Source organism: Macaca mulatta, chromosome 3, assembly GCF_049350105.2.
Source record: "Macaca mulatta isolate MMU2019108-1 chromosome 3, T2T-MMU8v2.0, whole genome shotgun sequence".
Taxonomy (NCBI): Eukaryota; Metazoa; Chordata; class Mammalia; order Primates; family Cercopithecidae; genus Macaca; species Macaca mulatta.
The window spans coordinates 28402596-28474684 of NC_133408.1; the positions used below are offsets into that span (position 1 = coordinate 28402596).

Genomic DNA, 72089 nt, shown 5'->3' on the forward strand with positions numbered 1-72089 from the left:
ACCTTCATATATAAGTGAACTAAATCCTTTCAAGATGTAAATTTATATACCTTAACATATAAATGAACTAAATCCTTCCAAAAAGGAAATATAAGGGAATATTTGATTCAAATCAACTGTGTACAAATAGTTAAAACTTAGAATTTTAGTTCAGAAATTAGAAAATTATTGATATGTAATAACTTAAAATGACCAATATATTTTAGTTTTTATCAATGCGAGACAATCATATCTTTCCTCTCGTTCAGAACTTGATTACTTTCAAATAATGATTAAGATCTTTTTTTCCTAGTGTCTTACGGTAATTTTTTCCTTTTAATATCTCAAATGAGTTCCAAGCTGTCTCAGTAAACTGATATCCTGTTCCTTTCTGCTTTCATGAAGAATAGTTTACTTTAAAATCTTCTGATGTTTATAAATACATCCTGCACATAATTTGTTAGTTTCCATAATTTATGGAGCAAAAATATTAAGGTCTGTTGTAGTTCATCATAATCCTTTATATTTCCGGCAGGCATACAACCAGATTATAAATGAATCTGTAAGAGAATTTTATAGATAAATGAATTTTGTGTAAGATTATATTTGAGATGCAGGTATCTCTACTTCAGAGAGTACTGTTATTCTTGCTATGCTATCTGAAATCAAATCACAAAGATGATCACCAAAGAAAGTGAGGCATAGTTTTTGTCTGATTTTTAATACATAAATCCCATTTGAAATGATTTCACCAATTAAATATAGAAATCCTAAGTACATAATACTCATCTTTATATTCACTTTTCTGAATAGTACCACAATCATTTGTAAGTCCTTGACTTTTGCAGATGTAGAAGATAAGTAGGATTTTCTTTACATTTGAAATTTCAAATAATTTTCAACATGTTTTTCCAGCAACAGCCCTCCATCTTTGATATACTCAAATAAAGAAATAGTAACAGAAATCACATATAATTTGCAATTTTAATGTAAAAAATATTCTTAAAAGGACTCATCAAAAATTTAATGTTTTTCCAAGTTTAATCAATAGTGCCACCAGGTGGTTACATTAATGCAAGAAAAGAACATTGTTAAAATGATTTAATTTCGTTGAAACATGTTGTTGGGGCTTATAATTCACAACAAAGTGAAATAATGACTGTATTGAATACTTATATTTAATGGAAAGTAATATGAAACTTTCATTAGCTAACTTCTATTTCTTTACAGCAAATTATTATTAATTACCTAGGTTCATAAAGACTTGGTAAGCCATTTAATCTTGACTTGTTGCATATAATCCCTTCTTCATTAGTAAGCACAAATCTTAACTTTCAGTTCTACCAGTTTATACGGAGATGCCAACAGCTCAAAAATAACCAATGAGAAAGGCACAGAATGCATCATTAGTTATGTCATATAAATTTGCCTTTCTCACTGAGATTTTTCCAAAAGTGTACCTTGATAAAAACTCATGGTCTTTAATTTTAGGTAGTATTCTGGTTTTGTAAAAATTAACAGCAATTTTATCATATTTTTACCAATGCTCATAATTTATGAACTGTGCTTATTGCAACATTTAAATTTATTCATTTTCCTTTATTAAATGCAAGTGTTGTTTTTCCTTCTGTTCCTCTCCTGTACTGCTACAGCCTTTGGCCATTAGTAGCGTTTCCCTATGACTTTCCACCATCTCACCCACTGGAAGAGTGACCTAGATTACTGCTGAGTTTGGAATGAGGAAGGAACAAAGCTTACGTATTTCTGCTTTTTACTCTTCTAATAGGGGTCTGTCCTAGCTGCAGATAGCCTATTTTCTGAATTACTTTCAGCTATGAATACACTTGGTTGTATAAGTCTATGATCTTCCAACCCTGCTGATGATTAATTAGTTCACCAATACTGCCTAATTCTAGAGAAATGATACAACACACAAGACCATAAATACAAGCTATTAGTATTTTTGTTAACAAAGATGCTGTTTTCGTGTTTAGCTACTTACATTTGCACCGATTTCCCAATTAGATCACACCATTTGAGTGGGGAAGAAAATAAAGAGGAACACATATACATTTAATAAACATAAATGAATACATTTGGATGTTCCTTGAAGAATGGCCCCAGCCAACAACTGGACTGTCCTAATTCCAAAAGCTAACATAATAAATATTTGCTGCTTGAAACCACTAAGTTTTGGGATAATTTATTGCTCAGAAGTAGATAACTAATACACCCATGTACTAATGACTGACAATGAGAAGCCATCAGATCTACAGACTTGCCCGGTTGAAGTGGTTAAAGCTGTGGCTTCTTCCTCCTGAAGTGGCCTGGCAGGACCAGCTACCACAAGTCAGAATTGTAGTGATGATAATGATTATGCAGCCAACTTTGATGGTGAGAGGGAGGAGAACAGGAGGTTCAGTTAGCAAATATCTCACAGTTTGTTGCAATCCCACTCCCACCCCCAAAAGAAAAATCCCAAGATGAGGGCATTTCACTTGGACTATCTCTAGGACATCCCCAGGACAGAGCAGTCAGTTTGGTTTTTGAGACCTGTGGCCAGCTGGGAAATGTGCCTCTGATATTTTCTCTCTTTCCTCAGCTGTCTCTTCCATTGGCTGCCTCTTCCTTTCTTTGCCCCTGGTTTCATTAGCATTACATTCCCCAATAAAGCTTTAACTCAGCTTTTGCCTCCACTACTCTATTTCAGGTAACCTCCCTGCAGCAAATATATTACTTAATTACACTTCTAAAAGTACAAGTTCGTGTGGAAATCTACCAAAACCCAGTTTTATTAACTTTAGAATTGCTGAAAGTTATATGTAAGTTATATATAATATAGTTAACTTATTTTAGCCATAAGAGAGCTCTAAGGAATTTGACAATTCAGATTTCCCCCAAATATTTGGAAACATAATTGTGGAAACTTAGAGTTTCATGGTACTGCTAATATAAGAATACCACGAGCTTTGATATAGTTATTTTGAAATAGAAGCAATATAGTCTGAATCCTGAGGTTGGCCATGAAAAAAAAAAATACCATGTACCAGATGGATATCTAAATATACGTAATGGGATAGAATATCTACTGAAATTTTGAGTCAGATATTTAAGACATAATTTGCCAGCCACATTCTGCATTTAATTTAAGGTTGAAAATGAGTAAGAGTTGGCAGCATCTCTGATGTATAACACATTTACATGAGAAGAATGCACATTGATGCTTTTATTTATTTCTATATGCTATATTGGCTGCATCTGCCGTAAGATTAGAGTTGCTAAGTAATGTGAAAAATTTTATTTAAAAATGGCAATAACAAATGCAATCATATATCAAGTTTCAAACAAAGGATATTTAGTTTCTCCTTAGTAGACACTAAATTACATTGAATGATGAAAATGTATTGGCTATGTACAAATTAGAGAAAAATCAAAGGACAAAGAAGGATGACCTGAAAATGAGAAACTGTGCCAGTTGCTGCATAGAGGATGTGAAATATCTATGGTCTTGATCTTATGGAGACTTGGAGATGTAGCAAGTAGTAAATTATACCTAATCGGAATAATTTGTAAGAAAATTCAGAAAAACTAATTCAAGCAAATTAACATTTTGAAAGTGTGAATGATTCATGGGGTTATTATACTAAACTACATCTTGGTTCCAACCACATAACTCAGTATTATATTTATACATTTATATACATAAACAATAGCCTGCTAGGGCATTTTCTCAGGGTGATCTTGAAAATTTTTAAGCAAATTTTGTTGACAGATATAAAATAACCTTCAAGCAGTGTTTATTCAAGAATAAATATTCTAAACTGCAATTTACCATTGATAGCCATTCCTGAAACATTGGTTCTGAATCTCTTATAAATATAATGTATAACCTTTATTAAATATTTTGGGAAAAAAATCAAATTTACTGTGTATTGTTTTAAGTTATTTATATTTTAATTTTTTGCTAACTAGAATTACTTATTTTGATGAGATAACTATTCTGGCATTGGTTATGCAAATTATTTAATTAATTCATTTGGGTTTTTTTGGCAAGATTATTCTGTATTGATTTAAACAATAATCATTGGATTAATTTATAAAACATTGCTATGTAACTTTAAGCGACGTTCGTATTACATCAATGTTCTATTTCAAAAAAATAATTTATAGCAATTTTTTTTCATGTAATGTGGGTCACTGGCAAAAATAATAATCCTCCTGGCTTCATAAAATTAAAGGGTTCCAAATCATTAACATATAAAATTAATAATAAACCATTTAACATAGACACTTGAGGGAGCCCAGATGTCTCTGCCCAATTAGAGAAGACCTGACCCTAGATGACAGTGTATTTCAATCACCTTTTTAAATAAGCGTAAAACCAGCATGCAGAGCTTTAGTGCAGTCCACAGTGACACTCCTAGGATTAAGGAAGCCTCAGTAAAATGTCAAAATCATGCAAAGGTGAAAGGGGAAAAAAATAACACTATCATAAATATAGAAACTCTTCTCTCTTTTTGTCTTATAGGAAAGTAGAGTTGTTTTTTGTTGTTGTTGCAATTGTTGTTGAATAATGAATAACATCTACAAATTGAAATTTGAGCAATGCAACTAAGCAGGGATTAAATGGTAATATTTAAACTTAAGTGCATGTACTAAAATCTTAAATCTAAAGAAATATAAAAAGAAACTATGAAAATAACAATTGAAAAATTAAAAAATCATAATTTTGAAAATATTAAGTAATTAGGAATGTTATCAATCCAAATGCTAATGAAAATATGAACAAACTATGTAAATCTCAAGCTTGATCATAAAAACGTAGAGAAAATGCACACACAAACAAGATTAGATAGGAAGAAGCAAATGACATGAAGATAAATGAGAAGTAATAATAGTTTAAAAATTCTAGAACATGTAGTAAGACATGGCAAGCATTTCAATAAAAATTAGATAATTATATAACAGGAGAATCAAAACTGTCAAAAGAATTACCAAAAAGTTTTAGTACATGTTTCCTTAGACCACATCTACTTACTATAAACCTACATACATTTAAGGTTTGTTATGGTTTACACTTAAAAGCAGAATTATTTTTTGATAGATTGAAAATATCTGTCAATTTCTTGCATATTCCTCACTTTCTCTTCAACATGACTGTACTTATTTATATTTCCTTATATTCTTATATAATAAAATTGTTTTATACTGTCAGATTTTTAAATTTTTGTCAAAGCTTCTGAAACGATATTTCATTACTATTGTAGTTCCCTGATACCAATTAGTATGTACTTTTTTCATAAGCCTGTTATCAATAATTTCCAAACAGTTTTTTTTCAAAGTGGTAGTACCATTTTCATTGCTGCAACAATATATGACAGTTCCCTCTGCTCACATTCTCACCCACACTAGTCAGTTTCTCTCTCATTTTGTTTTAATTTTTGCTCTTCTGGTGGGGTTGTAATAGTATTAACTCTGATATTGACTTTTTTTCTCTTGGTTTATAATGACTTCAAGTAGCTTTTAATGTGCTGACTCTTGACATTTTGCATGCCACCTTGCTAACACATAGAAACACAATCAGTTTTAGTAAATTTACCTTGTATATCAATCATAACAAATTCAAATATTAGTTTTAATAGTTTGTCTGCATATTCCTTTGGATACTCTGCACATCAGTTACATTATCTGTGAATGGGGATAACTTTTGCTTTTCTTAATTTGTATGCCTTTTATTTTTTCTATTTGCCTATTCCACTAGTGAACACCTCTAATACAATATTGAATGGAAGTGGCAATCTTGGGATTTCTTATCTTTGATCTTGCCTTATAACTCTTTTTGAAGAGATATTGTACAAAGTTTTAGCATTTATCATGATACTACTTGTGGGCTTCCTGTAGAAATTCTTCATCAGATTGAGGAAGATTTCTTCTATTTCTAATTTTCTGAAAGCTAATGTCATAAAAGAGGGAAAACTTTTATCAAAACCTTTTCTCCCTCTGATATGGTTTGGCTCTGTGTCCCCACCCAAATCTCACTGTGACTTGTAATCCCCACACGTCCAGAGCAGTATTTGGTGGAAGGTGATTGGATGATTGGGGAGTGGTTTCTCCCATGCTGTTCTCTTGATAATGAGTGAGTTTCATGAGATCTGATGGTTTAAAAGTGGCAGTTTTCCCTGCTCTCTCTCTCTCTCTCTGTCTCTCTCTCTCTCTCTCATTCCACCTTGTGAAGAAAGTACTTGGCTCTCCTTTAACTTCTGCTATGATTGTAAGTTTTCTGAGGCTTCCCCAGCCATGTGGAACTGTGAGTCAATTAAACCTCTTTCGTTTATAAATTACCCAGTCTCAAGTAATATCTTTATAGCAGTGTGGGAATGGACTAATGCAGAAAGTTATTACCAGCAGAATGGGGTACTGCTATAAAGATAACCTGAATTTGTGGAAATGACTTTGGAACTGGGTAACAGCCCCAGGTTGGAATAGTTTAGAGGGCTCAGAAGAAGATAGGGAGATGCTGGAAAGGTTGGAATTTCCTAGAGGCTTGTTGAATGGCTTTGAATGAAATACTGATAGTGATACAGACAATGAAGTCCAGGATGAAGTGGCCTCAGGTAGAGATGAGGAACTTATTGGGAAGTGGAACAATGGTCACTCTCGCTATGCTTCAGCAAAGAGACTGGTGGTATTTTGCCCCTGATCTAGAGATCTGTGAAACTTTGAATTTGAGAGAGATGATTTTCTGGTACAAGAAATTTCTAAGCAGGAAAACATTCAAGAGGTGACCTGACTTTTTCTGAAATTGCTCAATTGTATGAAATTGGAACTTATGTTTAAAAGGGAAGCACAGTATAAAGGCTTGGAAAATTTTCAAGGAACTTGCCTTGTCTCAGATGAGACTTTGGACTTGGACTTTTGAGCTAATGCTGGAATGAGTTAAGACTTTGGGGGACTGTTGAAAAGGCATGATTGATCTTGAAATGTGAAAAGAATACAAGATTTGGGAGAGGCTGGGGGGAAATGATATGATTGGCTCTGTGTCCCCACTGAAATCTCATCTCAAATTGTAATCTCAACATGTCATGAGATCTGACGGTTTAAAAATGGTACTTTCCCCTGTGCTTTTTCTCTCTCCTGCCACCCTGTAAGATGTACCTTGCTTCTTCTTACACCATGATTGCAAGTTTCCTGAGCACCTCCCCTAGCCATGTGGAACTATGAGTTAATTAAACCTCTTTCCTTCATAAATTACCCAGTATCAGGTAGTTTTTTTATAGCAGTGTGAGAATGGACTACTACACCATCTATTAGAATAAACACATTTTTTCTATTTTATTCTATTAATGTCATAAAGAAATCAATTAACTTTCAAATGTTAAAACAACTGCATCTCTGGAGTTAGCCTCATTGCTTTTATTTCATTTATTATTTTTTATATATTGCTGGATTAAATTTCCTAGTATTTTACTTTGGATTTTTGTATCTATTTTCATGGAAATTATTAGTATGTAATCTTATTTTCTTCTAGTACTCTTAGATGTACTTTTCTTTGAATTTTCCTGCTGAGGACTTTTTGAGATTATTGAATATCTGGATTTTTTAAATATGAGATTTGGATAATTCTTGATATGGTTTGGCTCTGTGTCCCCACTCAAATCTCGCCTTGAATTGTAATAACCCCCACACACCAAGGGCAGGACCAGGTGGAGATAATTGAATCATGGGAGCAGCTTCCCTCCATGTTGTTCTTGTGATAGTGAGGGAGTTCTCATGAGATCTGAACATTTTGTAAGGAGCTTTCCCCTTTGCTCAGCACTCATTCTCTTTCCTGCTGCCCTGTGAAGAGGTGCCTTCTGCCATGATTGTAAATTTCCTGAGGCCTCCCCAGCCATGTGGAACTGTGAGTCAATTATTAAACCTCTTTCCTTTTTAAATTATTCAGTCTCAGGTATTTCTTCATAGCAGCATGCAAACAGACTAATTATATATATACACACATATAGTATATATAGTATACATATATGAATACTAATATACTAAGAGTATATATATGTATATATACGTGTGTGTGTGTGTGTGTGTGTAGTTCTAAGTTTAATATGGGGGGTCAAGTAGGAAATTTTTTGGAAGAAAATTCTGAAAGCAATTACACATGTTTGTGGTGATGACCAGTTACAGGCACTGTTTCAACATGATCCTGAGTAAAACATAAGTGAGAAAAAAAATGGTTGATACAACTTTATAACTTTAGGTAGAGAATGATTGCCAATGGTGGGATTTTAAAATATTTTTTTAAAGAGTAAATAAACTATATTGTTTGTAAAATAAAAAGAAATATGAGTATCAAATCATAGATCACCTTTCAATTATATGAATTTAAAAAAATAATTTTACTCAGTTTTATAAAAACTACACATGATCTTTCATTGAGCTTTTATTACCTGATTCAATTTGAAATTAATTTCACACTAGAAATATGCAGTCTCTCTTCCATATGGATGTGTTTTGAAAAATACCAAATTATCTGCAGCTTAGTTTACTAAAGTTTTCCTGAAGCAGAACAAGATATATAAACACATTATATCAAAATCATGTTTACAGTAAATAAAGCTATTATTGCCTCGTTCTGCAACTTCTGTTCTACTTTTGTTTCTGGTTTTCCAGGCTACACTCTCAATCTCCAAATAAAGGACTGAGACTAAAGGTTTAAATGGTCATTTTAAATACTTCATTTCTACCTAATACATAAAATACATATAGATAGATTTTTTCTTTTATAATTCATAAATACCCCATCTGACGGAAATCTAGCCAATACAACTTCCAATTTTACAATGTAGCTTTTATTTTCCTTTTCAGTTTCTTCATTTTACTGTGTCCATTTCTCTGGTTCCATTTATTTAGCAATTGGCTCATTTAATGTTCTATCCAAAGATTTTGCCTGATTCCTTCATGAATTAAAAAATACAGTCAAAAATGCCTGGTTAAAATTCTCTTAGTTGTACAAATTGATAAATATTTAATTCAAGAAACACATAATTATTAACTCACACATTTTCAGTCATATGATGGTCCTTTCTGATATGACAGTGTCAAAATTTTATTCTAAGGGCCAAACTGTTCAATACAAGTGGTCAGGAAACGTTTCTTCATTGAATAGATAGCAAGTAGTTTATATACATACTTCTCAAAACAGTGAGTAAAATAAATTATCTTTTTTATTATCTCATTTTGGGAAAGCTAATATCTAAACTATTATTTTTCATATAAAACAGATAATATTCCAAGAAAATAGATTGTAAGCATGATTCACTGAGTAAATGTGGCAACTTTTACATATTGTAAAAATAAAAAATAATGTTTAGATTTATAAAGTTGTGAAAATGCATTAACCAGTAATTTTTCAGAAAATAAATGCACAGGTACATGATAAAACAAAGGAGACATTTCGCTCCACAAAGAGAAAAGAAATCACCTATTTACAGCATCTCAAACTTTTCCTCTAGATATTAGTTTTATCATATTTATGTTTACCTTTCCAAGTTAATTTTATTCATCCCACAGCATTTAAAAAATTAGCTGTGTATTATTTTTAAAAATCTGGTTTATAAAAGTGAACATTTGCCTGTATACATTTACTATATTTTTCAATACAATATATTTTTTAACACAAAATATTATATGTCAATGCAATACATACATACAAATGACCTTGTATGTCACTTTTTACAACATAATTTACATGATTTAATATAATAATGGGATTTTGTTCTTGGACAGATGGTTAAAACTCCATATTCCTTCTTACAGTATTAACATTTTTAATAACCATCCTGAATAGTATTGTTCTCATCAGACTCAATTTTGAAGATAATCCAGTAATGTGAAACATGATTGTCATATTCTCTATGACACTTCAAACTGCAATGAAAACATGGAAATGAAAAATATATTTTAAACCAGAGACACAAATCAGAGAAGACATAATCAATGTAAAAGTGTTACAGTCTATTTTAGTGTCAAGAGTTTAGAGACCACAAATGATGTTACAGATTCAACTTTCAGCACAACATACACCTAAATTAAATGATGGTTTTGAACACAAAGTGAGAATCTAGGGCAGAGAAAAATTACAGCGAGATAATTTTTTAAAGTATACTAGAAATCTGCCTATTTCTTTATTCAAAGAAAACAAATTCTATCCATATTCTGATTAAGTGAAATCAAATACAGTAATTTTAAGTGGAAATTTTGTAATTGGTAAGATGATGAGATGGGTGATGGAGGTAAACATACTAAATTTTATTAAATAGGAAAAGCCTTGCTTTAAAACAACCACATCTGCAAATATAAGATAAAATTATGTTTATTTGAATAGAATTCCATTCCCTAATCTTAAGCGAGTAATAGCTCCCTAAATGACACGGAAAAGGGAAGGGTGATTGTGCCTATCTCATTCCTGGTATAAGGTAAACATTTCAGATGTTTATTTATTTTACTCAATAGTAGTTATCTTACTTTAAAGTTATCTTTAATTATAACTTATAATTTATACTAGTTATCTATCACTTAATGAATTTGCAGTCAAGATGTCAGCTGGGTTTAGTCATGTGAGACCTCTTGTGCGGCTATAGGGTCTGCTTCTAAGATGGCTTAGTCACATGGCTTTTGGCAGAAGGCTTCAGTTCCTTGCTACTTAGACCTCCCCGAGGGCTGCTTGAGTGTCTTTATGGCATGGCAAGTGCTTTCCTCTAGAGCGAGTTATCCCTGAAGGCGAGCAAGATAGAAGGTTCAAGGTCTTTTATGACCCACCTTAGATGTCACATACCATTACCTCTGGAATATTCTGTGCTAAATTAGCAAGTCCAGTTCAGTCCACTGTCAAAGGCAGGAGAATTAGGTTGTACTTTTCTAGGAAGAAGTGTTGAAGGATGAGTGGACATATCTTAAAACTATGACAGGGAAAACACAGTAAATTTGTATGTGTGTAATAAATGGGTGCAATGCGTAAGCAAGGCCGGGAGAAACAGAGATGATAGCTTCAAGTGACCATAAATGGTGACTGAACTGCTTTTTAAGCAATGCGGTAGGCCGCGCTAACTTCTAGGCTTCTTATTTTGCATAATAGTCTTTAAATAAGAATCAAAGATGAATATTGTAAAAAATAAGAGATTATACAGTATATAACTACTATATCATTGTATATATTAATAATTTCAGAAGGCACGACCCCAAAGAACTTTGTAATCAAAATGAAGATGTCCAAAGGAGAGGTTTGCTGATTGATGCTATTTTTCTTCAAGCCATATCATCTAATATCTATAATTCACAAAAAACAATTGGCATTGAATCATTTTAGTGCATGTGTGATTAGCTGTATATGGACTCTGGGTAGATTCAAGTCATGAGGTATCTGCTTACATCAGGCTTTCATGTCTAGGTTCTATTAAACACATTCATTGAGGTTATAAAAGCTGATGTACTCACAAATTATCAGGAAAAATAAATAATCAGTCAAAATCCATGACTGTATGTTAACATATAATTTAATTTGTCTTTCTGTGATTCTTTATGAGCGACAACTAATAAAAATGTCAACCAAAGTTTTGCTAGGCACTGTGGCTCACGCATGTAATCCTAACACTTTGGGAGACAGAGGAGGACAGATCACTTGAGTGCAGGGTTGGTAATCAGCCTGGGCAACAGGGCAAAATGCTGTCTCTACAAAAAATACAAAAATTAGCCAAGTGTGATGGCACGTGCCTGTGGTTCCATTTGTTGATCTAATGGGGAGGCTGAGGTGGGAGAATTGCTTGCCCCCAGGATGTTGAGACTGCAGTTAGCCAAGATTGCACCAATGCAAACCATCCTGGGAGAGACAGCGAGACCCCGTCTCATAAAAAAGAAAGAAAGAAAGAAAAAAGATCATTTAAATGTTAAGTGTGTTAGAATAATAACTAGGCTATAACAACAAGTCTAAAAATACATTGGATTATATAAGATAAAAATTCATTTCTGTATCATATAACACTTTAGCTAGTCCAAGCAGGTGGGGACTTCCCTGCACAGACTTATTTAAAACCTCAGTTAATTTCATTTCTTTGCTATTCACAAAGGTTTTCGTTACACCTGAATGGCCGAGCAAGACTCAATGCCCTTGCTGTGTCCAATGTGAGTCATGTGTAAAAAAGAAAGGCAATCTCTGGCAAGTGTGTGAGTCGAGGATGACTTGGAAATTGCAGACTTCATTGCATCTCACATCGATTAGTGTGAACACAGTGGCATAGCCACACCCCACCACAGGAGAGCCTACCAACATAAAGAAAGGCAGCCAGGTGCCCAGCTCAAAAATCAGGAGAGTTCTACTTCTACTACGAAGAAGGAGGTAACAGATAATCTTAGCCATCTCCACCATAGTAAGAAAATGGAGGAAGTGGTCTATGAAGAAAATTGTAAAGACTGAAAGCTGATCACAAGAGCTGGATCATTTTTGTCATACCCAACTAAAACAGACTCGAGAAGTCATGGGGAATAAGCACTCAGGGCACAACACATTGATAAAAAAATGTGTTTCTCTGCAAGATTGGCAGCTAAGAATGCTTGCTGTAACCTGAAAGTAGTTTTATCAAATGACTATTGAAGCAACCTGCTGCCACTTACTCTCAGACTAGTTTTTCCACTGCAGTGACTTAGCAGCCAGAGCTTGCCAGCTCCTCAAAACATTATTAGTGCCAATGAAATTTCCCACAGAACCATATGTAACTTTTCTCCTTTTTATAAAACCTATAGTCTTTTCTTTATTCTTCAGAGAGCACACTTCACTTACACTGAAGGCTGTGCCTTCCCAATCTGCAGGTGGGTTTTTGTTGTTTTTGTTGTTTTAAAATAGAAAACAAACTTCTCTTTTTCTTCCACAGATCTTACCATCTTTTGTTTACAAGGCCTGAGATAATTTAATCAGAAAAAAATAAGCTTGGTAATTTAAATATCTAAACAATGCCATGGATAAAAGAATGCAATTGGTCCTATTAAAATTTCTTTTTTCCTAGCCAGGATGAGCATTTGCTGTTGAAACCTGAAATAGTTCAGTTCCATACACAGTAGAGGAAGCACTTGGCAGTAAGTCAACTCATCCTCTGAGGATCTGTGGCAGCTTTTACCAAACATTCTGTATTCATGGTGCCCTAAGTGTTTCATCTTTCACAGCACTCCTAGAGTAAAAGAATTACCTGAGTTGCTGGCTGTGGTGGCTCACTCCTGTAATCCTAGCACATTGGGAGGCTGAGGTGGGTGGATCACTTGAGGTCAGGAGTTCAAGACTAACCTGGTCAACAGGGTGAAAACCTGACTCTACTAAAAATACAAAAATTAGCAGGGCGTAGTGGCGCACACCTGTAATCCTAGCTACTTGGGAGGCTGAGGAAGGAGAATTACTTGAACCCAGGAGGCAGAGGTTGCTGTGAGCCGAGATCATGCCACACTGCACTCTAGCCTGGGTGACAGAGTGCGACTCCGGAAATAAAAAAAAAAGAAAAAAAACCCGATTTACCTGAGTTATGTTTATTAAGTACTTAGTTTCAAATAACTTAAGAATGTATACATCAACAATTTTGTAGCCTTTTGGAAAAAAAAAAAACTTCACATTAATGGAAAGAAAACCAAATATTTTTATTTCATTGCCAAAAAAATCACAATTACTTACTAATGGGATATGTGTTCTTGAAGCCAAGAAATGAATTCACAAAAATGTGTCATCTTCTAAAGAAACGTAGTATGAGATAATGTTGAAACTGTGAGTTACCTGGAATAGGTAGTGTCCGTGATATTTGGACATGTCAAATATTGCTATGATTCCCTTGAAACTTTCAGACATTCCATGATGTCCCTGTGACTGCCTTGACACGCAGTTTGAGAACTGGAGGCATACGGAATGCAATATATTAATACCAAAGGGTATACTGGCAAAAATATAAATGGATACAGAAAGAGTCTAGAGAAATGTATCAGTGACTAAGCCATAAGAAGGAAAAATGCTGATTTTTAGAAAAAAAAAATTCACTTTGGAAATAGAAGGTCATTAGTTAGCAAAACAATTGAAGTATTATGTAGAAGGGAAGGGAAAGACCCAATTTTACCTATTTACAACATGCGGAATCCTTGTTCTTAAATCTACATTCTATTATTACTAGGTCAAAGTACATTAATAACAGTCTTATTACAAAAAGCAAAAGAAAATGAAAATATATTAGTATATTTAGAAAATATAATAAGGAAAGATAAAGTTTATTTAAAAAATAGCTAAATGTCAGCTTAGAAATCCTTAAAAGGAATTATAAATACAAAATAAATAAATTAAATAATAGTCAACACTATATTTAAATATTAAGCAATTGGAGATATATTAAAACTGTTTAAAGAAACAAAATTATGTAAAAGAAACAAAATAATTTAGAACATTTGAGGATTAGGAATATGAAACAAATGGTCTAGGAAAAAAAAATTAAACAATGTAGCCAAAAAAGAAGCAATGAAATAAAACAATCCAAGGCATAAAAAATAATTCTAAGAGCAATGGGTACCCGTATGTAATGAACTGCTATTCCAAATGATCTCCTATACCTCTAAGCAGACTGCTTAGTGTCTGAAACTACAAAGAGTAGAACTAATTATCTTTTGCCTTTTGTCTTGCCTGACTAAAGATCATTCTGCTTGAAACACTTTGTATCTGAGGAGACAAACTCTCTTAGTAAGTACTTTGGATAGCTCAAATTATCAACATTCTAGCAGTGCTGGATATTTAAGTACAATCACTACTTAGTTGTTTTCTTCATTTATTAGAGAGAACAATATTTTCCTTCATGACTTTTGTTGTAAAAATAACTGTATTTGGGCCAGGTGTGGTGGCTCACGCCTGTAATCCCAGCACACTGGGAGGCCGAGGCAGGTGGATCACTTGAGGCCAGGAATTAGAGACCAACCTGGGCAACATGGTAAAATCCTGTCTTTACTAAAAATTCAAAAATTATCCAGGAGTGGTGCTGGGTGCTTGTAATCTCAGCTACTCAGGAAGCTGAAGCACAAAAATTGCTTGAACTCAGGTGGTGGAGGTTACCATGAGCTGAGATCACGCCACTGCACTCCAGCCTAGCCAACAGAGCACGACTCTGTCTTAAAAATAAATAAATAAATAATAAGTCATAAAAAAACTTTATTTGGTTATTTATATAGATTGAGGTTTAGTATATATGCAAATAGATGTGTATATATATTTGTGTATATAAGTTTTTGTATATATCTATGCACACACACCTTTACACAATCATCCATATTTGATCATTAAACTATACAAGGGAATAGAAGAAAGAAAATTTCTTAATTTCTTTCCAATAATATAATTAAGCTATTCAGTCTTATTCAAGGATGAATGTGTAGGTGTTTGTGATATCTTTTATGACGTAGAAGAGAAAAAAAAATCTGGTGTTCCGAGTTCTGAAACACAAAGTGAGCTTAAGTAGTTATATCATTGAATCTCAGTTGCTTCAGTTTCGTTAGTGTTAAGCAAATTATTACCCCATCTTGAAATATAACCAGTGGGGGATTTCTCAACAAATAAAAATATTGTTTTGATATTAGGAAGGCAGAAATGAAAAATATATCAATCACAGTTTGTTTTGTCTGCCAAACATTCATCTATCTGTAGTCCCAACCATCCATCCATCCATCCATCCATCCATCCATCCATCCATCCGTCCATCCATTAAATCTTTAATGAAAACAAAACAAATGCCACCTAACATAAAGTGTTTATATCCAGAATTACTGGAAGTGAACTCACTTTCATCTCCAAGGGGAATGAGTGTACGTCTTATCAATGAGGCATCAGGCCCTCAGTTTAGAATCTATGACTCACATCCAATACTAGTCAAAATATTTTACTACAAAATATGATTCTCCATATTATTAAGCCTATGTGTAAGCTTTTAAAATTAAGAACTATCAACATGATGCATCTACATGAAGGGAATGTAGAAGAGTTTAATGAGAAAATTAATGACATGCATAAATATACTTAGAACTAGCAAGGAAAAATACAGATCAGGTCTACAGTCCTCATTTTTGCAACCCTTCACAATCCTGTATCTCCTATTTATTCTCTGCAATATTACCTAGTCTCTGTTATCTTCACCTTCCATCCTTGGGTAAAATTATTTATCTGGTGGGGTGATGTTGGCCATCATAAAGCCGCCTTCTTTTAACGTTTTCTTTTGGACGTGTTACTATTAGAAGACATGTCAGAGAATTTTCTGGGCATCATCTTTCCTGATTCTGTTTAAAAGCAGCACTTTTATTATTTTGCACAGTCATAATCAGTAACTGAAGATAGTACGTTGTCCTGTTTTACCTGTTTTTTTTTTTTTTTTTTTTTGTAAGATAGAGATACTGAAATGGTAAAGTATCTGCCTGATTTTAAATGGAACTGATTTTGTAGCATTTGGCAGGAGCATTTCTCTATTACACACCAAATGCTCTAAAACAAAGAACCTAGAGCCATGAGCTAGGTTTGAGAAAGCAGTATCTGCAAACAAGTTACCTAAGTACAATCATAAGAGAGGAACTCTTCCCAGGGCATGTATTATGGTGTTGCAGGACTTTTCCATTGTTCAACTACAGATGGGATCCTTGTCACATGGCCATGAAAATTTAGGTTTGCAGATTATTTGAAGGATGAGTAAAGCAGCGTTTTATTGGGTGAAAAGGGAAAAACAGGGTAACGCGCACCCTCCCCATAGCCAGAGGCTCTGCTGGTGTGCTTCCCGTCTTGCAGTTTGAATTCTAGGCTCCACCCAGGAAGAGGAGGAGCCAGGCTCCTCCCTGCTGCAAATGAAGTGAACTTCTGTGACTCCCTTCCAATGTGAGCTTCCCGGTGCACAGGTGGGTCAGAGACTCTGCAGGGAGCCCTTCCCACCCGGCTATCTCAATGGTAATAAGAGAACAAGAAGCACCATATGGTTGTTATTCAGTGCATAGAGAACATTTTGTCACGCAACCACCCCTATTGCATGCTGTCTCTCCTCTTTGGTATTGTAATTGAAATATCTGTAGGTTATTCCATGTAAGACCACCTTCCTTTGTGGGATGGAGAATTTTTTTGCAGTAAAGGTATTTATCTTGATTAGAAAAAATGCTTGATGGAATACTGTGGAAATATATATGGTATTAAAAAGACCATGCATAGCTGTAGAGGAAGAAACCTGTAAACTAATTTTTTAAATATCAGATCTACATTATGTTTGCCCATTGAGAACAACTTGCATTCATCTATACAGTGGAAAATTGATTTACAATGAAATTACCACTAGATATAATTTATTCTTGTTGTATTGGTTTCTGCCGAAGGAAAATTAGGCTTGTGCCAATGAGCATGACTCCACGAGTAAGATACTCATGTAGCTGCCCTCCATCCAAGTGTTAAGAGACCCAGTGACCAATCACAGGGGACAATTGGAAAGATAGTGTTTAGATCCATATGGCAAGTCATCCTGACCGTTCTACTATTATGTCTCACCCACAGAAAAAATTTTTGATGAGCACTAATATAAGAAAAAGCATTATCATGCTCTAGGACTATAACGAAAGAATTATCCACACATCTCTTCTCCGAACCCCCTCATAATAAAATTCCCAGTGGACTCTCTACGTTAAGTGCTGTTATCCACCCAAAACATTAGCTATTGCCACAAATAAGTCTCAATCAACAAGACCAGGCTATTTTTTTTTCCAAGCAATGTATCATGGTACTTAAATTCTGTCCTTGTGATTTATTTTCTCCATGCCAAAAGACATTAATAATCAATGAACCAGTAAATAGTCTCTCCTTCTTCTGAATAACAAAAATTCAATTTTAACTAGACATATTTCTTCCCAGAATATGGCCTTACATCCAGACATGTCACATTTTGGGGGGCTTTCATTTCTTGTAGCATTCTCTATTTGCCTGTAGACAAGGTGGATAGTCTACTTCTGTGCCAAGTCTTTAGAGCAGCAATTGGAGTTTTCTGGGTAGAATTGCTCTTTCCTGGTACCTAGCATTACGTGGAATCCAATTCTCACCTTTGTATGCAGATGTCTGCGCAATCATATTCTGTCCCCTGGGGATTCAAAATCACAGGTACCAAGTTGCTTAGTGAATCTAGCAGAGTTATCTCCAGGAAGTAAACAGGTTTAGTTTTATCTGTCTCCTGTGGGTATTCTTTATATTTGTCTCCTCGATAATTTTTTTGGCTTTTGATATCAGCAATGTGCTTATTGTTTTAAAATTATTATACTTCCTTTTAGTTTCATTATTTTGGATTATTATTTGTGGTGTAATTTTTGGCTCTTTCCAGCAAATCTCTCAATTTTCAGTGTAAATTTAAACTCCATTTATGGCATGATTTAAATTATTGTCTTTTTTTGGTTATAGAATTTTTTCTTTCTCTCTCTGCTTCTTTCTCCTTCCTTCCTTCCTTCCTTCCTTCCTTCCTTCCTTCCTTCTTTCCTTCTTTCCTTCCTTCTTGCTTTCTTTCTTTCTTCTCAAGATGTATAGTCTTCTCTAAGAACCAGAGCTCTTTCTGACTCTGTACAAAAAAAGGAGGTATGTAGAGGATGCTATAATTCCATAAATTTTAGACAAAACTAAAAAAATTCATAGCTTTTATAAAGGGCTATGTTCTATATAAAATTTAAACAATTGACCAGCTGGTAGGAAGTGGAACTTCTCAAATTCCTTTCCCCAGCTTTTATTACAGAAATTTTTGGGAAGCTGGAATTATTTTGATTATCCTAAGAGGAGTGATAAATGTTCTTAAGATTTAATTTTCAAGGAATTGAAATTGTTAGATTCACATTTGAAGTTATGTTTGTCTTCTTTTTCAAAGGTAGAATCCATGGCCTATTTCTCTGTATGGGTGCTAGGATGTGGGTGTGGCTTATCTTTCACCTGCTGATGAGTAAATAAAAAATGCATGAGAAATTATTGTTGCCTCCTCCTCTCTTTTCCCTTCCCTTTTGAAAATTCTAGTTAGAAGTCACATGAGTTTTCTGCTTGCCTATTCATTCTTTCACTTCATTTCAAATTTAGTACTTGAAACTAACCACACTTATTAAAGCAAAACCACCGGTCAGATAATGTCATTCTCTCCAGACTGTCTCAATCTGTTGTAAAGGAAAGAGTTAAGGCAGAAAAGCACATGAAATAGCCTTGTGAAAACTCAGCAATCTTTGGATAAAATCTTAATAAATGTGAAGTCTACAAATTTTAAAATTTGTTTTATTCAAAAACATTTTTTACAGTGTTTTCTTTCTATACATTTTTTTTTAGAAGTTTAAAGCTTTTGGAAATGAATAGTATTTCTGAGAATTATGCAAGTGTCACAGTTTTGTTCTTTTTGTTAAGAGTCTTTTAATAAGGAGGTTGAGTTTACTGAGAATATAAATTTTGTTCAACTCTAACTCATTCATTAATTCAACACATATTTGTTCAGTGCTTGGTAATTTTAGGGGCCTGGGAGTAGAACCATGGTGAAATCAAAGTCTCCTTTCCTTCATGGATCTAACTCCACAGAGATTGGATTTGGGTGTTAGTGATGTCACTGGGGGGATGAGAAGGTGCAGATTCATTACCACCTTTTACTTCCAGCTCTTTGGGCTCACACACTACATAGTTTCGACGATCATGTGATTATCCATGTCATAATATTATTAGTTTGTCTACACATACATATACACACACAATAATATTAAATGAGTGCCAAAACCAAATATCATTTATCTATCATCTTTATTTTTGGAGGTAAGATGGTGGCTAGTACATGATAAGTACTTAATGAACGTTCATTGAAAATTAAGGGGCTAGAACCAAAAAACTTCATTGGAAAGATTAATCACTACTATTTAAATTTTGTTTTGCACACCATTTGCCCTCTACATTTTAGTTTAAGCTTCATTTCAGTTCAGGTTTAAAGACCAAAGGTGTGTGGCAGCAATGCTCAGTGCAGAGAACCACTGCCAGAGCATCAGCTGAGCTGAGACAGATGTAATGGATCATGGCCTTGAGGAAGCAGATGAACACAGAAGAACTCGGTGTAATGAGAATCTGCAGAGCATAACGTCAGCAACATGCATTGGATACAAGCTGCAAGAAATGAAGAAGCAGTAAGAGATGCTGGGAAAAATCCCTCTTTATAGCAGTTTTATGATAACTTTGCTCTTGATTTAAGTTTTAAATTTTGAAAGGAATATTTTTAAAGGGACTAATTGCAAACAATTCTGCCTATTGACATTTATCTTTAAGAATTATTCCTACTTAGAATTCTTTTAAAAAATTATTCTGTCTATGCAGGTTACAAAGCCTGCTATTGTTACTTGCACTTTATTTACAGATAGCTTCAGAAATTCATCTTGTAAAACATTAAGAGATAGAAGAACATAGACAATAAATATACATTTTCCAATACTTTAAGGCCAAAACAGATGAAATATGTTCGGAATTATTTGTATTTGCTCTCTTCTTTTGTTGAAGAAGATATATTTCTAATTGTGGCTAAGGTTGAATAGAATTTACATTTTATTTCCTAAATGTGTAGTTTTAAAAATTATTAATTTACCATTGTTTGTTAAAGAAAGTACTTTCTGTCTCTTGGTAGATAAATTTTCTTCACACTAACAATAAAAACCACTTCAAATTATGTAAGAATTATGTAAGAAGCTATACCAGAGTTTTTCTTTAAATACAAATGTTAAACACAAATTATTTAAGAAACCTTGAATGAAAAGTACTGTTAAATTTCTCCATCAACAAAAATGTCCTTTTTATATATATTTATATGAAATTTATATATATTTATATGTACATTATATATTTATATAAAATTATATATTATACATAAATTATATAAAATATATAAAAAATTACATATATAATTGTATATAAATATATATGATTTATATGTAAAGATATATAATTTATATATAAATATATAAACAATATATATTTTTATATTATATATAAATATGTATATATTTTTTCAAGTAAGGAGAAAATAAAGAGGAAAGTAGATATGAAGAGGAAAGGCCAGCTAATGAATGTATATAGAAAACCCAACAAGCAAGATAACACAACATTTAATAACTAGAAAGAAGGATTAATATAAGAAGAGCATATAGGAATTTAACAATGAACAAAGGAAAGGAAGGAAGGAAGGAAAAGAAAGGAAGAAAGGAAGAAAGGAAGAAAGGAAGAAAGGAAGAAAGAAAGAAAGAAAGAAAGAAAGAAAGAAAGAAAGAAAGAAAGAAAGAAAGAAAGAAGGAAGGAAGGAAGGAAGGAAGGAAGGAAGGAAGGAAGGAAGGAAGGAAGGAAGGAAGGAAGGAGAGAGAAAGAAAAGAAAAGAGAAAAGAAAAGAAAGAAAGAAAGGAAAGAAAGAAATGAAAGAAAGGAAGGAAGGAGAGGGGAAAGGGAGAAAATCTTTGCTACAATTATTCATAACCTCAATAATTTTCAGGATGCAGTACGTTCCTTATTTGAAACGGTCCTATTTGAATCTGTGGATCATTCCATCTCTTAAAACTTTAAAATTGGCTTAGCTAACACAAAGTCATTGAGTTACATCTAAAAAGACTTTCCCTTTCTGGGTTCTGATGTGTCTGACATGTTTATCACATCAGTTTTCTTCAATAACTCTTCTTCTCTTTTCACTCTGTATAATTTATGGTCATATGGTCTTGGTATCCCATTACAAATAAATCCAGTGACAATCCTTAAATTCATGTCTGCCACTGTGGCATCACAAAAGTAGTTCTTTTTGGCCATGATCATCAAAATATTACATGCAGGTGCAGTTTAACTCCACTACACACATTTTCACAGGTACCATTTTGATTCAGGTACTCAACTTTCCTTATCTGGAATCCTTCCTTATGATTCTCCTCATTTTCATGTTTTCCAATCAAAAAAATATTTTTAAGATCCGTCCAATTTATCCTACAACCACTTTCAGTCTTTTGGTGTATTGTCATTATTTCCAGAATAAACTCAATTTTTGTAGCATAGTATATAAAATCTCCATTAAAAATTTGTGACTCTTTTTCTAATCTTAGTTCCTATAATTTCTTGCACTATTCTACTCTTTTTCATTCTCTAACTTTATCGGACAAGTTACAGTTCTGTGAAAGAAAAAAATGCAAAAGAAAAACTAATGATCTTTTTCATAATGAAGAAATTAACCTCCTTAGAACTTCCACATGATAGTTTATGTAACCATGGATGTTCAACAATTTGTCATTTTAAGAATTGTAAATTAATTAAATCCTGCACTTTGAACCTATTTAATGATTCAGAACCTATTTAATGATTTGAACCTATTTAATGAGAAAGCATACTTAGAAAGCAATAGTGTGTCAGGGGAATTAAGTAAATTCGTATGTCTCTGTTAACATAGTTGAGTAATACTATTTCCTCTTATTGGGAACTGCAGAGAATACAAATCATGACCTCTCTTTCAGGGTTTATTCTGATTCTAGCGATTAATATGTTAGAACATAGAATAAAAGGGAATTCTTTATATTAGTAAGAGTTTCCACTGAATTATTTGCAAAATTGTAAATAGAGGTATTATATATTATTGTATAAACATTTAATTATAAAATACAGGTCACTGTTTATGCTGTACTTTCCTAAAATAACATCCATTAAAAATACAATACTGATTCTATAATAAAACTTGCTTCCGTTAATGAGTTGACCAACTTTGTAATCGCAAAATTGTCAGAGAAATTGAGTAAAAATTCCCAGAAGAGATTATGAAAACATGAATGTTTTTTCATCTCCCATAGCATTTTAAATATTACAAGCCATTTCTCTTTCAAATAAAAGTGAAAATATTATGAAATGCTTAAAGAAAGTATGGCAAAGTATAATCTAAAAGATGTGCTTACCTCATGCTGAGGGAATGCTGAGGTAACTATAAAAACTTTTGCTTTTTTTAAAAATAATTTTTTTAGGTTATCAATCTACTCCTGGTTTGAGTATTGTAGAATTATTTCATCATTTTATATGATTTTTCACACTTACACTGTCATTTAACTAAGTATAAGGGCCTGAGTCCTATTCTTTTGCCTTTACATCCATGACAAACTAAATTGGTTTACTAATGTTCCCTGGAGAAGGCAAAAAAGAAGGGACTTGTTTTACTCATAATATCCCAACAATATATAACTCAAGGCAACTATTAATTTCATTTTTTTATTTTGATTTTTCTTCCTTTTCCAATGCCAACTTCCAAGGTAATCATATGCATAAATAATACTTGTTACAAATATTAAGATTCTCAAAAAAATATTATCTATAAAATTATGAATGCTAAATATTCAAAAAATAAATCTAGAATAGCCATAATCAGAGATATCTGCTTGAAAAGATCTCCACTTTCAAATGTTGATCCAAAATATTCATTGAATGCCAGCATAGAATATGTTAGAATATTTAATGTAGCAATCATATTGCATTCAAAGAAACTTCTGACCTTTAGAATTTAGCCGGCCAGAACTTGAAGACTGCTTTTACACTCAAGCTAATAAAAGTTTTTGAAGAAAACATTGTGAATTTTATATTTTTAGAGCTGAGAAAAAAATTCTGGAAATAATGTGATTTATTTTAATAACTAAAAACATTGAAAGATTTTAATATTGAGTATTCTTATTAACACAAATGGCTTATAATCCTTTGGGTATATCCCCAGTAATGGGATGGTTGGGTCAAATGGTATTTCTGGTTCTAGATCCTTGAGGAATCACCACACTGTCTTCCGCAGTTGTTGAACTAGTTTACAGTCCCACCAACAGTATAAAAGTGTTCCTATTTCTCCCCATCCTCTCCAACACCTGTTATTTCCTGACTTTTTAATGATCACCATTCTAACTGGTTTGAGATGGTATCTCATTGTGGTTTTGATTGCATTTCTCTGATGGCCAGTGATGATGAGCATTTTTTCATGTGTCTGTTGGCTGCACAAATATCTTCTTTTGAGAAGTGTCTGTTCATATATTTGCCCACTTTTTGATGGGGTTGTTTATTTTTTTCTTGTAAATTTGTTTGTGTTCTTTGTAGGTTCTGGATGTTAGCCCTTTGTCAGATGAGTAGATTGCAAAAATTTTCTCCCATTCTGTAGGTTGCCTGTTCACTCTGATGGTAGTTTCTTTTGCTGTGCAGAAGCTCTTTAGTTTAATTAGATCTCATTTGTCAATTTTGGGTTTTGTTTACATTGCTTTTGGTGTTTTAGACATGAAGTCCTTGCCCATGCCTATGTCCTGAATGGTATTGCCTAGGTTTTCTTTTAGGGTTTTATGGTTTTAGGTCTAACATTTAAGTCTCTAATTCGTCTTAAATTAATTTTCGTATAAGGAGTAAGGAAGGGATCCAGTTTCAGCTTTCTACTTATGGCTAGCCAGTTTTCCGGCACCATTTATTAAATAGGGAATCCTTTCACCATTTCTTGTTTTTGTCAGGTTTGACAAAGATGAGATGATTACAGATGTGTGTTATTATTTCTGAGGGCTCTGTTCTGTTCCATTGGTCTATATCTCTGTGTTGATACCAGTACCATGTTTTTTGGTTACTGTAGCCTTGTAGCATAGTTTGAAGTCAGGTAGCATGATGTCTCCAGCTTTGTTCTTTTGACTTCGGTTTGTCTTGGCAATGCAGGCTCTTTTTTGATTCCATATGAAATTTAAAGTAGTTTTTTTCCAGTTCTGTGAAGAAAACCATTGGTAGCTTAATGGGGATGGCATTGAATTTATAAATTACTTTGGGCAGTATGGCCATTTTCACAAAATTGATTCTTCCTATCCATGAGCAAGGAATGTTTTTCCATTTGTTTGTGTCCTCTTTTATTTCACTGAGCAGTGGTTTGTAGTTTTCCTTGAAGAGGTCTTTCACATCAATGGTAAGTTGGATTCCTAGTTATTTTATTCTCTTCGAAGCAATTGTGAATGGAAGTTCATTCATGATTTGGCTCTCTGTTTGTCTGTTATTGGTGCATAAGAATGCTTGCGATTTTTGCACATTGATTTTGTATCCTGAGACTTTGCTGAAGTTGCTTATCAGCTTGAGGAGATTTTGGGTTGAGATGATGGGGTTTTCTAAATAGACAATCATGTCATCTGCAAACAGGGACAATTTGACTTCTTCTTTTCCCAATTGAATACCCTTTATTTCTTTCTCTTGCCTGATTGCCCTAGCCAGAACTTCCAACACTATGTTGAATAGGAGTGGTGAGAGAGGGCATCCCTGTCTTGTGCCAGTTGTCAAAGGGAATTTTTCCAGTTTTTGCCCATTCAGTATGATATTGGCTGTGGGTTTGTCATAAATAGCTCTTATTATTTTGAGATACGTTCCATCAATACCGAATTTATTGAGAGTTTTTAGCATGAAGGGCTGTTGAATTTTGTGAAAGGCCTTTTCTGCATCTATTGAGATAATCATGTGGTTTTTGTCTTTGGTTCTGTTTATATGCTGGCTTACGTTTATTGATTTGCATATATTGAACCAGCCTTGCATCTCAGGGATGAAACCCATTTGATCATGGTGGATAAGCTTTTTGATGTGCTGCTGGATTCAGTTTGCCAGTATGTTATTGAGGATTTTTGCATTGATGTTCATCAGGGATATTGGTCTAAAATTCTGTTTTTTCTATTTATAAAATAGTTTTGTGAAAAACTAAAGTATAAGTTATAGATAAAATAGGGGTCCTTTCAGAATTACAAATCAAGAATAATGAAAAAAATTAAAGTTGAAATTTTATATTCACTTATTTATTTTGCTGGTATGTTTTTTAAAGCAATTGTTTATGTGTCGATATGCCCAGATTTGGTGAGTGAATATTTCTTTAAGCTGGTTCTTGTGCCTTTATACGAAAATATTGATAGTAAATTGTTTTGTCTTGTTTTGTTTTTCCTGGTACGACAAGAAGTCCTGGGCTTACTATGTAACATTCATGTCCACAACTGCTATCAGCCACTTCCCCAAAGAGCCCTGGCTTATTTTCATACAGGAGCAATACTTGGAAGCCAAATTCTGGCCCGTCTGAGTGCCTGTTCATTGCTCACTAGGTGGACAGACAAGAGTTAAAATTATACAGACATGCACATTTATCCACAAACCCAGACACCTAGATCTGGTCAAAGATTTGGAGTATGAAAACGAGCTGATGAGTAATATTTAAATTTTGACTTTTTATCAGCATTTTCTAGCATGGCTACTTCTTATAATTTTTATGTAAGAAAGGCACATTTTGTATTGTAATGTAATCATCTGTGATGATTACATTTACATTATCTATCTCTAATCATTTTGTATTTAAATACCTATAAACACAAGGAAAGCTGAAATTCATTTTTTTAGTTACATTAAATCTCATAAACAATTCACAACTACCTTTTAAGATTGATGTTACTTCAGTTCAAGAGTAAAATACAATCTCTTATTCAAATAGAAACCATGTGTAACATAAAAGGCTAAAAAATCTGATTAATCGCTAGCCCTGAATTCATAGGTTAATATTTATGGCTTAGGCCTGAACTAGTTCTTAGATATGAGGTATCGATTGAGTGATAAATGATAAACTAAAAACTTTAGGAGAAATTTGGGAGTATAGCCAAGACTTTCAAGCACAAATATTTGCTAGGCACTGTGCTTCTATATATCACTTAAATGTACTCTTAAGAATTCCAGCTGCTAAGCATTTTGCTGTTTTACAGGAAAAGAAACAGTATTCAGCAGATTAAAATCTATTTAAATATTAGCATGGTAGCTTAATGGAGATGTCATTGAATCTATAAATTACCTTGGGTGGTGTGGCCATTTTCATGATATTGATTCTTCCTATCCATGAGCATGGAATGTTCTTCCATTTGTTTGTGTCCTCTTTTATTTCCTTGAGCAGTGGTTTGTAGTTATCCTTGAAGAGGTCCTTCACATCCCTTGTAAGTTGTATTCCTAGGTATTTTATTCTCTTTGAAGCAATTGTGAATGGGAGTTCACTCATGATTTGGCTCTCTGTTTGTCTATTATTGGTGTATAAGAATGCTTGTGATTTTTGCACATTGATTTTATATCCTGAGACTGCTGAAGTTGCTTATCAGCTTAAGGAGATTTTGGGCTGAGACGATGGGGTTTTCTAAATATACAATCATGTCATCTGCAAACAGGGACAATTTGACTTCTTCTTTTCCTAACTGAATACCCTTTATTTCTTTCTCTTGCCTGATTGCCCCAGCCAGAACTTCCAACACTATGTTGAATAGGAGTGGTGAGAGAGGGCATCCCTGTCTTGTGCCAGTTTTCAAAGGGAATGATTCCAGTTTTTGCCCATTCAGTATGATATTGGCTGTGGGTTTGTCATAAACAGATTGGATTAAGAAAATGTGGCACATATACACCATGGAATACTAAATACTATGCAGCCATAAAAAAGGATGAGTTAATATCCTTTGTAGGGACGTGGATGCAGCTGGAAACCATCATTCTCTGCAAACTATCACAAGAACGGAAAACCAAACACCACATGTTCTCACTCATAGATGGGATTGAACAGTGAGAACACTTGGACACAGGAAGGGGAACATCACACACTGGGGCCTGTGGTGAGGTGCGGGGAAAGGGGAGGGATAGCATTAGGAGATATACCTAATGTAAATGACGAGTTAACGGGTGCAGTACACCAACATGGCACATGTATACATAGGTAACAAACCTGCACGTTGTGCACATGTACCCTAGAACATAAAGTATAATAAAAAAATCCAAAAAAAAAAAAAGAATCCAACCCACCCTCAAAGTCATATTGAAATAGTGTTTACTTCCTGTTAAAAAATAAAATAAATAAATAATTATTAGTATGACCTGAAAACTTCCCACGTCTATTTAATTGAGATTTAATATGTAAACTTTAAAAAATTGTTATTGATAATACATAAACACAAATAAATAGTATTGATTTGTTACTAAGTGTTTTTACAATAATTTTCTGAAACTATTTTTTTTAATTTTTATTTTATTTTAAGCTTCCAGGTACATGTGCGGGATATGCAAGTTTCTTACATGGGTAAATGTGTGCCATGGTGATTTGCTACACTTGTTGACCCCTCACCTAAGTATTAAGCCCCCCATGCATTAGCTATTTTTCCTGATTTTCTCTTTCCCCCCAAGAATCCCCTTCCCTTTACAGGACCCAGTGTGTGTTGTTCCCTTCCCTGGGTCCATGTGTTCTCATTGTTCAGCTCCCTCTTATGAATGAGAACATGTGGCGTTTGGTTTTCTGTTCCTGTGTTAGTTTGCTGAGGATAATTACTTGCAGTTCCATGTCCTTGCATGTCCCTGCAAAGGACATTATCTCATTCTGGTACAATAAGAAGTCCTGGGCTCACTATATAATGTTAATGTTCCGTAAATGAAATCAGACACTTCTGATGTGTGCATAGTATCCCATGGTGTATATGTACTCCATTTTCTTTATCCAGTCTATCATTGGTGGGCATTTGGGTTGATTCCATGTCTTTGCTATTATGCATAGTGCTGCAATGAACATACCGTGCATGTGTCTCCATAATAGAATGATTTATATTCCTTTGGGTATATACCCAGTAATATGATTGCTGGGTCAAATAGTACTACTCTAGTTGCATCATAGAGATTCTTTGTTCTCATTAGTTTCAAAGAACTTCTTGATTTTTGCCTTAATCTCACTATATACTCAGGAGTCATTCAGGAGCAGGTTGTTCAATTACTGTGTGATTGTGTGGTTTTGAGTGAGTTTCTTAATCTTGAGTTCTGATTTAACTGTGCTGTGGTCTGAGAGGTTGTTTGTTATGATTTCAGTTCTTTTGCATTTGCTGAGTGTTTTTACTTCCAGTTATGTGATCAATTTTAGAATAAGTGCCATGTGGTGCCAAGAAGAAGGTGTATTTTGTTGTTTTTGGGTGGAGAGTTCTGTAGATACCTGTCAGGCCCACTTGATGCAGAGCTGAGTTCAAGTCCTGAATATCTTGCTAATATTCTGTCTCATTGATCTGTCTAATATTGACAGTGGGATGTTAAAGTCACCAACTATTATTGTTTAGAAGTCTCAGTCTCTTTGTAGGTCTGTAAGATACTTGTTTTATGAATCTGGGTGTTCTTGTATTGGATGCTTACATATTGAGGATAGTTAGCTCTTGTTGAATTGAATCTTTTACCGTTATGTAATGCCCTTCTTTTTCTTGTTTAATCTTTGTTGGTTTAAAATCTGTTTTGCCAGAAACTAGGATTGCAACCCCTTTTTTCTGCTTTCCATTTGCTTGATACAGTTTCCTGCATCCCTATATTTGGAACCTGTGTGTGTCTTTGCACATGAGTTGGGTCTCTCTTGAATATAGCACATTGATTGGTCTTGACTCTATCCAGCTTGCCACGTGTCTTCTAATTTGGGCATTTAGCCCATTTATATTTAAGGTTAATATTGTGTGTGAATTTGATCCTGTCATCATGATACTGGCTGGTTATTTGGAAGACTTGTTGATGTAGTTGCTTTATAGTGTCATTTGTCTGTGTGCATCAGTGTGCTTTTGTAGTGGCTGATAAAGGATTTTCCTTTCTATATTCAGTGCTTCCTTTAGGAGCTCTTGCAAGGTAGGCTTGGTGGTGGCAAATTCTCAGCATTTGCTTGTGTGAAAAGGATTTTATTTCTCCTTTGTTCATAAATCTTAGTTTTGCCAGATATGAAATTCTGGGTTGGGAATTATTTTCTTTAGGAATGTTGAATATTGGCCCTGATCTCTTCTGGATTGTAGGGTTTTTGCTGATAGGTTCACTGTTGGTCTGATGGGCTTCCTTCTGTAGGTGACCTGGCTTTACTCTCTAGCTGCCCTTAACATTTTTCCCTTGGTTTTGACCTTGGAAAATCTGATGATTGTGTGTCTTGGGGTTGATTTTTCCATGATTTCTACTGTTTCTCTGGATTTCCTGAATTTGAATGTTGCCCTGCCTTGCCAGGTTGGGGACGTTCTCCTGGATGATATCCTGAAGTATGTTTTCCAAATTGGTTCCATTTTCTCCATCTCTTTCAGGTACCCCAATCAGTCATAGGTTCAATCTTTTTACATAATCCCACAGTTCTCGGAGGTTTTATTCATACATTTTCATTCTATTTTTCTCAAATTTTGTCTCCCTGTCTTATTTCATCAAGATAGTCTTCAAGCTCTGAAATTCTTTCCTCTGATTGGTCTATTCAGCTATTGATACTTGTGATTACATTGTGAAGTTCTTATGTTGCGTTTTTCAGCTCCAGTTAGGTTATGTTCCTCTCTAAACTGGTCATTCTGGCTAACAACTCCTATAATATTTTATTATCGTTCTTAGCTTCTCTATAGAGAAGATTGGGAAGAGTTCTGATTTGTATGTTTTTAACTTGAATATGCACATGTGACATTCAAATGAAATTACCATGAAGGCAATTGGCAATATGTGTAGAGTATATAGACATTAAGAATACTCACATGTAAATCTTCAGCCAGCATAGATGTACAAATATGTAAACTCGATTCACTAACTTCTTGTCATTATGGCACAAATAATTAACATTTGGTTGCACCTCTCCCTCCAAACAAATAACACTGTTAGATAAACAGAAAGATAGAAAAGAACAACTAAGCAAATATTGATGAGTCCTGAAGCAATACAAATATTTCCATGCTCAACAAATGGAATAGAAACACATAGTGGGAGAGATGGCTGAAAAATGAATATTGGCATGTGCTGGATTACAGTTTCTAAAGCAAGACATGGATAAAGAGGAATAAAAATAAGCCCAAAGAGACAATGACCTGATCCTGTATTATCAACTGAAACCAGACTTCCTGGTCTTGAAGTGGGACTGAAAAAAGATACTGCCAAACTTTCTAAGGATCAAGGAATAGTGAGTTTACGGCACACCTTTGCGAAGCAGAATGTAGCCATATGATCTGCTATATTTGTCCTTGGATGTGAAGAAAATAAACCTCACACACACACAAGAAGAAAAAGAAAGAGGAAGGAATGAAGGAAAGCTGTGACATGATCTCAGCTCACTGAAACCTCTACCTCCCGAGTTCAAGCAATTCTCCTGCCTCAGCCTCCGAGTAGCTGGGACTACAGGCATCTGCCACCATGCCTGGCTAATTTTTGTATTTTTAGTGGAACAGGGTTTCACCATGTTGGCCAGGCTGGTCTCGAACTCCTGACCTCGTGATCCACCTGCCTAGGCTTCCCAAAGTGCTAGGATTACAGGCGTGAGCCACCGCGCCTGGCCCTATTCAATTTCTTTAACACAACCCTTGGGGATTTTTGGCACCACTCTCTCTAGGAGGTGTTTTCATTTTTATCTACCCATTCCCTTGAGAGGTCTATGAATAGCTACAGGGGCCATAACATTTGCCTCATCAAATTCTGAATCACTTTACCATTTGTGAGATGGGAAATACTCTTCATGATACTAATGAAATCACAAAAATGATTCATTAATAGAAATATATTTCTATTAATTATAAAATTAAATGTGAATTCAAAAAAAGTGTCTCACATTTTAAATCTCATTTATTTATTTCAGTGTCACCTAAGGATCTTTTCTGTATACAACATGCCTTTGCAGGTTATGTCTTCTTGTTATTGAGAAAAATTCTCATCAAGTCCCATGTTAAGAATAAACATGTATGGTTTTGCTTTCCTGTCTACAGAGTTGAAATGGACACTACACAATTCAAGACGAGTTTTGTCTATGGCCATACCACTCTGAATGCATCCAATCTTGTCAAAACAGAGTTTTTCTGCTATCTCTATTTTATCCTAAGAATTGTATGCATTTCCTGTACACCTTACACCAATTTTTTATTTATTTTTTTTTTTTGAGATGGAGTCTCCCTCTGTAGCCCAAGCTGGAGTGCAGTGGCGCAGTCTCGACTCACAGCAACCCCCGCCTCCCAGGTTCAAGTGATTCTCCTGCCTCAGCCTCCCCAGTAGTTGGGATTACAGGCATGTACCACCACACCCAGCTAATATTTTTGTATTTTTAGTAGAGATGGGGTTTCACCAAGTTGGCCAGGCTGGTCTCAAACTCCTGACCTCAGGTAGATCCACCCACCTCGGCGTCCCAAAGTGCTGGGATTACAGGTGTGAGCCACCATGCCCAGCCCCTTACATCAAATTTTAAAAAATTTTTAGTAGGATAAGAAAGTAAAAGAAAAAGAAAGTAGTATCTATCTCACTGAAACAGATATTAGTTAGGTTGAGAAACAGGATGGCTTTTCATGTGGAGTTTAAAATGCTCTTTTCCTATTAAGTTCATATTGTTTTGAAATATCTACGTCTTCAGTTTTCTTTTCTAATTACAAAGCAATATCACCCTTCAAATATCTATTTAAAAATAGGTTAATTTCTAAAATGTTAAATTTATCATCTCTATTATCTTTTAAATAAATAACTCTTTAAGTCATTGATTCAATACTTTAAAACAGGGAAAAATACACACACGATCTTGATCAGAATTGGACTTAACAACCATTTCATAAAGGCATATTAATAAAATATTTATGAATATGAAATCTACTCTTCAATAATTAACATTGGTCTCTTTTAAAATATCAGAGCATTGGATCCAGGTTGATTCATAAATGAATGAATTGTTGCTTTTTACAAGTGAGTCACTGGTATATTTGAATGAGAATATTCCTCAAATGGACTCTAGTGACCTTAAATGCTCACTAAAAATATGAGTAATTTAATCATTTCTAAGAGAAAGTCCATTACAATGCCAAGATAGAAGCCACAAAGAAGTTTATGTCAGGATAATACATGTCTTAAATTGAACATGAACATCCTGAAAGTTAATACAGTCAATGGAGCAATTATGTAATGTTCTCGGTTGGAATGATAATCAGGTCTCCATTTACATTTTTCTAAAAGCTAGCATAAAATATGCACGGTATTTACCAGTGTCCTTAATTGGTTCCAGAAAGTCTCTTGGAAGTCTCCCTCCATCTGGATCACTTGTTTTTAGGCAGATACTTTCCGTAGTTTATTGTAATAGTATCAATTAATATATGAATGAATAGGAGATACATTATACATTGATAATTATATGACATATTCAAAAAAATAAGTGAAGTCTTTAAGCATGTTATTCTCTCCAAGGGAATAAACAAAAATTAAAATTAATTAACATCAATTTTTAGGCATATTATGAACTTTTATATTTTTTTTATAAAAATATAAAAAAATAAGCTTAGTTTCATATTGTAAATAATTTGGACTTTTATCCCACTAATCATCAAGACGGCAATTTCTTCTTCCTAACTAGAAATCTTCTATCCAACATTTGAAAAGGGTGATAGTAATAGAATAAGGATAATAGTAATATCTAGATCATAGGATTTTCATGGGGATTAAATGAAAGAATGAACACACAGCGCTCAATTAAGGTTTTCTCTTAGATTCAGAAGTTTTTCACACTTTTTGCACTTAAGACTAAATTCACAATTATAGTCCCATTTGCCCAGATGAGACTCAGTTTAATCCTCTTGTTCTGGAATTCTCTCTAATAAGAGAGAATGGATCTTTATACTTCCCAACAGTAACAGCAGCCAACACTGCACAAGGTAATACTAAGAACCAAATGGTTACACCTGTGTATACAATGCAGTGATGTTACAAGGAGTGGAACTCTGAAATTATTAATCTTAGAGTTTATATAGGTATGGAAATAACTGCCACTCTTCCCCTCTGAAAAAAAGACAGAGCAATTATTTTTACTATGGAATGTAAGCAAATCCTTTCTTAGGGATTGGGAGACTTGTCTCTATCCCAGGACATGGGCATTTGGCAACAGAAGAGATGAGAAAGTAGCATTACTCTTTGAATGAGATCAGTATTGGCCCTATCATAAAATATTGGCTCCAAGTTTAATACGTGCAAAATATAAAGAGCAAATGTTTCAAGCAGAAAGGGGTATTTTCAAAAGAGTTCCAATTGGTATGATAAGTGAACAAATAAAAGCTTTAGGATAACCGGAGTAGCTTTTTTATTTTATTTTTCTGCACAGTGCATATACAGATGTACTGTATATGTGGCTCTGGATCTGGATGTCACATATAAGGATCTGGATATCACATATAAATCGATATGGACATGGATATCACATGGATAATGGTTGGTTTTGCTCAGTTATTGTTTTTCCACTAATTTTCAGTGCCACCTGTGTCATATATCTGGTTGTCATATATTTGGACTTCTTTCAATACACCATATATTCTGTTTACAAGATCAATTGCTTGTTTCACACTCATATTATACTTTTTAATTACTATAAATTTATTGTATATCCACAACTAGATTATCTCACCCAACTTTTGTTCCTTAAAATATTTTGGCTATTGTTTTCCATTCACTTTTCAAAACACATTTTTGAATTAATTAAGAAGCTTCATCCTGCTGAGCCTTATCTAAAATCTCATAAATTTTATAAATTAATTTAAAAAAATGTATTTTCTTCTTTTGAACATATTAATCTCAATTATGATCATCTTTAAATATCTATAAATAATTTTTAAATTATTTTCTCGCCAGTAGTCTTACACATATTATTTACTTGTATTGCTGGATATTCTATGGTCTTAGTCCATATTATAAATAGTCCTATTTAAAATACTTGTTTTCTAATTGCTTCTGGCATACAAAAGTAATTAAATTTTTCATATTAATTTTACATTGAAATAAATTAATAAACTTTCTTATTTATTCTAACATTTTATTTGTAGGTTAAATGAAATCATCTAAGGAGAGATTTACATTATTCATAATAATGACAAGTTTGCTGTTTTCTTTTGTATTCTCACACCTTTACCTCTTTTGAATAAGACCACCAGTATATTGTTGCATAGAAGCATTGATTTTGTTCCCATTTAAGAATTATTCTAATGTTCCAACATTTAGAATTAGATTATTGTAGAATTTGGTGTATACATTTCATCCATTCCAGAATTTGACCTCTATTTATGGTTTGACAATAATTTTTATTATAACTGGTTGAATTGTATCAAATGTTTTCTCTGCCTGGGCTCAGGAGTTCGAGACCAGCCTGGGCAACACGGTGAAACCTTGTCTCTACTAAAATACAAAAGAAATTAGCCAGGCATGGTGGCTGGCATGTGCCTGTATCCCTGGTGCTCTGGAGACTGAGGCAGGAGAATTGCTTGAACCCGAGAGGCGGAGGTTGCAGCGAGCCGAGATCGCACCACTGCACTCCACCCTTGTGACATAGCGAGACTCTGTCAAGGAAGGAAAGAAAGAAGGAAGGAAGGAAGGAAGGAGGGAAGGAAGGAAGGACTTTTTAATAATTTCTCCTAATTTGAGAAATGTTCTGGTTATGAAACTAAAATTGTTCAGTCAGAAATTGAGAAGCATCTGAGATGTTACCCATTTGATATATATCTTCTGAATCAGGTTGGATCTTTATACTTCCCAACAGTAACAGCAGCCAACACTGCACAGGGTAATACTAAGAACCAAATGGTTACACCTGTGTATACAATGCAGTGATATCACAAGGAGTGGAACTCTGAAATTATTAATCTCAGAGTTTATACAGGTATGGAAATATCTGCCCCTCTTCCCCTCTGAAAAAAAGACAGAGCAATTATTTTTACTATGGAATGTAAGCAAATCCTTTCTTAGGGATTGGGAGACTTGTCTCTATCCCAGGACATGGGCATTTGGCAACAGAAGAGATGAGAAAGTAGCATTACTCTTTGAATGAGATCAGTATCGGCCCTATCATAAAATATTGGCTCCAAGTTTAATATGTGCAAAATATAAAGAGCAAACGTTTCAGGCAGAAAGGGGTATTTTCTGCCTTTATAGAATGCTTATTTGTGTTGCTTAGAATGTTAGGACCCTGTAGGAACAGTAGAAAAATATAGCTAGGTAGGTAGGTAGGTAGACAGACAGACAGACAGATTAGATAGATAGATAGATAGATAGATAGATAGATAGATAGATAGATAGATAGATAGATAGATAGATGCATGGATGGATGGATGGATAGATAGATAGATAGATAGATAGATAGATAGATAGATAGATAGATAGATAGATAGATAGATAGATGCATGGATGGATGGATGGATGGATGGATAGATAGATAGATAGATAGATAGATAGATAGATAGATAGATAGATAGATAGATAGATAGATGGATGGATGGATGCATGGATGGATGGATAGATAGATAGATAGATCCAGGAAGAATCATCTTCTAATAGAAATCTGCCTCCTAAAGGCAGAAAGTAGAACCTAATTTGGACCAAGGCAGGGACATGCAACTTAAACTCTGCCATCAGAGGCATCCAGATTGTATTTTATCTAGGATAAAAAACATGTAGAATTAGATGCTACTCATAATCGACTCCTGGCATAGCAGGTAGAGCTTTGTAGAGGAACGTCCGACTTTTAGAGGCTCTTTACAGGTACAGAGCTCCTATTGTTAGTGGTCCACACTCAGAATTTCACTGTACACTGGGATCACAGCAGCAGGCAGTCTTATTGTTGAATCCAATTTTCTAACTTGGTTGCAGACTCTATACTTTAAAAGATTAACAGTTTGAGTACAAAGTTTTAGCTGTATACATCCTATCAAGTTGTAAATTTTGTTTCCTAAATAATGTATTTTTTCTCATTTTGTTTACTGAATATATAAATGACTGACCAACTATGTTTAAATATCCAAGAAATGTAGTAGCTTAGCCAATTACATTAATATGTAAATTAATATTTGACAATTATGTTTTAAAAATATCTTTGAGATCTATTATTAGGTTCCTTAGTATTTGGGATATGTTCTTGATAAATTGTTGTTCCAGTGCAGAAATCTTTATCCTTTAAAATTTTTGAAGTGCTTCTAATTGTGTCTGATAGTTATTAACATTCCCCAGCTTTCTTTTGACTTAGGTTTATCCTTTTCAATATTGTCATAAAAACTTGCTATGCCATGTTTATATATATATAGTGTGTGTGTGTGTATGTGTGTGTGTATATATATGGTGTATATATATATGTGTGTGTGTGTATATGTGTGTATGTGTGTCTATATAAATGTGTGTGTGTATATATATATTTTTTCTTTTTGGGGGGATATGGAGTCTTGCTCTGTTGCCCAGACTGGACTGCAGTGGCATAATCTTGGCTCACTGCAACCTCCGCCTCCTGTGTTCAAGCGATTCTCATACCTCAGCCTTCCAAGTAGCAGGGATTACAAGCATCCACCACGACTCCTGGCTAAGTTTTCATAGTTTTGGTAGAGACAGGGTTTCACTATGTCAGCCAGGCTGGTCTCGAACTCCTGACCTCAGGTGATCTGCCCACCTTGGCCTCCCAAAGTGTTGGGACTACAGGCATGAGCCACCACGCCTGACCCCAATTCATTTTTTATTCCATGATCTTCATGATCTTGTTGAGAATCTATCTTTCTGTCTATGTATTATCTTTTAATAATTATGTCTTTTACCTCTGGTGAATTTTTTATTTTTTTTAATTTATTTTTATTTTTATTTTTATTGAGACGGAGTCTCGCTCTGTCGCCCAGGCTGGAGTGCAGTGGCCGGATCTCAGCTCACTGCAAGCTCCGCCTCCCGGGTTCACGCCATTCTCCTGCCTCAGCCTCCTGAGTAGCTGGGACTACAGGTGCCCGCCACCACGCTCGGTTAATTTTTTGTACTTTTAGTAGAGACGGGGTTTCACCGTGTTAGCCAGGATGGTCTCGATCTCCTGACCTCGTAATCCACCCGCCTTGGACCCCCAAAGTGCTGGGATTACAGGCGTGAGCCACTGCGCCCGGCCAATTTTGTTATATGAATATTTTGGATATAATTGTGCAATTTATGTTTCTTCTTATTCTTATAGTTAATTGCTAATCCCATGTCTTTCAATATGTTTATGTTATATGGCTTTGTTTGTGGGAATGTTTCAAAGCCTGTATTTTGGGTGTTTACACCAAAGAGGTTTTGCTTCTACTGCTGTCAGATGCTTCAGGCTATGTACCATCTTACCATAAATGTCTACGCTGGAGTTACCCTGTCTTTGAAGGCAATGTAAATTTGAACACTGGGTTATGATAGGCCAAAGTTCATTAATTATCAGAGAGCCTTATTGTTGTTGTTATCATTAGTTCATTTTCAATCAAGTTTGAAGGAGACATATTCCTTTATTTTTTATACTTGCTGGTGAATGGAATCATTCTAGCTACTTTTTCCTGTGTGCAGTTTAGTACTGTGTTTATTCAGGAGTCTTATTTATAGCCCATCATCTTGCAGAGTCCAGAGTCTTATTTCCTGTCACATAGGTGCTAATACATAAGTCTCTTTGTTCCTACTGTGTCCACAGCAGGTAAAACGTCATCATCTGCATACCATTCTGTTTGTCAGGTTTTTTTTTTCTTTTAAGTTCTTGAGTAATGTCTCCTTTATTTTTGAAGACTGGGTTTATATATGCATAGCTAGCAATAGTCAAATTTTGTTATTTGCAGTATTTATGCTCTATAACATTGTGGCAAACAAGACATTAGCAAACACTAAATCATTACTTGCAAAGAAAATATGGGGTTAATTTGTTGTGAGCCTCTGGTCACAAGATTTTCGTCAGCTGATCACTATGTAATCTTGTTTGATGTGTGTTTCTGTGTTGAGACACCCTACTTAAGATGTGTTGCTGATTTATTAACATTGAACTCTCATGAGCCAACAGCACCAAAACGCATGCCTGAACAAACCTTACCTAACACACATAACATCAAACGTTTGCAGGTCCCACATCTGTGAATTCAACCTACTGTGAATTGAAAATATTAGGGTAAAAACAATAATACAAGAAAAATAATGCAATTAAAAATATGGTATAACAACTACTTTCATAGCATTTGCACTATATTACTTATTGTAAGTAACCTAGAGATGATTTGAAGTATATAGGAGGATATGCCTAGCTTGTATACAAATACTACGCCATTTTATGTAAGAAACTTGAGCATCCCCAGATTTGGGTATTCCAAGGGGTCCTGGAACCAATCTCCTGTGTCAAATGAGCTTGACTATATTTTTCTCTGTAAGACACATCATAGCCTTCTTGTTCTTGGGAACAATAGACAGAGCTTTTAGCAATATTCTGGGGTGTGGGAGGCATTTTAAGCAGCCATATCACCAACAAAGAGCACCAAATAGACTGTGAAAAAGATCCTTGTTTATAGCATGAAAAATGAAATAACAAAGTAGAGCATTACTTTGTTTAACCTCAACTGGGAGCATGCACATTGAGAGAATGAATTTTTTTTATTCTGTGCATCTTAAAAAAAAAAACCAGGAAAGCATGAGTGAGTATGGGTTTTCGAGATTACATATAAATTTAATGCATCTTGGAGAAGTTGCAAATATGGAATTCACAAATAATGGGGTTTGATGTAGACATACAGATGTAGGTATGTAATATACTGGTATTTTAAATTAGTAATAATGAATGCCACAGTGTCAGAAATAATTAAACATGTGGTTTGTATTTTCAATAAAATATATCCAGTCCTGATAAAGACATTATAACTCTCATATATTGCTGTTAGAGTAAGTTGGTGTAATTTTCTGGAAAGTAATTTGGCAACATATGATAACAATTTTTAAAGATTTATAAAGATTAATTTAGTAATTATCCTCCTGGTAAGCCAATCTTACCAAATTCCAAGAAATGAAAATAAAATTTATATACAGCTGACCCTTGAACAACATAGATTTGCACTTCAAGGGTCCACTTATCCATGAATTTTCTTCAGCTTCTGCCACCCCAGCTACAGCAAAACCAGCCCTTCCTCTCTCCCTTTCTCCTACTTAGCTCACTCAATGTGAAGCTATGTCCAACAAGGATAATGACCTTTATGATGATCCACTTCAAGTTAATGAAGAGTAAATGTATTTTCTCCTTCTTATGATTTTCTTAGTGACAATTTCTTTTCTCTAGTTTATTTACGAATACAGTATATTATGCATATAACATACAAAGTATGTATTAATCAATTGTTAATATTATCAGTAGGGCTTCTGGTCATAACTTGACTATTACTAGTTTAGTGTTTGGAGATTTAAAATGTATACACAGATTTTCAACTTTGTTGGGTTAAGCATCCCAAACCTTTGCATTTTTCAAGGGTCAACTGTATGTACATCATTACTGTAGCGCTAAAATTACGCTATGAAGTTTGGGAAGCAATAAAATGTCCATCTGTAAGATAATGCTTACATAAATCATATTTATTCATGTAAACATTGTTGAGTAGGTATCACAGATTCTTTGAAAGTAGTTTAAATTTATTAATATGGGAAGCTTTTTCTGATATAAAGTTAGGACATAAAGTAACATGAGTATAATGTTATATATAATTGATCTCAGTTGTGTATATACTTTATAGGAACTAAATAAAATATTTGTAATAATTGTATACAGGAGTATGTTTTCTGTACTATTAATTTGTTTTTACCGTAAGTATTTCTTTACTAATTAGACAAAGTTAATGGATAAAATGGAGTATAGAATTGCTACCAGGATAATAATGTTTAGATATTTCTTAAAGTCCTTGTTGATAATGATAGTTTTTGTGATAATAGAAATTGAGGTATGTGCTCAATATCAATCAGTGTAAAATAAAAACACTTGTGAGATCGATGTGGGAAATAAATGTAGAAAGAATTGCACATGGGGAATATTTTCTCTCCCATTTTATCTCATTTATACTATAACTGCAAAATCTCAAAGTACCTTCAGAGATACACAATGTGTTGAAGTTGTACAAAGTATTTTTAAATGAATTCTTTATACAAATAAAGAAATCCAATGTTCTTGCTTTCTGTGCATGCTAAAATTCTGAAAAACAACATATTAATTTTACATAGTATATTTTAAAAGAAATAATTTTGACATATTGTTTGTGTGCAAGAAAATATACATTTCAACAAAGGCGCCTAAGCATTATTAATAAGTTATTCAGAAAACAATTACAGATCACCTCTGAATTGGTATAGTTGAATAAATATATATCAATTGTCTTTAATTTTTTATAGTTTTCATGTTAAACAGACAATACTCACAAAACTGTTGTGGGAAAATCTGCTATTACTTTAGTGATCTAAACAAGACTTCACAAGAAGAAAGGAATTAGTTGTTTACAGATTTTAAAAGTATTTACTTTGTATGTTACTTTATGCTTTAATAAGTTATGGTTTGTTAAGAGGTCTTAAACAAAGTAAATGGCCAATAAATATTTTATTTCTGTGAATATCCTGCCAGGTACCAACACAGTTCTCTCTATGAAAATTGATTCCCTGAGGAAATCACTCTGCCTGCAGACATAAAATTAATTAGTGCTGAATTTCACTTTTATGACAATGTTTGCTATTAAAGTGTAGAAAAAAACGTTGCCAAAAATTATGAAGAAAGATATTTTTAAGAATTGAGAAAAGAAGTGAAGGAAAAGTAAAATACGTATCAAAAGTCAATTAACATAGAATTTAAAAATTAAAATATTTTTGAAGAATACGTCAGTTTTTCCTTGAATATTTCTAATAATTTCTGTTATTTCTTTATATATTTAATAGCTTTAAGTCCTACAAATGCTGTCAGATATTTAAAAATTGTAGTTTATAAAAGATAGCATATTTTTATAAATAGAATAGGTAGGTATGTGACAAAAAACAACTTTAAAACAGCAAACTTACTTGAAAGACATAAAACTGAAATTTTATTATTTTGAAGCTCTCTAAATTACTTTTATATTTTGTGTTTAAAATGTTTCTTTCTTCATCTTATTTTTCTAGTTAACAATATGTTAAAATTACTTAATGAAAAGTAAATACCCATAAGTCAAAAAAAAAAACCCACAATCATTTATAGATCATTTATAGATCAATTCAAAATAGTGATATAGGTATATCAAAAGTAATTAAACATTAGTAATATAATAAGTATTCAAATTTATAAGTAACATAAGTAATTCAAAATTAGTGAACAGAGATGACAGTTTTATAAATTAACTTGAAAAGATTGTTGATGTTGGCAAAAGAAACAATAATTTCTATTATTTCCAAACATACTTAATGTTTAGTCTGAAGGCTTCCCTGCCTTTTTGATGAGTAATATCTTTCTTGTAAAAATACTACCGTTCTTCTTTAGGACATAGTTAACTGCAAAATTACCTTATTTGCCATTCTCTGTTTTAAAAAATATTATTAGTGTCTAATAAGAAATAAATCACCCCAAATTTATATCTACATCTAAATACATGGAGATTATTTTTTTAATATGGCTATTTTTTCCTTGAGTGTTATTTTCTGAATATAAGTGATCTCGCACCAGAGATACTATAAATTTATTAGCAAGATTTCCCAGAGACATTGGCCATTTTACCCATCTGTGTGTGACTTTGACATTGCCAATTATATCTTGGTTGGAAAATATCACCATAGTTGAACACATATCATTAACAGAAAATGTGCAAATTATTCAGACTGTGTTTATGAACAACACATTTTGACTTAAGCTTTCCAAACTTTTGCCACTATTTCTTGTGGTTCCAATTTATTTCCCTTTTTGGATTGTGATATTAGGAGATGGAGAATGTATAGATATGTTTCTATCCACGCATCCGGCTTATGACGCTCAAAGCTCTCATTACAATCTTTTCTTACAATGTCAGGTCACTTTGGGCCCCAGAAGCGGGCCTCAGAAAACAGAATTTCTCTTTCTGACTTTCTCCAGTCCTCCTTTTACCTGCTCCTTTCTCTCCAAAGGGTAGAAATCTTCCCCTACCTTTGTAGCTTGGAGCTGGCCATAAAAAAAGTTCTCTAACCTACCTTGTTTGATCACAGGTCGTGTGAGCTGTGTTTCAGAGGAGGTCCTGCCCCACACCGTGGAGAAAGGATTGCTGCACAGAGGCCAAGAGGAAACCTCCGCAGACAGACCTTGCTGGATTTTCCCACTCAGCCTGCGGCTAGTAGATTATATCCCTTTGTCCAATTGCATTGGTACACAGTTCATGCTTCAGTCCTGCCTACTGAATGCAATTTCCATAGAAGGCCCAAGAGCACAGAGTTTGAAGAGCTTCCAGAAAACAACACGTGGAGGTTCCTGGAGGGTAGCACGCCCAGACAGAACATGGAAGCTTTGTGCACCTTCCCTCATACATTTCCCTATGCATCTCTTCATCTCTACCCTTTGTAATATCGTTCATAATAAAGCCGTTTCCTGGAGTTCAGTGAGCTGCTCTAACAAGTTTATCAAACCCAAGGAGGGGGTTGTGGAAATACCAACTTACAGGCGGTTGGTTAGAAGCACGAGTTAAACAATCTGGGGCTTGGGATTGATATTGGAAGCGGGAGCAGTCTTGTGTGACTCAGCCTGTGGAATCTGATGCTATCCCCAGAGGGACAGAGTCAGAAGAGAAATGGAGGGCACTAAGCTAGTGTTGGCTGAATAATTGCTTGCCTGCTTGCTTGCTGGTAGGGAGAGATCCCTACACATCTGGTCATATCAATCTTCTGTGTTGATTGCTGTGATGTGAGAGCAGAGGGAAAACAGTTGGAGTTTTTTTTTTTTTCCTAACAGTAGTATAAAACATATTCAAAATACAATAAAAATATTGCTGAGTTAATATAGTCTTTTCAATGATATGTTTTGTTTGACTTGTCATATCTTGTATGCCACAGCACAAATTTTCCGTCATCATACTAAAGCTCTTAACATGGTTTTATAACTTCTCCTGGGGTTATAAAAAATGTAAGCTCAATTAACTTTTTATTTCATTGCTGATGTTATTAACAATGCCAGATGAATTTTGCTGTCCACAACATTGAGCAATCGTATAGCTTTGCCAAAGACAAATGTTATGTGTAATTTGAAGGTCAGGGAAAGTGATACGATTGTTTCCAAGAAGCACTTAATATCACTTTAGCTTTAATCATCTTGTCTGAGAGTGAAAACTTAAGAAGTTTAAAGGAATCAGTTTTAGAGATAAGAAGGCTCAGTGTGTTTTGAGAAGAGGCATATCACTGTTACATTTACATGATGCTGAATTGTCTTGAGATGAAGCCGCTTGGAAAATGAAGTAGATGTATTACGTTCTTTATTTCTGCATTTTACTGCTGTTAAGAAAATAAAACATGCCTATTTCTGAAGTTTTCTTCAATAATAAGTAGTAGTGTCAACAGAGTCCAGAACACCATAAATATCTAATGAAAAATTTTCTCCACTCGAGAGAGAATACTTACAGTTATTTCTAATTTTCTATGTTTTCTATAATTTTATCTCTCCTAATCGAGGCTATCCAATTATGTTGATTAATTGGCATGATTGTTGGCATAATAATTTAGAATATTTCATAGTTTCTATGAGTTTAAAATAATTTAAGGCAGCTCAGCATTTTACTGCCTCTTATATGCAATACACTTATTACAATTTGAGATGTATTTGATGATTTAAAAAATAAAGTTAGTTACAATATTATCTGTGGTATGAGATAGTAATTTATCTTTTTAATAAGGAAGTAAAAGGAGAGTGCTACTGTGACCTCTAACTTGGGGGGAGTGAAAACAGAATATGCAGCAACACCAAAAATAAGAAATTTCTACTGAATCTTCATTCAATAAGGTTGTTGTGTAATTCATCTTATTACTTTGAGACCCAGCATTTTAGGTACAAACATAACTAGGCATTTCTATTTCCCTTAAATATATTCAGTGATTCTGTTTATTTTGAGACTAAAATGTGGTTTTACATATTAGGAATATCAGAAACCAAAGTTTGAATGAAATGCAGACGCAAACTACAAGTAGTATCAGGGATTCTCTATCATGTAATGTTGATTACCTCTACAGCTCTTTAACTCTGAGGAAAATATATGTGCTATTTCTGATGTTGTAGCTCTCCTTTCTTTAAGCTCTTTCTAACTGATCTATAGCTCATAACAGCCCTTGTCAGACTGTACTAGTTATACAGATATTTGTCTTTCCAAAGTACTCAGAATTTTGCTTGTGAATTATACTTTCACTATTCTGTAGTCTTATTCATTGTTCCTACTGTGTGAATCCAGAAAGCTATGCAGTTCGAATGCTTCACATGGCAATATACCACTTTCTTCCGAAAGTGAGTATTACTGAATTTCTGATACAGCTGACACTAAAGCTTTCCTTGATTATGTAATACAAGAAAAAGGAGAAGTTGAGTCTTACCTGACATTTTTTCCTCATTACTTAAAAGTCTTTTCCTATTGTAACTATCCATGCCACACTATTAAATCTCACTTTCAACATTACTGATAGTAATTTTGGTTCCTTAACTTAGAATGCTAAGAAGACAAATGTAGGCTTAGTTGAAAATAAGTGAAAGAAGATCAATATACATTTTGAAGTACAGTTAACTTGAGCATATCTTTCCTATTCATCTCACTGAATTTGGATTTCTCTAAATATGGCAATGTAAACGGGCAAATTTTAGATTACTCACTCATCTCTACAGCCACTTTAAATTCAAGTACAGTAACTCTGTGTAGAGGAAGCACATGTCTAATAAAAGCCTTTTGTGAGATATCGGCCCTCTGAGAGAATTTAGGACTTTTAGTAGAAACTTATTATTCTATGAATATGCACATGCTCAAAACTGGTATTTTTTCCAATGTGCAGAGGGTGCTGTGTGTTCACCAAAACCTATTTGCACTTTTGGGACTTACGACTAGAACTGTGATTCCCAGCCTCCCTTATGGATACATGTGTCCATAACCAATTACCTGCCAGAGTTATCTGCCACGTACTTTACTGCTTCTAATTTGATACAGATAAATTTGGAGCCTAAAAGTGAATTAGTTCAAAACATGGTGAAACCCCATCACTACAAAAATACAAAAATCAGCCGGGCATGATGGCGAGTGCCTGTAGTCCCAGCTACTTGGGAGGCTGAGGCGGGAGAATCACTTGAATCCGGGAGGCAAAGGTTGCAGTGAGGCAAGATCATGCCATTGCACTCCTGCCTGGAAGACAAAGCGAGACTGTGTCTCAAAAAAAAAGAAAGAAAAGAAAAGAAGAAAGAAGGAACATCAGAACCTGGATCTCTTGATCAAGCAGTTTCGTTTGGACTTGAGATGAATAAGCCACTCAGGTTTTTTTATTATTATTAACATTTTCAGCTGTAAGGTTTATACAGGTAATCTCGAATTTGCCCAGGAGGGTAGTCACGCTGCAACACATTTCTAAAATATGAAAAATTGTTTAGCATTAAGACAAACAAAACACTGACAGCCACTCCTTTACTTATGAGGAAAACGGTTTATAAAAGAGTAGTGGTGTTGATATTTAATTTGTCCTTTTTTAGGAAGGCATTATGTGGAGTGACTATTTCAATAAATAATTGGTTGGTTTGGGGGAAAATGTGAGAAAGGCATAAAAAAATCCAGAGATTTTGAGCAATGAAGTCTTTGGAAAAGGAAATGCTTTTAGATACCAAACAGTAAGAGATAACTCTGACAAGAATCTTGAGGAGGAGAGGACGATGAGGACTCAGGTCTGTTGCAAAGATCAGATTAATAGAGTGCCTCTGCCTACTCACAAACTAGTATCACGGGTAGCCTTAAGTTAGCTGCCATTAAAATGAGAAACCATGAGATATGGCTTCAGAAATAAAGCAGGCTTGGAAATAATATCTAAGACAAAGTGTGGGTATATCCCTCTTATATGGTCTTATTAGAAGCAAAAATGAGAATCCTACTAATAATCAAGAAAATTGCCTATCCCAAAATGACACAAACTTAAACTACAAGTATCTTTAGCTCTTGGGGTGTTAGGAAAAACAAAACAAAACAAAACAAAACAAAAACTCAGTCTCCCAGACACTCACTGCAAGTGCAGCTGTATGTGGAAATAGACACACACAAAAAGTATAATCTATGGTGAAAATAAACCATTAAGCTTTTATTAAAACCCTGCAATGTGAGGGCAGTCCCAGAGGACTATTCTGCATGGAGAAAGTAATCCAAAGACTTTAGAGCTTAAACTGGGAAAGATCAGATAAAGTAAGTTTTATTTCAATAATTTCTCACTATTCAAAATGTTGTCAGATGTGAGGAATTTAGATTGCGTTAGACATGGACAGCATTCAGCAACTGCAAAACTAAGACCACAGTTTAGCAGACACTCATTGATCAATTTCAGTTTAACAAGAGGAGGAGGAAGGAAGAGTTCCTAGAGTCAGTGATAAGTTTTTGGTCCATCAGCTTCTTCTGTAAAGCATATCTGATGGTTTTAGAAGGGTAGTCTGTAGTCATCTATGATGTGTTCACCTCCAAACCCGCTGACTTATTATTTTAATGATTGTAATGATTGCAGTTTGAATCCATGCTGAAATTTGGCTTTCTCAGTGTTCCTATGCACTATGGACTGAAGTGTTCACTTACTAGTGTACCTACTGAAAATCCATAGGGTCAGTACGTTGGGCCATGATGCATATTCCTACTTCTTAAGATCTAGTCCAGTCCTTCTGACAAATTTCAATGGGCAACATGGAGAGAGGGAAAGAGAGGCAGAGGGAGCCAGAACCGAATGATTATGCTGAACATCAGCAGTCACCTTTACCTACCATCCCCTTGGATAACTCACTTGTACCCTAGTTGGGGGAAAGAGTGGGTAAGGGATTTAGAAAAGCACGGTAAAAGTCTCTCTTTGGTAGTTCTCTCCTGTATGATTGCATTAATTGAAATGGTTAAGTTTGCAAAAACAAAGCAGATTATAAAGGCTTTGTTTATAATCAAGTCCGGGAATGGCAAGTCCAGGAATAATAGAACTGGCTTCAAACTCATTATTGTAAAGACTCTCCTATTAATAACAAAAGGACTCAATTTCCCTTCATGTCTTAATGCTTTGTATTTTCCATTGGCTCTGTTGGGTGCTTTTGTAGGTTTTTACGTTATTCAGCCGTGGGTTTTATTAGTCCCAGTGCTACTTGCATACTTGGAAGGAGAGGACTGTCGCTCTCTCAAAGTCCCAGCGAAATCTCATCGCATCACAATGGCTCTGACTGCTCATTTGAGCATCCCTGAACTAGTCTCTGAAGCAAGGAAACATAGGGGGAATACTGTCTCCTATAAGCACACACCCTTTCCAACAGCTGTGTTCTTGGGGGCAGTTGTAGTTGTACAAGGTAAATTATGATATTGTGATAAAAAAATAGAGTAATGAATTATAGATATTCAAATCCCTATTTTTGACTACTAAAGGAGTGAAACGTATTTTTTCATGAAATTATGACAAGCAAGGTAATTCATGTTTATCTTTCATCATGAAATAGAAGTGTCACATTGTTAAAATTTGAGTAGGCTGGTTAGGTTCTGATCACTTAACATTTTCAGGTCCTAAAATGAAAAAATGGAGGCTCATAGAATCTAAATATTTAAAATGAATAAACTGATTTAACTGATAAATAATATATGTTCTGTTCTACTACCTTGAAAATATTACATAATATTACATTAAATATATACATATATTTAAATAAATGCCTTTTGTTTTACTGAAATTGGTGAAGATGACTTATATATTTTTATTTTGGCTATCAGACCTTTCAGTTGATGAGATATCAATGTCTGAATAAACAATAAAATAAAGACATGCACAATCCTGTTATACTTAATGAACTAAATTTTTATTGCTTTTGATTGGATAAAAGTAATAATTTGATGAATTTTATTGATTTATTAATCAAAATTTGGCTAACAGGTTGCATTAATCAAAATTTTCATGTGAGTTTTTTACTACTGAGTAACTAATTTAAAATAACAAAAGCAAATAAAATTTTACATATTTACAAAATTTCAATATTTTTATCAAAATATAAACTGATAAATATAAAAGATCAAAAGTATTTATAACATTTTTGTGTAAAATATACAGAGTTATTAATTAAAATTAAAGACAAAATGCCAGTTATAGTGGATGGATAGCAACATATTAAATCAAATTTATGTAAAATTTAATAATTTTTTAATTTATAAATTTTTGTTATATATTTTCTAGAACAGAACTGCTGCTATATTTTTTAAAATTTAATGTCAATGTAATTGCTGATGTAAATAATTAGTATCAGGCTTTATATGTTATTTTCCAAAACTACATATACAACTTCGAATAGCATGCGTGTTACCCCATTGAAAATGATCCTCACTGGCAGTGTACAACTCTTATGACTATTCAGTAACTCATAAATTCCTCTTTCTGGGTCCAGTTGCAGTACTCACAAGGGTATCTTTTAAAATAAAACATGTGCAAAAATATTGCAAATTCATAAAATATTATCATTTAACTCTAAGTTAGAAGTTATTCACAAACATGTTCCATACTCTGAGCTGACCTCAGCTTTCATGCTTTCTGAACTTGCCAAAGTAATCACTTTAAACTCTCATTCGTTATTGCCTGCATTAAGCTCTGTGGTTTGTGTCTTACTCAGATCAGGGTTTATAACAGATGCTTTTTAAAATGCCAATGCAGTTTTCAGCCACAATCACTGAGGCAGGGTTTTAATTCAACATCTGGCACTATATGTCAGCACCTGAGGTAAATAACACTCTTAGTGATGTACTTGTCTGGCCCAATGAACGTGTTCATTTGAAACTGTCATTGGTAGATGCCATGATTTATTATAGCCTGTGCTTCTTCAAAATATTCTACCAGCCCTTGTTCAATAGAATATTTAGACTAATAACAATGCTAGCTTTTCCAACACTGTCTTCTCTGCTATTTGGGTACTGGAAGGAGAAAGTAGAGAACAAAGACTTGAGTAATGGAATAGAGAATGCTGCAAGAAGGCTAGTCATTTACTGACAGAGAGAGATAAAACAGCAATCAAGAAATAAGAAATAAGCAGCTAATGGCTGCTACCACTGCTTCTAAACTTCCTATTTGTTTGTTTTAATGCAGACCAAATCACTGGGGCTTACCTAGCTGACAGGCTTATTAACCACTGTTACTATCAATACTCATGTGAAATATGTATCTGAGTTTTTATAAAATATGATTTCCAGAAGTAATTGAAATAAGAAAATGACTCCTTTCAGCAACATGATTGATAGAACAGAATGCAGTCAAATGAACCAGTATATTCTTAGAATAAAGAAAACAAAACTTATCTTCAGGATAACCAAATAGAAATAAGTTAGAATTGTCTAATTATTAACAGCACATAGATATCCTTTTTGTTTTTGAAAGAACACTATATTTAAGGTATCTAAGTGATTTGTAATATTTTGATTGTGTCACAGTGAATGAATCAAAATTCAAATAGGTGTTTAACTAGACCAATATGTTAAAAAATAAAAATTTACCCTTCATGGTAAAATCGTTACAACTTATATACAGAATATGTGATTTTATTAGTGGCCCAACTATTTGATATATTAAAATATGTTACTTATTTATTCATCTCTTTGCCTCATACTTTTTAGGTAGCATTTTTTTAAAACTATTTCAGAAGCTAAACTTTCTTCTTGGTTAAGTATTTCCTTGTGTAATAACAAACGCTCTGTAGTAGTATCATGACTATGCTTCCAGGTGAGCCAATAAAGGAAACTCGGAAAATATGCAAAAATTAGTTTCTTATTAAATTATATTTTAGTTACAAAAAGTATTGAACAGAAATATCAACTATAAACATGAATTGGCAGAATTTGTACCAACAAATTAATAAAATTACTAATATGTACCATTAACTTGAGGTATGTTGAATGAAAAACAAAATATATTTTTTACTTCTACATTGTATATGGTTATACATGCCAAATGAGCAGAAAGTTGGCATGAAAATATTAGGTAATACACACACACACACACACACACACACACACACACAGAGGCTCTTGTTATGTTAGTTATCAGTGGAAGATCAAATAATCTTGTTTCGTTGACAGTATGACGAATCATCAAACATAAATCAGGCTTTTCCAGCAGTAATCTCTTTCTAACTTATTGACTTAACTATGCTTAAATATGACTGGTGTATTTCATTTTTCACAGTTTTCATCTGATATGAGTGTGGTTTGTTTGAGTGTGTGTGCGTGTGTGTGTGTGTTAGAAATTGGTGTGAGTTTTAGTAAATCTATTTGGTATTAGTAAAGCTGAATGTACTTTAAGATACATCCATGTAACTAAAGAAGTAATTTTTTCAGTCCTTGTTTTGATAGGAAAATAATATTTTTACAACTCCCTGATCCCAATTCTTCACACTTAAACCATTTTTATATTCTTGATAATATTGTGGTGAAGGCATTTTATTAATCAATGATAATCCATTAAAAGTCATTAAGGCATATGGTCGGCTATATTTTGTTGGAGAGGGTTAACTAAAAGTTTGAATAAATAAACTTACTACCAGATTATTGGAAACACCAGGGACTATCTTAAATGTATTGAGTGCCTTTAATGCCAGAAGTTAGTAAAGAAAAACAAGGAGTTGTTTAAAGGCTTTAGTTATTGCATGATCTCCTATAAATCCATTGCTATGCAAAGTCATGCATTCCTAGGGGAGCAATGCCTCTGAAATACACCTTTGGTTTTGAAAACAGTCCATTTTAAACTGTGCAGATTTAAACACCAAAATACTAAACCTCAATTCCTGAGACTAATGCTCTTTTGTATAATCAAATTTATGAACAACAGATCATGATGGATTACTTTTTAAAAAATCAATAGAAGTATTTCTATATTATGTAGCTAAAAGGTAACAGTCAACAAGTTCTGAAAGCATAAAATATTTCTAAAGCTACTTACAACATATGCCTACTATGAATTACATATGTGTGTGTGTGTGTAATAATCTGTAACTAATTATTTCTGTAATGTCATGTTATATTAAATCTATTCAATATATATTGAATGCAACATAACATTATAGAAATAATGTTTAACAGGATATAGCATTTTTGTTTTTCTGTTTTTCTTTTTTTTTTTTTTTGAGTCGGAGTCTCCCTCTGTGGCCCAGGCTGGAGTGCGGTGGTGGCCCGATCTCGGCTCACTGCAAGCTCCGCCTCCCGGGTTCCCGCCATTCTCCTGCCTCAGCCTCCCGAGTAGCGGGACTACAGGCGCCGCCACCTCGCCCGGCTAGTTTTCTTTTTTTTTTTTTTTTTGTATTTTTTAGTAGAGACGGGGTTTCACCATTTTAGCCAGGATGGTCTCGATCTACTGACCTCGTGATCTGCCCGCCTCGGCCTCCCAAAGTGCTGGGATTACAGGCGTGAGCCACCGTGCCCGGCAGCATTTTTCTTCTTTAACCCACGTTTCTGTAATGGAATGGCTAAGAAATAACTTGCAGTTAGCAATATAATGACATGTAGTAGTTTTAGAGATCTCAGAATCTATTTACTTGAGAAAGAATGTCCCACATGAGAACTTAAAATATGCTACCCAGATGCACTTCCTGTTTTGGTGAGTATTTAGTGATTTTTAAAGTGTCATGTTAAACAGGTGCAAATACAGATAATAAAATTATCCACTAGAGTACAAATTATAAACGATTAGACTCTACAAAAGAATGTCTTTACTAAAATAGCCCAATCATTTTGTATAGAGTCTGTTCATTTTTATCAGTCTAATATATTCTGTTGTTTCTTTTAGAGTTACACTGTTTGAGAATAGGACCCCTCATTCCATAATTTTATAAACTAAAACATAATTCCACTATTACTTCAGGATTTTCAGGATAATATTTTGTATATGATATTGTGTCAATCTTTCCTTCAAAGTTACTGTCTGGGAAACCCTACAGAACGGAGTGGAAGCTGATGTCACCACTGCATGACCTTTTGCAAGACCTGTCCAGTAAAAAACTGAAAGACTGAGGCACCAGAAACATCCACAATAATAGAGTCAAGAGACAAGTCAAGTACAAATAATACTTGACAGAGACCTGAAAAGTATGAAATCAACAACCAAAAGCCCTGGTCAGTGGAAGTAGGACACAGCTAGTTATGCACGTATAAAGGGGTGGCCTGCAGATGCTTGTGGAAGCCTATTTTCTTTTGAATGCCATTTTGAAATTTGAATGTGTCTCAAATTTCCATTCTCACTTCCCAACATGGAAGTCATAATTACCTGTTGTAGACTCTTTTGCATCTAGGAGCTAGGCTTATGATCTAGGTGCTGTCATTTGGAGGTTTCCACTAAAAATTCCAATACAGCAGAGAGTCAAATAACCCAGTGTTATTTGTAATCAAATCCTTTCATGAAGTGAGGTGGAGACCCAGGAGTGGTAGTGATAGAAACACTGGACACAAAGCCCCATGTTTGGTGTCTGTAATGACACAGAGAGAACGTACATGTACTCCTCTGATGATACTCATTTGTGCCTCTTAGAAATAAACTATCCAAGATCCTTTAATACATTTTTGGGTTAAATGAAGTAAATATATTTCCTAGTTAAAAATATTCCTTACCAAAGATATACAGATGGTAAATAAGCATATGAAAAGATGCTCAACATTTTACACCATTGGAGAAATGCACACTAAAACAACAATGAGATTCCACTCCATGTTTATTAGAATGTTCTATATCCAAAACACTAACACCAAATGCTAGTGAGGATGTAGAACAGAAAGAACAATCATTCTTTGCTGGTAAAAATGTGAAATGTTGTAGTCATTTTGGAAGAGAGCTTGGCAGTTCCTTATAAAACTAAATAAACTCTTACCATATGATTGTACCTTGCTATTTATCCAAAGGAGTTAAAAATGTATGTCCACCTAAAATCCTGCACATGGATATTTATAGCAGCTTTATTCATGATTGCCGAAACTTACAAGCGATCAAGATGTCCTTCAATATGTGAATGGATAAACTGTGGCACAGTGGATCAATAATGAAATATTATTCAGCACTAAAATTAAATGAGCTATCAAGCCATGAAAAGACATGGAGGAAATTTACATGCATGTTACTTAGTGAAGGAAACCTATCTAAAAAGGCTTCATACTGTATGATTCCAAAGATATGACATTACGGAAAAGTCAAAACTATGGGAAAAGAACAGTGGGTACCAGGAGGTGAGGGGAAAGAAGGAATAATTAGGCAGAGTACAAAGAAATTTTAGAGCAGTGAAAATATTCTGTATAATAATATAATGACAGATACATGTCATTATACATTTGTCCAAACCCATAGAATGTGTACAACATCAAAAGTGAACTTTAATGTAAAAATAATAATGATGATGATAATAACAATAATATTAACTGAGATAGTATGAGGCCATGCAAATATATAGATATGTATTTGTAGAAAATATTTTTACCTTCCCTTCCAAATAAGATAGATAAATCTGTGTTTCTTTGGTAATAGGTTAATATTAGAATGAAACTCACAATAATATTGCCTGTATAATTCTGAGTCATTAAGAGTGACTATTGGGTTCTTATATCTTCCCTGATTTAAACACACACACACACACACACACACTCTCAGAATTTGAAAACCAAGTGAAACAAAGTGGAGTTCCATGTTCCCCACCTTAAATGGTAAAAGTGATCTAGGATCTCAAAACAAGGAGAGTAAGTATTCCACAGTTTCTTGTTAAAACTGCAAATACTTTACTGTTGCTTAAAAAAAACATACAATTGTGTTTGCTTCCTGTCTTGGACTGTTTTGTGTTGCTATGAAAGAATGTCTGAGACTGGGTAATTTATACATAAAAGAGGTTTATTTAGCTCACGGTTCTGCAGGCTGAGAAGATCAAGGACATGACCCTGGGTTCTGGCGAGGACTTTCACGCTGCATCACTGGATGGGAAAGAAGGTCAGAAAAGAAGCAGATGAGTGAAGAGGGAAAAGCCTGAAGGAAGTGCTGGCTGTATAACAGCATGCTATCACTGGAACTCATTCATTCCCAAGATAATCCAGTCTTGCAACAGCAGGAACTCATTCACCATAAGAACAGCATTAAGTCAATCATGAGGGATCAGCCTCCTGTACTTACAAATCTCCCACTAGGCCGCACTAACATTATCACATTGGTGTGATAATTGTATTTGAAAACAAATACAAATACAATCTCTTGAATAGAATTTAATAGAATTATTCTATTATTCTATTAATAACAGAATTATTAATAGAAATTAATAATTTCTATTAAGTTAATAGAAATTGTATTTGTATTTGTTTAATAGAAATTATTAATTTCTATTAAATTAAAAATAATATTTCAACATGAGTTTTGATGGGGACCAACAAACCATATTCCATAGCGCTTTCCTCATAGTCTTATAGTTAATTTGTTTCCTCATAGCCGGAGTTTGACTGGAGGAACAAAAAGTAAATAAAATTAAAGAGTATGTGGTGGGGACCAAGGAGAAAGAAATATTTCACCAAGTATTTATTTTGGAGATTTTCCTCAAGCTTTTCCTATTTGGTTTTTCTTAATGTGTAATATAAAAAAAGAAAACTATCATAAAAAGACACAGTTTCTTTTCTTATTGCCACACTTTCTTATTTCTAATATGTACTTTTTTCACATTTTTACATTTCTGAAAGAAAAATCAATTAGATCAATGAATATGTATAATACAGTCTTTATTTTTCTTCTGAAATATCTACTACTTTATCAATGAGTCTTCTTCCTGTCTTAAAAACAGGAAAATAACAATTTGAATAATAAGCTATTCTATTGATAACGATGAAAAAATGATAGAATATGTAAATCGTATTGATAATCATGTTACCAAACGTCAGCATTAATTGACAATGCTGACATACGTATGAATTAAAGTCCCCAAGTGGAATTGCAGCACTTTCCATACCACAGCAGATTAAAGATGCTGTCTTCTCTGAAACCGTAATATACTCACAGAACATGGGGTTATGCAACACTTTAATTTTGCAAAGTACTCTGTCTGAGAGCTCTATTGAACAAGAACAAGCCATTTCCAATATTTGCTATGTAATTTAATCTTTTTTAAAAAACAGTTTATATGCCACATTAATAAATGAATTAAAAACAGCCTTATATTTATTTAAAAATTAATACAAAACTTTCAGTTTATGTTTTACTATATGGTGGAATACCAGTGTCGAAAACAATTTTTAATGGGAGAGGAACTGGTTTTGCGATTGTCTGGCTGGATTTTGAAGCGAATACAATTTATATTAATTTTATTGTTATTTTTATTATCATTAAACATCACACATTTAAAATTAAAAAGAAATAAATCCTCTTTAGTTAATAACATAACTGGAGGTCCAAATTGTTACTATACTATGCTTCATTTAAGTTAATATACTATGTTTTATTTATGTTACCATACTGTTTCATTTATATTATGATACTATGTTTCATTTATGTAATTATACTGTTTCATTTATGTTATACTATGTTCATTTTTTTCTCTTAAGTAGACTAATTTAATATTACCGATTTAATTCCTACTTATGCTCTGAATTTGTTTTTTATACTTAGTTATTTTTACATTGTTTCTAATAAAATCTAATCTAATAGGCATGGAATATTAAATTTAGTCTTACTATGTTAAGATCGCTTAGCTTTCTTGCCCCACAAGATACTGCATGCGATTGGCATGGAGGTTGTGTGTGTTTCAGTGCCATCCAAAGAGAACCCTTGCTGCCTACACTCAGCAGAGGCAGGTGACCTCCATGACATCACACTTTGTTTTGGTTGCCTAGGGATGCTGTGGCAAAGTATGATAAACTTACTGGCTTGAGCAACAGAAATGTGTTGTTTCACAGTTCTGGAGGCTAGAAGCCTGAGGTCAAGATATTGGCAGGGCCATCCTCTGTGTAAAGGCACTAGGAAAACATCTGTTCCAGTTCTTCCTCCTTGCTTTTTGTGGTATGCTGGCAGTCTGGCATTCCTTGGCTTTTAAATGCATTACCCTGGACGGGCACAGAGGCTCACACCTGTAATCCCAGCACTTTGGGAGGCCAAGGCGGGCTGATCTCCTGAGGTCAGGAGTTCGAGACCAGCCTGGTCAATATGGTGAAACTCCGCCACTACTAAAAATACAGAAATTAGCGGGCTGTGGTGGTGTGTGCCTGTAGTCCCAGCTATCCAGGAGGCTGAGGCAGGATAATCGCTGGAACCCAGGAGGCAGAGGCTTCAGTGAGCCGAGATCGTGCCACTGCACTCCAGCCTGGGTGACAGGGCAAGACTCTGTCAAAACAAAACAAAACAAAAGAAAACAAAACCCACATTACCCTGATTTCTGATTTCTGCTTTGTGTTGATGTGGCATCCTCTCTATAAACATTGTATTTATAAGGACACTAGTCATACGATCTGAAGTCTCATACTAATGGATTTGACGATTACATGTATAATGGTCCTATTTCAAAACAAGGTCACATTATGAGTTACTTGGGATTTGAATGTCAATATTTGGAGGACGCAATTCAGCCTAGAACACACTTCCAGAAAGTAGGTCGTGGTGCTTTCTTATTCACTGTATAGATTCTAAGCCTTATTTTCTCCTGGCATTCTTAGAAATTGTATTTGCTTACAAAATGTTAAAGGCTCTAGCCAATGGATGACAAAGATTTGCTTTTTTTTTTTTTTTTCTGATACAAAAGAATTAAGGAAAAAAACCTTTAAAATAAGAATGATTTCTAATTATATCAATTTCTTAATGTCCTTTTTAAGGTTTCTTGTGCCTGTAGGTGGCATTGGAGAGCATTGGGAAGACCGTGGTGTTAGGTGCGATATAGATAATTGATGACGAAGGAGTTTGAAAATTACCTATAAATGTAAAATTGCTCTCACTAGTTTTGTTGGAAGAAAAGTTTAATTGCAAAATTTTTGTTATTGATAAAATTTTCTGGATATCTCTGATTACCTGCTATTGTATGTCAACATCCCTTTCTATGTACATCTTAAGAAAGGTAAAATATAATTGATTCTGTACTAAAAAAAAAAACAAGAACATGTAAATCTGCAATTAAAACATTTCTTCCCATGTATTTTCCCCCTTTTTTGTAATTTAAGCTTTTAAAAATAAAGTTTATGGTTTTTTAAGTTTAAATAACATAGCATATTTTTAGTACTTATTTAAAATTACATAATATTTAAAATGAACTGGTATAGTAGCTCTTAAAAATTACAGAAATAATAGTCTAGTTCTTTCATAGAGAATACTTTTTTTTTTCTGAAAACATTTTGCCCTGAAAACACTTCTGTAGGGCACCTAAGTGACTACAGTTCATGTTACGTAGATTGGAAAAAGCCATGCTCAAGCATCTCTTTCATTACACAGCCCATTAATCAGGAAATCACTGCCTAGCTCTAGTTCAAGGCTTTCGATGTTAGAATGGTGTGTGTGTGTGTGGGGTTGGAAACTTTTTTTTGTCTTTTTTTTTTTTGTCTTATATTCTCTTCAAATCTTGGTAGCCTGAACAAAACTACTTGTGCCTTTTTGAATGTAATTGTTGATAGATGTGTCCTGCTGAATTATTATGTTCAATAAGCTCTGAAGTTTTATCAGCGCCTGTGTGTATGAATCCATACTTATCTTTGTCACATCCATGTGTCTTCTGAAGATGGTAACCGGTGAGAGTAAAACCACTGAGCAACTACCGTATCACGTGACCAGCAGTGTATGTCTTTATGAATTTAATACTCAGTATAGTGGGAGAAATCATTGGTATTTCATTCCCCTGAGTCGGTTCATTCCCTTTGTACTGATGTAAAATTTTATTTTTACCTTAAACCGTTGTTTTATTTTTAAATCATTTGCTCATTTTCTTTCCCTCTTTCGTTAATCATGAAAGGGTTTTAGATGATAAACTAATCCCTTTTATAATATCAAGGGGTACATGCAGCTGGTGTGATAGAGGAAGTCATTGTTTTGTTTTATACATATAAGACTGTCATGGGGAATATAAAAAAAGACACAAATCCTACCTCTTAGACATTTCAGGTAGACAGCAACTCTGCATATTAATTCTATACCCTTGATTATTGCGTCTAATTCCCCTCATCAGTCCAATGCTAGATCATTAGCTTTAATTTATTTGTCTACAACGATACATATAAATTCTATTCGTAAAACAACTCTATGCCCTCAAGAACTTTAACTGTATTTATTGTATTATTCCTTAGGTTGAAAAATGACTGCAACTTATAAAATTATTGCATTAATTTCCTTTATGTTGGAAAGGCTAAATAAAACTCACACAATTGTACCTAATAAAATATATGTAATTCCATTTTACTTGACACTGGTTTATATAATAAAATAATTTCCAAAATAGAAGGTTAGTAAGTGGATGTTATTCATGTAGTTTGTATTTTCTTCTGGCCATTGTCTGGATAACCTATGTCATCATTAAAAATGTTTTTCATGCTTTGGAATACAATGTTTAAGAAAATTTCCTTTGGCTGCATTTTCTCACTTCTGTCATATTATTTGTTTTATACATAAATGTTTCTGAAAACATATTAAGTTCTTCTATAGTTCAAAATTCTCGTGGGCTATATGTTAAGTATACTATAGCTACAAATTAAACTGAAAAACATTGATTCCTAAACTTAGTCCAAATGTAATAGAGGGTCTAAATAGTATGAAAAAAATTCAAATAAATATTATGAAAACACACACACTATATATATGTACACATATAAAAATAATTGAATTCAAGTATTATTCAAATAAATATTATGACCAAATAAATATAAATATTCAAATGTGAATAAATTTTATATTTATATATAAATTTAAATAAATATTATGAACACACACTATATATATAAATATATATTTAAGATCACGGTTTATCCATTTATTCCAGCTCAGGTTTGCAGGTGGCCATTTATATATATATATGTTTATGTATATAGTGTGTGTGCACATTATATTTATTTGAATTTATACATAAATATGTTACTTGAATACTCTGAATACTTCCTTCTCCTCAAAATTCGTATGTTAAAATCTTAACACTGAAGGTGATGGTATTCGGAGCGAAGACTTTTGGGGAAAAGATTAGGTCATGGATGTGGAGTCCTCATAAAGAGTCCCAAGGGAACTCATTTGTCCCTTCTGCCATGTGAGGTTACAGTGAGAAGACCTCTACCTATGAAGCAAGAAAGCCCTCACCAGACATCAAATCTGCCGGCAACTTATCTAGGATTTTTCTAGCCTCGAGAACTGTGAGAAATACATTTCTGTAATATCTGAGCTTCCCAATCTAAGCCATTTTGTTGCGGCAGCCTGAATGGACTAATACATGTATTAATATGTGCACACATGTATAAAATATATATTATATTTAATTATATCATATGTATAATATATTTTATAACATATAATAATTATTAGAAGTATATAATATATATTTATACATGTTATATTTAATTATAATTACATTTCATAGAATTATATATTACAATTAAAATTATATGAAACATAATATATTTTATAATTTTATTATATATTATATAGTTTATATTAAATAATACATTTAGTGTATATCATACAATACATATATCATATAAAATATATTTACATATATAAAGTATATTATATATTATGTAACAATATATGTAATATATCTACATATAGTAAATCCTCACAACCTCTACAATAGATATGAAAACTTTGATTTTAAGCTAAACAGCATATAACAACACCAATTTTTTTCATAGGCTAATTGATATAATCAAGGGCTAAGTTCCCATGGCATATTTGTAGTCACAAAAACATCTATACACTTCTAAATAGATAACAAAACGCTACAAATATTAAACATTAAAATGAACGTAACCTGTATATACATTTAAGACAGATAAATACAAATTAAGATCACGATTTATCCATTTATTCCAGCTCAAGGTCGCGGGTGGCCAGAGCCTATCCAGACAGCTCAGGACGCAAGGCAGTAACCAGTGCAGGTCAGAATTCCATCCCATGGCAGGTGCCCTCACACCCATGCCCACACTCACTCATCATACATTGTTATGGCACGATGTACACACCCCAATGAACCTGATACGCACATCTTTGGAAAGTGGGAGGAAGCCAGAATACCAGAGCAAACCTGCACAGACATGGGAAGAACATGCAAACTCCACACATACTGTAGCTCCAGCTGAGAATCAATTTTTTTTCTCTTCATCATCATAATGAGATGACATTGAACAAAGTGACATATTTGAAGACCTGCTGTATGTATTACGTATGCACGTGTGTGTATGTCTGTGTGTGTTCAACTAGAAATAAAATTAAAACTTGATGGAAGATGTTAAGAAATAAAAATCATATCAATAACACTTGGGCACGTTTGTCCAAGATATGACTGCACCTCAGCCGTGTAGTCTCCCATGCATCTGGGAGTCTTCCTTCTGAGCTGACAGGTACAATCCAGACTTCTGAAGGGGAGTAGTAAGGCTGATATTGAAAACACCAAAATAAGCTAGATAATAAAGCCAACTGCCACTGCCAGAGTGAAGAGTGCTTCTGATGAGCCACTGCCAGAGTGAAGAGTGCTTCTGAAGAGCCACTGACAAGAGGAGAATGCATACAGGAAGGAGAAAGTTCCTGTCCGTCCTCCTGCTTCCGGTCTCTCCAAACTCTCTCCATTGTTCGCTATTAGCATAACCTAAGGAGAAGCCAGCTGGCAAAGAAGAAAGACAGTTTGCAAAGTTCCATCTCTGGCATCAAAATTAGGATATAGATCATCAGATTTAGAGTTGAAAGAAAATAGTTTAACAGCTGGCAGACTAATAATAAGCCAAGAACTTTATTGATGTAGCAGCCACAGCTGCCTTCACCACTGCCTTCTGTCTTTGTCCATGCACTTGTTCTTGTCAAGCTTGTCAATATCCCCTTGGCAGTAAGGCAAGAACAGTGTGCTTTGGGCCTTAGCCATCATCTCAGTGCCCATTTACCCATCTCCTCTCTAGCAGTGTCCTTGGCTAAGACTAATTCTCAATCTAGTGCAGACTCTGGAGCTTGAGGCAATTTTTGTAAGATATCAGTTTTTGCCAAATTAATCACTAAAATTGATGACCTTTTAGTTACAATTTTATCTACATGTATTTATGAATGAAAAAATTGATGTAGCTGGACCAGCAAAACAAAATAAAAATAAAAAACGTTTTGGGAAAACGAACAGGATCTAGGTCTAACTGATACGAAATCATTTTATGAAGAAAGAATATCATCTAAAATTGGCCAAGAAATAGACAAATTAATAAGTGAGGGAGATTACAGAGTTCAGAATGGTAGGGAACATTTCAGTGTCATAATCCAAAAAGTGTGTATTGGTGTTTTTCATGAGGTTGTCTGTCTTATAAAAATTAAAATTATGTAAGATTGGAATGAGAATGTTTTGTGTCAAATTTGGTATTCAGCAGTGGACAACTACTTTAAGAACATTCATATAACTACTCCAAGGATGAGTTTACTCACATTAAAAAAAAAAAAAGGGAATTGTAACAGTAACTCAGAAGTTTGGAGAATGTATATTCTTTTCCATATTTTGAGGTATTTGACACATTATGTAACATGGATCAGACTTCACAATTAAGGGGGCATGATTGTTTTAAAAAATATAAAACTGACTAAAATTAAAAAGAGAATTTATAAAGTTAAGTAAATTAAAAGTCAATAGACTGGCCAGGCTTCAGTTACATTATTGAATAAGAACTTTTCTTTTTCTTTTTCTCCAGGTCTCTGAGCTCTGCATCCTTCATCTTTCCTTTATTTCTTACTTCAGCAAACTTTCTTCAACAGTCTTGGGCTAACATACATGCTGACCATCATACACAAAAAAAGAGCTTTTTCCGCAAGCAACAAATAAAAGTCTTACAATCGTCTCTGTTGGGGCCATATTAAGTCAAATACACTATCCAGAACCAGCAGGCATAAAGGGAATATCATGGTGGATTTCCTGAAAATCTCAGAGGAAGTATGAGTTTTTATTAGACTTTATCAAAATTCTCACTCTGAAGAGACAACCATAATATCATTGCAACTTTGTACATAAATAGCGATTACAAAAGTGATCAACTATTGTGAAAATTTGCCCATAGAAGACCAGTCCTGAGTAGGAGCTAAATACCAGCCTATCCCATGTGAGAAATCATCATAACGGTAAAATGAAAGAATTATTTTTTTAAAATCAACTTTAGTTTCTCCCCGTTTATTTAAACAATATTTTGGACCAGAATAAACAGGAATTACATTTATTCCGTTCTCATTATGTGTCAGTTGATGTGCTATGTTATTAATATTAATGCTGTGATCAAATCCTAATAGGACCCATCCAAAAGTAGCTTGCAATCCAAAAACTTGTTTTAAAGATTAGGAAAAAATATAAGAAAAAAAATGAACAGAGGAAATCCATCTATAAGTAGAACCATTGGCTAATTGGATATATGTGCGTTCAAATTCAGTGAATATGGCGAATCAGGATCCAAACAAATTTATTCTCTACTATCAGTATATGATATTAAGGAGATGGCAGTGTATATCTTAGTCTTTAAAAATCTTGAGTATTCATAAGAAAGGAGAGACATGAAATTCCTGGAGGAGAGGCAGAGACAAGGTTGAATGTTTCACTGGAAGACAATCTTATGTTCATATTTTATTATTCAAATCTAGAGAACAATATTGATCATATCCTTTTATTAATATGTACTAATATTTATTCTGTATTTATAGGATTAGTGTAAATTACTCATTAGCTCTAACTTTGGAATGTTATTGAATAGGAATGCTTAAAATGTCATAGATATTTAATATGTACATGTACGTTTAGGTAATTGCTATAGTATCTTACATATTAGCAAGTTTACAATAAAGTTATTATCCTTATAATGAAATATGTATCCAATCTCATAATTTGTTCTTTTTATTTTGTGCCACGCACTTCTACATCCATGCAGTTACAACATAATAACTGTCTTGGAATAGCTATGAAAGATATTTTGCTTATGTGAATATCTGTAGATGTATCTATCTGATGATCACACTTATTTTAAAATATATTAGCCTCTTATTTCAAACTTCATAATTTTTGTTAAATTATATATAATTGTATAGCATATATGTAAATATATGTATATACATAATTTTGGCATATATGTGTATGAAATGCTGAAGTTCAAAGATTGATAAAATGATCAATGAACTGTAGGTATATATATGTAACCACAGATTAGTTTAAGAAATGGCTAAATTTTAAATATTCTAATAATGAAAATAGCAGTGACTAAAATACTTGCTGAGGAGGCATTTAATATCTACTTTTTAATACTAAGACTCTTTTTATGATTTCATTATGTCACATTTTCTGACGTTGTATTACATGTTATGAATAAGAAAGGAATACACAAGTTTCCCTTTAGTCTAGGTGGAAACGTGCAGTAGCCAGGTACATTTATTTATGAAATATAGAGCATATGAAGTCATTTATTATACGCTAAAATTATAAGAACACAATACTTGCATTAAGTTATACATTCGAAGGGCTTGTAAGTCACATGTTGTCTACACTTTAATGGTCAATTTTAATGTGTTGAGAGAGAAAACTAAAAAAGCATGAATACGATCTTAACTACTGAGGGCCAAACTCCACATAAAGTTGTAACAAATAAGATTCTCAAGCTAAGGGAAAACCAAAAAGGAAATCAGTTGCTTAAGACACAATTGCTCCTAGAGCAAATCGTGGAACTATCTGCTGTTTGCAAATTATTTGCTTGCAGTATTATAGAGGTATTTACTAAAATTAGAAAGTTTTTCCAGTACAACATCCTTTTATCTTCACAAAGGCTGATGTAAGTGCAGCCTGTATTATGTTGTTTAAACACTGCCAAATGCTTTAGCTCACCTTCGTCATTTACCTCTTTGTGCTTTTCTTATTAGATTTAGCTTACTATTGAACAACCAGGGGAAATGTGGAGGCATATGGCAAGCAGTAGATATAGATCATAGTCTGTTGCTCTTTTTCCAGAAACAGTGAAATACACCTTATTTGTCTACTTAAATTCAAGTCCCAACTTTCCTTAATATTACGGCGTATGAACTATTTGTTGTTGATTTATTTCTGTCTCTTCTTTCAAACAACAAGGACGGCTTCTCTATCTTACTTTTCCTTTCTTTGTTTCTTTTTGTTTTTCTTTATACATTGACGGTTTTACAGTAAACACTTTTACTATTGAGATTCTCACAGATTATTAGCATTAGGAAATATAGCCATGCACAAAAACTGTTTTTGTACCTTACGTACAATTGGCACACATTTTGGTATGATATAGAATATGCTTATATATTCAACTTACTTTGTGATGAGGAGCTGATACTAAGAAATTCAAACTTTCGGATTCTTGCAAATACTTGTAGTATATGTACATACTCGCATCCATTATCTTTCATGAATTATAAGTTTTGGAAAATTCTCATTATAAATGTATTCTCTCTTCATTAAGTGATTTCAAAAGCATACATGAGCATATATACCTTCTCTTACAACTCTCCTCTGAAAAAAAATAACATGAACACTAGTTATCTGTGACATAATAATAGAGTTGATGCCATTAATTATCCCCTTGGAGGTCCAAAAATGTAAAATTAGGGACACAGAAAGCATTTATCCCCCAAAGCAATCAGACATATAATTAAGAAGTTGGCCGCATTGATGCATACATACAGCCCACAACTGAAGAAAAATGATAATGTTAATGATTAGAACTGGAGATGTCATCCTTAGCATACATATTTATTCGTTCTCTCAAAACTGATCAATATGCCTTGGTTACTTTTTATGTACTAGGTTGTGATATATTGATATCTTAGAGGGACTAAATGTCTAGTGAGAGGCAAAGTTATATAGGAAGATAAATTATCATACAATGTAGTGTTAGTAACACTAAGTGCATGAACAAAAGCTAAGGACACAGAAGACAACAACTAGGAGAAAGGTATGAGGACTTCAAAAAAAAGGACATCTTCTGAATTTTAATTAGTTGTGTTAATTTGGTGTACAATTAACTGGATTTTTACCTAACAAGTTTTCAATCTGCTAAATTTGTAAAGCAGATACTGTCTTTTTGTCCACAACAGTAATAAGGCAAAAAAATGAATAATCACTTATGTACTAGTCCCTCAATCTCTGCAAATGGCAAAGACTCCACCTTCTCTTAGCCTTTATAAAGCAAATCAGTGGAGGGAATGTGATTAATGGGAATGGATCTGTGGATTCATTTACTTCTTTGATAATGAATCTGTGGTAATTTACTACTAATTGCTAAGGTAGGTATGTATAGAGGCATGCTCCTCCAAAACTATTCATTTTATTTTCATACAGTTCTACAGGACTCGAGGTATTGTATTTGTGCTAAATGGAGCAGAGTAGGGTGGAATTGGTATTGGTTGTGGTCTTCAGTTGGCTGGAACCTAGATTCCAACTTCATAAAGTCAGTTTCACTGTTGTTGGTTTGCCATTGATAAGGTGATTATACTGGAAGATGGAGATTAAGGATGTATTTCTTCCTAACAAATTTGCTCAGAAGAGCTAATAATAACCAAAATCTTATATCTACTTAGTAATCATCACTGAACCTATATGAGAAAAAAATGCATGTGCTAGTTTATGAGAGTTCATGATGGTGCAATTGGTATTCCAAAAATACAAAAAAAAAAAAATGTGCATCTTACACTCTACTGATTAATGTTTATAATGCATGATGTAATAAGTGTTCCTGATTCTACAAGATCATACTATTACCAGTGAGTTTGGGGTAAATCTTACCATTTACTCCATACGATGGGCATTCTTCCCTTTTTCCAGTTCTCAGAGGGAATGCTTTCAACTTTTCCCCATTCAGTGTTTTGTTGGCTGTGAGTTTGTCATAGATGGCTTTTATTAGATTACGGTATCTCCCTTGTATGCTGATTTTACTGAGAGTTTTAATCATAAAGCGACGCTGGATTTTTGTCAAATGCTTTTTCCGCATCTATTGAGATAATCACGTGGTTTTTGTTTTTAATCTTGTTTATGTGGTGTATCACATTTGCTGACTTGCATATGTTAAACTATCTTTGCATCCCTGCTATGAGACCCACTTTATCATGACGCGTTGTCTTTTATGTTGTTGGATTTGATTAGCTAGATATTTTGTTAAGGATTTTAGGATCTATGTTCATCAGGAATATCGGCCTGTAGTTTTCTTTTTTGGTTATGTCCTTTCCTGGTTTTGGTATTAGGATGATACTGGCTTCATAGGATGATTGAGGGAGGGTTCCCTCTTTCTCTATCTTGTGGAGTAGTGTCAATAGGATTGCTACCAACTCTTCTTTGAATGTCTGGCAGAATTCTGCTGTGAATCCATCTGATCCTGGTCTTTTTCATGTTGGTAATTTTTAAATTATCATTTCAATCTCACTTCTTGTTATTGGTCTGTTCAAGGTATCTAGTTCCTCCTGATATAAGCTAGTGGGGTTGTATCTTTCCAGGAATTTATCTATCTCTTCTAGGTTTTCTAGCTTATATGCATAAAGGTGTTCATAGTAGCCTGGAATGATGTTTTGTGTTTCTGTGTTGTCAGTTCTAATATCTCTGTTTCATTTCTTATTGAGCTTATTTGGCTTTTCTCTCTTCTTTTCTTGGTTAATCTTGCTAATGATCTACCAATTGTATTTATCTTTTCAAAGAACCAGGTTTTTTGTTTCATTTATCTTTTGTATTTTTTGTTTCAATTTCATTTAGTTCTGCTCTGAACTTGGTTATTTTCTTTCTTCTGCTGGGTTTGGTTTGTTCTTGTTTCTCTAGTTCCTGGGGGTGTGACTTTAGAGTGTCTGTGCTCTTTAACACTGTTTCATGTAGGTATTTAGGCTATGAACTTTCCTCTTAGTGCCATTTTTGCTGTGTTCCAGAGGTTTTGATAGGTTGTGTCACTATTGTCATTAAGTTCAAATACTTTTTAAATTTCCATCTTGATTTCATTTTTGACCCAATGATCATTCAGGAACAGGTTATTTAATTTCCATGTATTTGCATGTTTTCAAAGGTTCCTTTTGGAATTGATTTCCAGCTTTATTTCACTGTGGTCTGAGAGAGTGCTTGGTATAATTTCAATTTTCGTAAATTTTTTGGGGCTTGCTTTGTGGCCTGTCATATGGCCTATCTTGGAGGAAGTGCTGTATGCTGTTGAAAAGAATGTGTATTCTGTGATTATTGGATGAAATGCTCTGTGCATATCTGTTAAGTCCATTTGTTCCAGGGTGTACTTTAAATCCATTATTCTTTGTTGATTTTCTGTCTTAATGACCTGTCTGGTACTGTCAGTGGAGTATTGAAGTCCCCTGCTATTATTGTGTTGCTTTCTATCTCATTTTTTAGGTCTATTAGTAATTGTTTTATAAATTTAGGAGCTGCAATGTTAGGTGCATATATGTTTAGGATTGTGATATTTTCTTGTTGGACTAGCCCTTTTATCAATATATAATATCCCTCTTTGTCTTTTTAAACTGCTGTTGCTAGAAACTTTTGAATGGGAAAAGTAACAGTCAGCACAGTAGACAGACAACCCACAGAATGAGAAAAAATCTTTACAATCTATACACCTGACAGAGGACTAACATCCAGACTCTACAATAAACTCAAACAAATTGACAAGAAAAAAAACGAGCAATCCCATGTAGTGGACATTCGAGAGGGACACACTTACGATGGAAGCATAGCCGATGCCAGAGAACGAAGACCAGATCCTTTCCCAGTAGGTATTGCCCCCTTCAGAGGTGTACTGGCCTGTGATGATCTCCAAGAAAAACACAGGCAGGCCGCTCCAAAACAGGAAAGTATGAGAAATTCTCCTTGCCATTCTTGTAGCGGAGGTACTGAAGCGCCAGACGTGGCCCAGGCCCACAAAGCCGCCAGCCACGGAGATCACCAAGTCGATCTTGCTGGACCACTGCTGCCTCTGCGGAGGTTTTCCCTTGGGCTTGTCCTCAGACCGCTCTCAGGGTCTTCCCCATCGAGGGCTTCAGGATGTCCTGTGGAAATCTTTCCAGACACTGCAGCTTCTCCTTGGTGGCCGTCTCCTCGCTTTCCCACATGGAGATGAGGAACTAAGGCTTAGAGACGTTAAGCAACTTAACCAAAGTTGCACAGCCAGAATGTGGTGGTAGAAAGGTTTTTGACATATGCCTGAATAGTGATACAAAAAAAGGAAGGGGTCTGTCTGTGTTTACATAATTTTTTCCCTTCCCTAAGAAAACACACAAAAATAAATAATGAGATACAGAAATTAGCATTAATAGCTACTTTGGATGGTACTTTACCCAGGTTAGCACTAATTATTCCTTTGTGGAAATGAATTTATTGTTATGCAGCTTACAGTGAAAATGTTAAAGAGAGATTAATATCTCCCAACCACAAATTAAATGCCTGGGGGCCATGACCTCTCCAAGGAGCTAAGAATAATCTATCAGTGAAAACTAATATAAGGATTTAGAATGGTATTCTTGTCTATACTTGGTAGCATTTTAAAATACAGGGCTTCTATTTCAAATATGAATAATTATTTTTAACATCTCACACCATATGGCTTTTTTATTATGATAGCACCAATACAATTTATGTCTGTAATAGCACTATATTAGGATTTATAACTATATTTTAAGCTCTATAATTTTAAACAAATTCTACAGAACAAGAAAAGTAATTAATATTCCTTGATATTCTTTTCTCTAATAAACTCAATGCAGCCTTAGTAGAATAAAGGAAAAGGTAACTACATAGATAGTAACATGACTTTTAAGCTCTGAATTAATTTGAGAAGAATAATAATATAATTAATGATGGAGATTAACAAATTTTTACACCTCAGATTGCCAATAACGCTTGTCTTATTAAAATTTAAATTAGCCTTACTGAGCTCCCAAATAAGACTCTTTCATGATTCTATCTATTGTTAAGTATAATGTATTTTAGATTTTTAAAAATGTCAAATTATATTATTTTCATTTTCTCTTTGGAAATGAATTTTCTCAACTTCTTTCCAATTTTCTCTTTGTCTGTTACAAGTTTTGTATATATTTTTATAAGAGGAGGAAAAATGTATACGGAAAGTGCCTAATCCTCAGTACCAGACAACCAGGGAATGTTCGAAATACGTATTATCCAAGAATTCCAAGTGTCAATGGGCTGGATTAATATAGGCCTCTGATGAAATTTTTATGATGGAATATTGTGTTGTCACTACATTATTCTTCACTCAGTTAAGTAATACTTTTGAAATTTCTTGTTCTAGTCTTTTCTTTCTTACACAATGATCCCGTAGGAATTTGCCCTTTGCTTGCTTTACAGAGAGCTCAGTTTCCCTTGAAGAGTTCCTACTTCTTCTAAGAGTGCCTCGTCTTTTTAGCCTTTATGAACCAAGCAACCTTTACAGAAGGCTACATAATTTCTAACTTTATCTTAACTCTCTGGTCAGGAAACACAAACATCCCTATCTTTCAGCAGTTTGTAAAACTCTTACTTTATTGTTGAATTAATAACATCGAAATGTCATGTTCCAAACAATTTTTTGACTTGTTCTTTGATTCATTCAAGAGAGTAAAGTTAGATACAGAGTCTTTGTGTTCCAGCTACTATGAATTATTTTTCCTGAGATAGATACCAAAGAGTTTATCACCACACTTTGAGCCTGGTAATTATTTTAAAAAAGGTTAAAAACAATTTGTATAAAAATCCATGCTACCTACTTTTCTCATTTTTCTTTATAATCGTAACTAGAAGTACTTTTTTTTCACGACTTGTAAATTAAACATTAAAATTAAAAGAAAAATCTAAGTTCGTGTCCTCAAAGTGATAAAATGAAAATAATGGCAGCACATAATCATTGATGAAATATGGGCATAGAGTAGCAAAGAACAGGGAACAAAATAGAAATCTAGATAGAGTTTCGAGTAAAGTATATGTTAGAAACTTCTGTTTTAAGAGTGATAAGAAAGTCACAATGAAGTTTTATTATTTTATGCATATGGGGAGAAATGTATGTTTTTGCTTTGTACTTCCTTTAGAATAGAGGTACTTCATCTCCGGATTTCAGTTTTGACAAAAATTGTAGACATGGACATCAATCAATTCTGAGTTCCTGGCCGAGCATGGTGCCTCATGCCTGCAATTCCAGAGCTTTTGGAGGCCAAGTCCAGAAGATAACTTTTGGCCAGGAGTTCAAGACCTACCTAGATAACACAAGTGAGACCCCGTTCAGGGTTGCAGTGAACTATGATCATGCTGCTGCACTGCAGCCTGGGTGTTGGTGCAAGACCCTGTCTCTTAAAAGAAAAAAAAAAAATCTATGAGTCTCTTCTGTGTCAGGTTGTGCCTTGGAATATGAGATACTAATATTAACAATTACAGATTTTTTCTGGATCATTAAAGGCACTCTGGTTTCTATGAACACTACGGCTTACATAACTACTAGTTCTTATGCATCAACTCTTGGATCATCTACATTTTTCTTATGATACTGCCTTTAACACATCATTCTGTGAAAAGGCCTTGAAACTTATAGTAATAATTTGAATCAACATCTATTCCAGCTAAAAATCATCATAGAGGCTTGCAAAAGGGTCTGACATTAAAAAAAAAAATGAAATTATCTATTTAATGGTAGAAGAATCATTTAGGAGATGACATTATTGGTACGAAGATGAAAGGAGAAAAAATATTCAAGAGGAGGATTACCTTTTGAATGTGTATTTTCATCATAAATAAAAAAGTAAAAGGTAAATGTAGGGCAGAAAGAAAATTCTACTTTAGTAGGTACACATTATTATCTTCAGCCACTTTTAAAAGATAAAACATAGTTCAAAGCAGCAGACCTCTGTAAAAAGAGAACTGTCACGTTGCTTTAAAAGACTTGAAATGTATTATAACTGAAAGATTTTATAAAATTGTCTTCCCTGTAGTTCTCAGAATGAAGTGGAATAATAAAGTGTCTTAAAGTGATCA

General features: G+C 33.8%; 1 long non-coding RNA gene across 1 annotated transcript; it reads right to left on the minus strand.

Moving 5' to 3' along the window:
* Positions 1–19802: 19802 nt before the first annotated feature.
* On the minus strand, positions 19803–43577 carry LOC114676718 (uncharacterized). Its single transcript, XR_003727771.2, has 3 exons — positions 42956–43577; positions 30544–30660; positions 19803–20152 (listed from the first exon to the last, which is right to left on the minus strand). It is a non-coding gene; the product is annotated as an uncharacterized LOC114676718 (long non-coding RNA).
* Between the last annotated feature and the right edge of the window lie 28512 nt (positions 43578–72089).